Source organism: Lepus europaeus, chromosome 8, assembly GCF_033115175.1.
Source record: "Lepus europaeus isolate LE1 chromosome 8, mLepTim1.pri, whole genome shotgun sequence".
Taxonomy (NCBI): Eukaryota; Metazoa; Chordata; class Mammalia; order Lagomorpha; family Leporidae; genus Lepus; species Lepus europaeus.
This window is the reverse complement of record NC_084834.1, coordinates 70,111,606-70,183,694: the sequence shown is the minus strand read 5'-3', so window position 1 is coordinate 70,183,694 and position 72,089 is coordinate 70,111,606.

Here is a 72,089-nt window from a genome sequence, read left to right as displayed (position 1 = left end):
CTTTAAAGTTAATGAAGTTTCTCAAAAATAAAAAAAGTGAAATTAACTACAAGATGTAATGACTTTGAACAGCCCTGTTGAAAAAGTTTCATTTTTCAGGATTGCTCTGTAGCATGGCAGGTAAAGCCACCACCTGCATTCCATGTGGATGCTGATTTGAGACCCAGCTGCTTCACTTCCAATCCAGCTCCCTGCTATGGTCTGGGAAGGCAATGGAAGATGGCCCAAGTCCTTGGGCTCCTGTACCCACAAGGGAGACCCAGAAGAAGTTTCTGGTTCCTGGCTTCAGACCAATGCAGCTCCTGCCATTGTGGCCATTTGGGGAAGTGAAGAAATGGATAGAAGATTTCTTGCTCTCTCTGCCTCTGCCTCTTTGTAACATTGCCTTTCAAATAAATTTTAAAAATCTTAAAAAAAAAAAGGAGGGGCCAGCACTGTGCGCAGTGGGTAAATGCCCTGGCCTGAAGTGCCAGCATTCCATACGGGTGCTGGTTTGAGACCCAGCTGCTCCACTTCCAATCCAGCTCACTGCTATGGCCTGGGAAAAGAGTAGAAGATGGCCCAAGTCCTTGGGCCCCTGCACACACATGGGAGACCCAGAAAAAGCTCCTGGCTCCTGACTTTGGATCAGCACAGTTCCGGCCATTGTGGCCGATTGGGGAATGAACCAGTGGATGGAAGACCTCTCTCTCTCTGTCCCTCTGTCCTTCTCTCCCTCTGTCCCTCCCTCCCTCTTTCCCTCTCTCCCTCTTTCCCTCTCTCCCTCTCTCTCTCTCTGCCTCTATTCTCTCTGTGAAACTCTGACTTTCAAATAAATAAATAAATCTTTAAAAAAAGAAAATGCTTCAGTCTTTTTTTTAATTTTCCTTTTACTTTTTTTTCTTTTATCATACAAATTGATCAACTCTTTACTTACTATAGACTTCATTTCTGTGCATAAAGTTAATTGAAAATAGATATTAGTATACAAAAAGACTGAGAATAGGACAGGGAGAAAGAAGAGGGGTGGGAGTGGTGGTGAGAGGGCAGGCATGGGGGAAAGAATCACTATATTCCTAAAATTGTACTTAAGAAATACTTGAAGTTTGTATTCATTAAATAAAAGGTGAAAAATAAATATATTCATAACAGAAAAAAAAAGGGAGACATAGACTCCAGTGCAATAGTAACGAGGGACTTCAACATCACACTTTCATCAATGGACTTATCAACTAGATAGAATATCAACAAAGAAACAACAGATCTAATTAACACTATGAGCCAAGTAAACTTAACTGATACCTACAGAACTTTTCATCCCATAGTTTCTTTTTTAAAGATTTTATTTTTATTTATTTGAGAGGTAGAGTTACAGACAGTGAGAGGGAGAGACAGAGAGAAAGGTCTCCTTCCGTTGGTTCACTCACCAAATGGCTGCAACAGCCGGAGCTGTGCCAATCTGGAGCTAGGAGCCAGGAGCTTCTGCCTAGTCTCTCATGCAGGAACAGGGGCCCAAGGACTTAGGCCATCTTCTGCTGCTTTCCCAGGCCACAGCAGAGAGCTGGATTGGAAGAGGAGCAGCCAGGACTAGAACCGGTGTCCATATGGGATGCTGGCACCACAGGCAGAGGATTAACCCACTGCGACACAGTGCCAGCCCCTCCCATACTTTCAAAATACACATTTTTTCATAAGTGCATGGAACTTTGTCTAGGATATGCCATATTCTAGTTCATAAAGCAAGTCAGCAAATTCAAAATCCTCGAAATCATACCATGCTTCTTCTCTGACCATAATGGAATGAAGCTGGAAATCAATAATTCAATAATCTCTAGAACATAGGCAAACATCTGGAGATTGAACAACAGGCTCCTGAATGAACAGTGGTTCTTAAAAGAAATCAAAGGAGAAATCAAAAAATTTCTGGAAACAAATGAAGGTGACAACCCGTGGGATACAGCAAAATCAGTGTTAAGAGGAAATTTCATAGCAATTGATGCCTACATGAAAAATTGAAAAGGTACCAAATAAATGAGCTATTGATGCATCTGAAGGACCAAGAACATCAACGACAAACCCCAAACTAGTAAGAAGAAAGAAACAATTAAAATTAGAGAAGAAATAAACAAAAATGAAACCAAAATATAATACAAAAGATCAGTGAAATGAGCTGGGTTTATTTTGTTCATGAAAACATAAACAAAACTGACACTCCTTTGCCCAACTAATCAACAAATAGAGGGAGAAGACCCAAAATTTGAAATAGCAAGTGTAACAACAGATATAAAAAGAATCACCAGGAATTACTACAAAGAGCTAGATGCCAAAAAACTGGAAAATCTAGAAGAAATGTACAGATTTCTGGACATACAATCTACTAAAATGGAGTCATGAAGATATAGAAGATCTAAATAGGCCAATAAGCACAATGGAGATTGAATCATTAATTAAGACCCTCCCAACAAAGAAAAGCCCAGAGCTGAATAGATTCACTGTTGAATTCTATCAGACATTTAAATAACTTCTCAAGCTATTCAAATTCAATATGTTCAAGTTATTTCAATTCCATTGAAAGTGAGGAAATCCTCCCAAACTTTTTCTTTGAGTTCAGCATAACCTTAATCCCAAGATGAGAAAACTGTGATAGAAAGGTGCCTGTACCAACATCCTTCACGTATAAACATGCAAAAATCCTCAAATAATACCAGCCAATCAAATCAAACAACACATAAAAAACATTTCTCATGCAGTCCAGGTGTGATTTATCCCTGGTATGCAGCCAAGGTATGAAACATATGAATAAATTTTCATATTTAATGTATGAAAATCAATAAATGTGATACATACCATAAAAATTGAATAAAAAACACATTAAATGTAAAGAAAGCATTTGATAAAATAGAATATCATTTCATGACAAAAACCTTTAACAAATTAAGTATAGAAGTAACATCCCTAAACAAAATCAATATATGACAAACCCACTGCCAGCATCATGTTGAATTGAGAAAAGTTGGAAACATTTCCACTAAGATCCAGAACCAGAAAAGGATGCCCAATTCCAACAATGCTATCAATAGACTTCTGAAAGTTTTAGCCAGAGCTATTAGGCAAGAAAAAGAAATCAAAGGGATATCAATTGAAAAGGAGGAAGTTAAATTATCCTTATTTGCAAAAGACATGATCCTATATGCTGGGAAACCAAAAGACTCCTAGGAAACTATAGGAACTCATTAGAGAGTATGGTAAAGTTGCAGAATATAAAATTAACACATAAAAATCAATTTGCTTTTGTATACACAGACAATGCCTTGGTTGAGAAAGAATTTCTAAGATCAATCCCATTCACAATAGCTGCAAAAACCTTAAATATTTCAGAATAAATTTAATAAAGAAGGTGAAAGATGTATACAATGAAAATTTAAAAACATTAAAGAAAGAAATAGAGGAAGACACCAAAAAATGGAAAATCTTCTATGTTCACGAATTGGGATAATTAATATTACCAAAATGTCCATACTATTGAAAGCAATTTACAGATTTAATGCAATCTCACTTAAACTACCCATGACCTTCTTCTCAGATCTAGAAAAAAATGCTAAAATTCATATGGAAACACAAGAGACCCTGAATAGCTAAAGTAATCTTAAACAACAAAAACAAAGGCAGAGTCATCACAATACTAGGACATATCACAAGGCAGTTTTAATCAAAATAGCCTGGCCCCGGCAGAAAAATAAACATGTAGACCAATAGAACAGAAAAGAAACCCCAGAAACGCATCAACACATCTACAACTAACTAATCTAAGACAAACAAGTTGAAATCAAGCCCTGGAGATAGGGCTGTCTCTTCAACAAATGGTGCTATGAAAACTGGATCTATACTTGCAGTAGTATAAAAAGACCCATACCTTATACCTTATACAAGAATCAACTCACAATTGAACAAGGATCTAAATCTACAACCTCGGGGGCCTGTGCTATGGTGTAGCAGGTAAAGCCACTGCCTGCATTCCCGGCATTCCATATGGGCGCTAGTTAGAGTCCTGGCTGCTCTACTTCTGATCCAGCTCTCTGCCTTGGCCTGGGAAAGCAGTAGAAGATGGCTCAAGTCCTTGAGCCCCTGCAACCACATGGGAGACCAAGAAGAAGCTCTTGGCTCCTGGCTTTGAATCAGCATAGCTCCGGCTGTTGTAGCCAACTGGGGAATGAACCAGTGGATGGAAGACTCTCTCTCTCTCTCTCTGCCTCTGCCTCTCCTTCTTTTTCTGTGTAACTCTGACTCACAAATAAATAAATAATAATTAAAAAATCTACAGAGGAAACATTGGGGAAACCCTGTAAGACGTTAAGGTAGGCAAAGACTTCTTGGAAAAGATCCCAGAAGCATAGGCAAAGAAGCAAAAATAGACAAATGAGATTACATCAAGCTAAGAAGCTTCTGTACTTCAAAGGAAACACTCAGCAAGATAGCTGACAGAATAGAAGATAATATTTGCAAACTATGCAACTGATAATGGAATATCCAGAATCTATAAAGAGCTCAAGAAACTCAACAATGTCAAAACAAACAATCCAATTAAGAAATGGGCAAAGGACTTGAGCAGGCAATTTTCAAAAGATGAAATACACTTGGACTAGTGAGATGGCATTGGTACATGCCACCTTGATGGGATTGTATTGGAATTTCTAACTCCACCATTTGGGGTAAGTCCAATTGAGCATGCCCCAAATTGTACATCTCCTCCCTCTCTTTTTCCCACTCTTATATTTAACAGGGATCACTTTTCAGTTAAAATTTAAACACCTAAGAATAATTGTGTGTTAATTACAGAGTTCAACCGCTAGTACTAGAACAAAAAAAAAATACTAAAATGGATAAAGATTTACATTGTATATCAACAGTCAGGACAAGAGCTGATCAAGTCACTGTTTCTCATAGTTCTCATCTTCAGTTCACAATTGATCACACTGATAGGTCTAAGAGTCAAAGGGATCACACAAACAAGACTAATGTCTGCTAATACTAATTGATAGAACCAAAAAGGGAGAGAACGATCCAACATGGGAAGCAGGATACACAGCAGACTCATAGAATGGCAGATGTCCTAAATAACACTCTGGTCTCAGAATCAGCCCTTAAGGCAATTGGATCTGGCTGAAGAGCCTATGAGAGTATTTTAGGCATGGAAAGCCAAGACATGCTTGGGAAAAAAAAAAGATGAAGAAGAAGAAGACCTAAATGAAGGATCTCAGCGAGTGTGATCCCAGTGGAAAGAATGGGGCCATCAAAGTAGGAGGTACCTTTCTCTGAAGGGAGGAGAGAATTTCCACTTTGACTATGGCCTTGTCGGGATAGGATTGAAGTTGGCGAACCCTAAAGGCTTCCAGAGCCTCAGCAACTCATGACTAGAGCCTAGGGAGAATACTGACGCCATAAACAAGAGTGTCAAATTGTTAAATCAACATCAGGAGTCACTGTATACTTACATCTCATGTGGGATCTGTCCTTAATGTGTTGTCCAATGTGAAGTAATGCTATAACTAGTACTGAAACAGTATTTTTACACCTTGTGTTTCTGTGTGGGTGCAAACTGATGAAATCTTTACTTAGTATATACTGAATCGATCTTCTGTATATAAAGATAATTGAAAATGAAAAAAAAAACTTGGTGTTAAATTGGAAATTGCATAGAAAATTAATCAATTCTTAAAAAAAATCATGTAGATCTTTGTCCTTAATGTGCTGTACATTGTGATTTAATACTATAACTAGTACTCCAACAGTATTTTTCACTTGGTGTTGTTATGTGAGGGCGAACTGTTGAAATCTTTACTTAATATATACTAAACTGATCTTCTGTATATAAAGAGAATTGAAAATGAATCTTGATGTGAATGGAAAGGGAGAAGGAGTGGGAAAGGGGAGGGTTACGGGTGGGAGGGAAGTTATGGGGGGGGGGCATTGTAATCCATAAGCTGTACTTTGGAAATTTATATTCATTAAATAAATTTTTTTTAAAAAAGATGAAATACAAATGCTCAATAGACAAATGAAAAAATGCTCAGAATCACTAGCCATTAGTGAAATGCAAATAAAAACCACCATGAGGTATCACCTCACTCCAGTAAGACTAGCTATCGCCTAAAAACTAAAAAACAATAAATGCTGTTGAGAAGGTCTACAAAAAGGTACCCTATTCCATAATACACTATTGGTGGGAAAACTAGTACAACCATTATTGAAGATAATATAATGATTCCTCAGAGATTTGAAAATAGATCTACCATATTACACAATCATCCAATTCATGGGAATTTAAACAAATGAAATAAAAAAGGCATATAAAAAGTTATTGTACCCACATGTTTATTGCAGTTCCATTAACAATAGTTAAGATATGGAATCAACCCAGATTCAACTGGGTTGCATCAACTGATGACTGGATAAAGAAAATGTAGTAAATATACAGCATAGAATACTAATTAACTACAAAAAAATTAAAATCTGTCTTTTACAACAAAATGGATGCAACTGGAACCATTATGCTTAATGAAACAAGCCAGTCTCAAAAAGACAAATATCACGTTTTCTCTGATATGTGGTAGTTAATACAGAATGCAAAAAAAAAGTATAGGAATGAAATCATCATTTCACAATATGATTGTCATTTTTAGCTATTATTTATACTCCTGTTGATTGTGGTCTTCCTATTTTGTACTTGTTGAATATAATTAGTGATTAATTAAGCCTGCGAATATAGAATTGATTTAAATTATGTCTTTGCAACAACTGAAGAAGAGGGGAGTGAGGGATGAGATTGGTGGGGAGCCAGGAAGTGAGAAAAGTGTGGTTGTCTATAGCAACCATTGAATACACACAAACTGTTCTGTTTATATTAATAAGATTTTTTTTTAAAAAAAGAAGAAAATTAACATACCTTATCTGTAAATTGTATACTTAGTATTCTATGGACACATTTGCAGGAAAATATCAATGGTGTATAATAAATAACATATTCATCAAATTCCTCTGGTCATCTGATCGTGTGATTTTATAAATAACAATGATATTAATAATATATATACATACTTTAGAGTGCTTAATATTTATTTTATTATTTGAACCTTATTATAATCCAGGGTAATAAACAAGTAACCATTGTTATCTTTCCTTGCAGTGCAAGGAATGAATATGCTACAAGGACAAGTGACTGAATCTACAGCGAAATCAAGAATTTTAGGGTAAAGTGGGGTGGCAGTCAAGGTCTTCTTTTAAAAAAGAGATTTGTTTGTTTATTTGAAAAGCAGGGAGGGGTTGGGATCTCTCATCTCCTGGTTCACTCCTTAGATGACTACAATGGCCTAGGTTGCTCCAGGATTCAGGAACTTCCTCCAGGTCTTCCACATGGATGGCAGGTACCCAAGTAGTTGAGCTCTCTTCTATTGCCTTCCCAGGTATGTTGGAGGGAGCTGGTTCTGAGGCAGAGCAGCTGGGGCTCAAACTGGCACTCTGGTAAAGGATGCCATTGTCCTTGGCGGTGGTTTAATCTGTTGCAACATAACTCTGGCCTTTTGATTTCTTTCAAAATCATAACTCCTGGTTTTTAATATATTTTAGTAAAACATGGAATTATATTCCCTTTTCTCCTCATTCTATTTCAAAAAATATTACTAGAATATTTTTATGCTTACAATTATTTTCACTCCCACATAAAAATTCCTTTCCTTCACAACATATGAAAACTTTCAATTATTTCAAAAATATTTGAACCGGTTTTGTAAAAGTTTTAATTAAGCTTCAAAATGATTGAAACTGTATAATGAAAAATTGTTACTATCTAACATGTGATTCATTAAATACAGCTGGAAAATGGAATTCTCTGTACCCATTAAATTTAATTTACATGAGAATACTTCTAAAAGTCCATGGAAAATACAAAATCTATTCATAAGTTTCATAACTTTCTTGCGCCATAAATCATTCATTGCTTTTTTCCACTTTTCCATCAACAGAAGTACCCTCAAATTAAAAAATGCAGAATTATTAAAAGTACAGAAAATATTAAAACTATTGAGGAAAATAAAGTGTCCCACATTCCATAGATTTAAAAAAAAATGCTACCTTAAGCATAAGCCATATTTGGTTTTCTTAACAACATCAATAGTAGTTTATGCTAAAGTCTACTTTATTAAATCGTAATATTAAGTGTTTTCACATAATTAATATGGAGAGAATGGAAAAATATCAGAGGCAGAAAATATGGAACCTCAAACACATTGGAGATAAAAGTGTCATCTGTTCAGTGTAATTGCCAAAGACTTCATGTATATGCCGAGAATGAAAACAATCAGAAAACAAGGGGAGCCACTCTAATTTATTTCTAAGCCTTCAAACTCTTCAGCAATATGAGTGCAAAGATTATCCAAAATGTGGATAATAGCATCTTTCTGTTACTACTTTTATAGAGAATGTGTCAATAGCTGCCACTCAAGTATTTAATTGCTTTGTGAGGAATGCTCAACCAAAGACAGAACATTAGTATGAAAAGTACTAAAAGAAGTAGAAGAGCTTATCTAACTAATGCTTATGTATGTGTGTGTGTGCTTATCTCATTTGAGTGTGACATTCAAAACATGTGGTAACTGGTAGGGTACAAACACTAACAGTAAACCAGAACCCTCTGCTGTAAATAACAGGTGCTCTACAGAGCCATGTTTACTAAGTGTCAGGAAATTAATGGCTACATGGAGGTGCTGTAAGGTGGGAGCTCTATGACAGGGCTGTGTGAGCTGGTCCAGCTGGGCAGAGACTTGGAGCAGCATCTTTTTTTTTTTTTTTTTTTTTTTTTTTTTTAGACAGGCAGAGTGGACAGTTGGAGAGAGAGACAGAGAGAAAGGTCTTCCTTTTGCCCTTGGTTCACCCTCCAATGGCCACCGCGGCTGGTGCGCTGCAGCCGGCGCACCGCGCTGATCCGATGGTAGGAGTCAGGTGCTTCTCCTGGTCTCCCATGGGGAGCAGCATCTTTTTAACATCTGAATATTTTATTGCCTAGTGAGGACTCCTGGGGTACTAGTAAAGTTTTGTTATTAATGTGGGTGTTGGTTATTAATGTAATCAGAGGGCCAAAAACTCATCTGTACAAGTATATGCATTTCTTAGTATGTACACTGTTTTTTTAATAAAATGTTTAAAATCAGGAAAAATAAATACACATTTGAACATAGTTTATATGGAGAAATTTGATATAGCAGATGCTAAAACATTCCAAACTTCTATTATAATGGTGTAATTTCTAAGTCCTCCATAACTGTCAGTTTTCTACCTGCTTTCAGTCTACCTTCTCCCTCTCCTAAGTAGAAAATGCCATTCTTACAGCAGGAAATAATAAACAAACTGACAAGTACCCTCAGATATTTATCAGTAAGTAGCTACTGAACAAATGAGTACAAAGAACAAATGCTATGAGAAACAGTGACTTGATCAGCCCTTGACCTGACTGTTGAAGTACAATTTTTTTTATTTTTTAAATTTTATTTAATGAATATAAATTTCCAAAGTACAGCTTATGGATTACAATGGTTTCCCCCTCCCATAACTTCCCTCCCACCTGCAACCCTCCCCTCTCCCGTTCCCTCTCCCCTTCCATTCACATCAAGATTCATTTTCAACTCTCTTTATATTAAGATCAACTTAGTATATATTAAGTAAAGATTTCAACAGTTTGCACCCTCATAAAAACACAAAGTGAAACATACTGTTTGAGTACTAGTTATAGCATTAAATCAAAATGTACAGCACATTAAGGACAGAGATCCCACATGAGGAGCAAGTGCACAGTGACTCCTGTTGTTGACCCAACAAATTGACACTCTAGTTTATGGTGCCAGGAACCACCCTAGGCTGTTTTTCGTCATGAGTTGCCAAGGCTATGGAAGCCTTCCAAGTTTGCCGACTCTGATCATATTTAGACAAGGTCATAAAAGACAGGGTGAGGATAGTAACCAATGATCCTAAGAGTGGCATTAACCAGGTCTGAACAATTATACAGCATTAAGTGGGGAAGAGGATCATCAGTACACACAGGTTGGGAGTAGAGCCATTGGAGGTAGAGTAGAGGTTTTGATTACGAAGGAATGAGGCCCAAGTGCTCTAGACAGGGTCTAGAACAAAGGACAGAGTCATTATTAGAGGAGCTAAGAAAAGTGCTGTCTAAGCTACAATTACGTTTTCTGATTGAGAGGCAAATAGAACCTGACAGAAGGGGCTTGATAATAATCTGGTGGGCTTTAGGCCTTGTAAGTTAAGAGGCCCAGACCTATTTATCTCTTCACCTGGGGTACATCCTAAGGGAGGTGTGAACCTTCTAGGGGAAGGCACTCTGTTGACTTTCATTACTTAGCTGGCCTGGGAGGAGAGCTGGCCAGGTAAAGGCAGGTAGCATCTCTAGCAAGAAATTTACAATTTCTTGTAATGCCTGCAATGTTGCTGACCCTATTTGGCCGTCCCCTCAGCTGCAGTGGTCACTTTGGAAGTTGGGCTGAGTGAAGGGCTTATCAGCTTAGAGCCAATAAGATCTGTGGCTCTGACCTGGGCATCCTTCGACTCCAGGGCAGGTCCATTTCTAGTGATCCAACTCTTGGCAGAGCTGCCAGGGCTCTTTACAAGTTGACTTTTGCTTACCACATTGAAAGCCACTGCAGTGGACTGGCCTGTTGGGTCTCCTTGAGGGCAGATCACTGTACAGATCAGCCATTAACAGGCCTGCCACCCATTGCTTCTGATGCCTAGCTTTCTTTTCCTCCTGGTTTGTGTTAAAGCAGACCAGAGGATGCAAGTCAAGGGAGTGCCCAAGTCCCATCTCTAATCTTCGGTGGCCTGAACTGCAAGTCTATACTCACAGGCATGTTCTGTAGTACTTTTTCTAAGGTACACAATGCCCATGAGGAAAATTATATTCTCACTTAAAAACTTTCTTTCCCTTTGGTCTGAAAGGGAGGTTTTTTTTCTACTTACTGTTTACTTCGCTGATGGCTAAGTAAATCTAGCTATGAGATTATTATTTAAGCTCTTATTTTGGCTATGCTATTACAGAAAAATGTCAGCCATCTCTTTTATAAGGTCTAAAGGTTAAATTGTGCGTCCTACAGATTCCTTCATAATAGAATTAGTTTCCTACCTTGAGGAGAATAGAGAAATGAAAGAACAAGTTGGGCTTAGAAGAGAGAAATGAGGGAGCAAGTCCTAGATTGCTTGCTGACAATAGCAATATTATATGAATACTTAGCAAACAGTTTCAACCATTAGATAACAACTTAAGAAAACATTTACCAGAAGGTCCAATGCCTTCTATAAATTTTAAGAATCATGTATTTGAAAACACCTCTTAAATATCTAACATGGTGTAGTTTGTTTAACCAGTAAACTTAAGCATAACCATATAAAATGTTTTTAGTTTCTTTCTACCAACAAGTATAAAACATATGATACAGAGATTCAGGTCACACGAATTAAGATGTATCTTTGATTAATTTTAGCAGCTTAAATTTATGGACAATCTTATCTATAAGCCAATTAAAATAAAATTCTTAATAAAATTTCCCCATGTGGACATACAATATGTACACACACATAAGTACAATTTAATACTTTATCCCTTTTAGTATTTTTTTTGTTCTACTTAATACTATTGGTCGAACTCTGTAATTAACACACAATTATTCTTAGGTATTTAAATTTAACTGAAAAGTGATCCCTGTTAAATATCAGAGTGGGAACAAGAGAGGGAGGAGATGTACATTTTAGGATATACTCAAGCTGACTTGCCCCAAGTGGTGGAGTTAGAAATGTGCCAGGGGATTCCAATTCAATCCCAGCAAGGTAGCATGTACCAATCCATCTCACTAGTCCAAGAGATCAATTTCAGTTCACAATTGATCATACTGATAGGTCTAAGTGTCAAAGGGATCACATAAACAAGACTAGTGTCTGCTAATACTAACTGATAGAATTAAAAAGGGAGAGAACGATCCAACATGGGAAGTGGGATACACAGTAGACTCATAGAACGGCAGATGTCCTAAATAACACTCTGGTCTCAGAATCAGCCCTTAAGGCATTCAGATCTGGCTGAAGAGCCCATGAGAGTATTTTAGGCATGGAAAGCCAACACACTCTGGCAAAAAAAAAAAAAAAAAAAAACAACCTTTCTCTGAAGGGAGAACTTCCACTTTGACTATGGCCTTGTCTAAATAAGATCGAAGTCGGCAAATTCGAAAGGCTTCCATAGCCTTGGCAACTCATGACTAGAGCCTAGGGAGATTACTGACACCATAAACAAGAGTGTCAAATTGTTAAATCAACAACAGGAATCACTGTGTACTTATTCCTCATGTAGGATCTCTGTCCTTAATGTGTTGTTCAATGTGAATTAATGCTATAACTAGTACTGAAACAGTATTTTACACTTTATGTTCAGTGTGGGTGCAAACTGTAGAATTCTTTACTTAATATATACTAAATAGATTGTCTGTATATAAAGATAATTAAAAATGAATCTTGATGTGAATGGAATGGGAGAGGGAGTGGGAGATGAGAGGGTTGCAGGTGGGAGGGAAGTTATGGGGGGGGAAGCCATTGTAATCCATAAACTATACTTTGAAAATTTATATTTACTAAATAAAAGTTTTAAAAAAGAACCAATGCTAATGAGGCCAATACATGAATTCACAAAGGACACCCCAAAGCTGAGAATGGAAATTGAGACTCAAGGCCTCCCAGCTATGGCTTCAGCAGAATATTTAAAAACTTGTGGATATGTTTTCTGCAACTTACAGTTCTCAACTAGTGCTCCAAGATTCTGCCCACTTTGTCTCTACACTACTGCTCCTCAAGGAACACTGAGTCCATTTCTCATCTTTCTCTCTCACCTGCTAACCAGTCAGATCTCAAAGATTTTCTTACACTTTGCAGCAAGTACTGTGCTCTTGGGAAAAAAATGGAATATATTCATGGAAAGCATTGGGCTGTCTCCTCATGTCTCCACTCACTCATCACTGGCCACATAAGTCCCTGAATACAGGCAAAGCCTAAGAAGAATGAAGGATATGCATTTCACAAATGGGCATTTAAGAAAAGGTAATCTCTGAACATATTCATTCATATCCAGGTAATGGTTCCCAGAAGGAGATTGGCTCCTTCTGCTTACTATTTCATTCCCCACCAGAGGGAATAAGTAACACATTTGCTTTCCTCTCTTTTCATCCACATCTTTCTGTCAGGAGGAATTCAGTTAGAGTTAGAGTTAACCATTAGAGTTAGCTGTTGATAGTTTTAATGATTTCTTATTCTATAATTGGCAATACCAAAACAATCAATGGGGAACTTCATGTGTTGCAATCTCCCCAACTCCTACCAATGACAGTGATGTCAGTTGTTAGGATCAGTGATAGTTCTCACGTTTGTTTGCTTTTCCAGCGATACAGAAACACTGATGACTAATCCCTGTGTTGATCACCATTGATGGTGTACATTAGCATTCCCACAGGGCTTTCATAAAATGACTTAACAGCTCTATTACAAAATTATAAAAAACAGAGCATACACTCACAGAAGAGTTTGCACATGTACACACACACAAACCATTTAGGTGCAGAGGAGAAGAACTGCAAATTCGGCTGAAATGGGTGTTGACTATGGGTCAAAGAAGGTTTGAGAAAGAAACCCCAAACAAAATATGCTCCAATGGACTGCATCCTTCTCCAAAATATGAAAACGACTTGGATTCTCTTTATCGTTCCTACACGTTGGTTCCCTGATACTTATCCTGATCTAGTTTCAACAACAGAGGGGGGAAGCAGTCAAGAAAAACAAGATGGTGACGAAAATTACAAAAAAAAAAGACCATAGAATTCAAAATGTATGGAATTGTTGCAGTAAAGAACAGGAGCAACAGGACCTTCATCTTCTTGGATTTAAGAAGCCTGCCTACTGTAAAAGTGATCCTCTTATGTGCTTATAAAATGAGGACAATACCTCCAGCATTCTAACTGCCAAAGTTTACAGTCAGCATAATATGCAAACACAGCTTTTGGAGTCACTGAAACGTAAGGAGACTGGAAGGAGATGTGCTGTGACAGCTCCGGATCTGCTTTCAGTTTTGTTTTCCAAATTCCCCTGCCATCTATGGACATAACAACTTACTGACATATTGTAAAAGCTGTGAAAACAAAAGAAAAGCAGTAACAGTCATCATTTCAAAGAGCTTTGAGGCCAGAATGGTTGAAGTGTGATGGGAAGACAGATGAGTGGACACAAGCTGCAGCCCTGGACAATTAATCTAGCCTACACCCTTAACGAGGGAGCACACAGCTGCCCCTGTGCTGAGTGGACAGCACCGAGGATCTTTGTGATCCCTCGCCCTTCACTGCCTAACTCATGCCAGTGATTTGCAACTCTGACCTTACCACCCTGATTAGTCTGTGCTGGGATGATCTGCTGTGTCTGCCTCATGAGCAGTTACTACGTACCCTTGCATGCACATTACTGTTTCTTCTGCTGCTTGCTGGCCAGCTAAATTCCCATGCACATGGAACAGATAACTGTACTCTTTGCTGCCTCTGCTGACAATTCTCTAGAAGAAAAATTCTATTTAAAAGAGTTCACTGGGGGATTTTGCCTGGCTAATATCAATGCTGTTTGCATCAAGAGATGTTTGCTTTCCCTATCACAATTTCCCCAGGCATTCTGAGCTTGTCACTAAGCCTTCGACACTGCTGGTCAGGGGCTGCACAGTCCAAAATCTCAAAGAGTTCCTCAGGATGAAAGAGGATGAAAGGGAAATTGCATTCCATGAGTCATCTTTCCTTCCAAGTACCTGTATCCTGATATCTTCTCAACAGATCCAATAAACATGACTGAAGGACGTAAAACTAAAAGAGGAGCTAAGTTCAAACTGAGGTGGGAAATGAGGCATTTATGTGTTCGTATGTATTGGAACGGTGTGTCTGATCAGTCCCAGAACACGGGCTGTGAGAGATGGGTATGGAAGTAGCTGCACAATTTACTGTGTTAAACAGACTGCTTTCCAAACTCTGCAATGGACAATTTAACCTAAACCACCATGTGAAGTGTGGATAATAAAAACAGGAAACCTGGGACTTCCAGTGGAACTAATCTCTGTAAAATAGTCATAGCCTTAGGAAACCATAAAAAGCAAAGCCACTTCACCATGTTATTTATTCCATACTAGCATCTTCTGGATAAAAGGAAAGAAGGATGGGTAACAGGGAGATATAAGCACGTACAGCCAGAGAAGCCAATATCATAAAAAAAAAAAAACCTTTAAGCTGAAGAGTGTGTGTGTTCCCTGAAAAGCTTCACTCAGCATCCTATCTGGGGGGCACTCCTTGACACTTAACTAAAAATTCACGAGCATTGTTTTGCTATTATGCCATTTTCCCCAAAGTATATCAAAATTATCTGGATCCACTATTAAAAGAGCTTTAGGGCATTTCTCACACTGAATAATATGCTAACATACTTTCAATGAGAGTAGGAAATCACTTTGGCCTGAATAAAGGTTCTATCTAGGAAGGGATACAGTGGATAACTATGCTACTTTTCACAGTGCTTTCACTGTTGCAGGATTTTCCCAGAACTCTCTCCTGAGAGACTTTTTATTCAAGGCTAAATGATACAAAGATCATAAATAATGGAAACACCACAGCGATGAGGATGCCCTTTTCCCAGCACAGTACATGGCACAAAGCTAGCATCCAAAAATGTGAAGAAAAACAGAAAAGTAACCCAAAATAAAATAACATCTAACGCAGCATATTGTTTCACTTCTTTGCAGGCTTCTAAATAACCCTTTCACTGCTAAATTAAACCAGCACTGTTTTATCCCCAGTCACTAATTAAAACCAAGTGGCAGAATCAATACAGTGGTTTTATTCATTCATTATGAATCCACTTAAAATTCAATTAAATGGAAACAGGAAAATACTGGGCTAAAGACCACAGGTTCTCAGCATAACCTTTTCAACTCAGCTGTCTTTAATTGTGCTATCATTAGGCCCAACTCGGGGAAAGACACATTAATTGAATATGACTTATCCCAAGACTCAGTCAACTGAAGAATTGAAAACTCAACTTGTCTAGTATTGTATCGTTTTGTTTCCAGAATCTGTGACATGAGAGGTAAACTAACAAATCTCTACATGCAAACACTGATGATTTACTCAACTGAGGAATTAGGAAAATTTTGGCCTTTGATTAGAATGTAGAGATGGTGGGGGTAGGCCTTTGACACAGTGGTGAGGCACTGCTTGGGATTCCCACGTCTCACATCAGAATGCCTGGGTTTCAGTCCTGACTCCACTCTCCATTCCAGCTTCCTGCTAATGTATATCTCAGGAAGCAGCAGATGATAGACCAAGTATTTGAGTCCCCCCTCCACTCACATGGGAGACTTGGTTTGTGTTCCTAGCTCCTGGCTTTAGCCTGGCCCAATTCTGGTTGCCTTGGACATTTGTGGGAGTGAACCAACAAGCAGAAGAAAGACCTCTTTCTGTCTTCTGTCTGCCTTTCACTTTGTATCTCTCTGCCTTCAAATAAAATAATAAATATTTTTCTTAAAAAATGTAGATGATGGAGCAAGGAACTTGAGAATTCAGCCAAGGCCCAACTCACTTCCAGTATTTGCTTTTCCCATTTGTTACATTTTGTTACTTAAATCTGTCCAGAAAAAGGTTTTGCAACACCAAGCTGGCCCAGAACATAAAATGCAATTTCCAGAGCTTTGATTGCAATACATTTGCAGTGAGCTCCCAAACAACTATCTCAGGGAGACTGTTGGACTTTACCTTTACTTTACTTTTCACACTTCCTAAAAGCACACTGCCAGGAATTTAAACAATGATGTCTGGGGATTCTGGCCTCTGTAACCCTCCACAGGTAACTATGCCAAGCAGCACTAGAGAATCACTTTGAGGAATGACCAAAAGTTTGGCTCCAGGCAGCCCTAAGTCTGAAGGGCAGCAAGGTGGCAGAAATAAGTAATGTTGCAATTGAATGGGCAGATCGTTTTTTCAACCATCTGCTCTGCATATGTCTAGCAAATCATCGTCATATTGGACCTTGGCAGTCTGTACAGATGGTTTTTTTCAGAAATGAGGTCTAAGATGAATCAGTAGAAATATCAGTCTTAGAAGAGAGACAATAGATAATTTCCTGTCTCACCATGCTTAAAAAAATTAGTTCTTTTGTAACCAACCACTTTGAACACGCAGCTTAAAGGTTTCCACTTGTTAATTTGGATTTGCTGCTTTGTGACTCTTGTCTCATGCCACATCAAGTTCAAGGGGAATAAATAATGAGGCTGCTGTTGAAGGCTTCAATTTTATTAACAATGCTTACTAAGATTCTTCATTCTCTTTGTGGTAAGAATGGAATTTTTGTTTCTTTCACCCCTACAATATGTGGGACTTTCGGTGGACACACAAGCATGTGTCCTACCTTCTTGGCCCTGCTAAGCAAAAATATATGTACTCATCACATAAGAATGCACTGCAAATGAGGCCCAGAACTTGCTACTTCTTCAAGGTTCCAGGATGTCCGACTTTCCAACTTTCATCAGGGACTTGGCTCCCTTAGATAAAAGGAAGATAAAATACATTAATCAAAGAGCAAAAATATAGGAAATGTTCCACTGAAGTGGTGGTGAAGAGTGATGAGTGAATGCAAACCATAAAGACACCTCAGACTTCAAAAGATCTCTGTGAGATGATACAAATGAGTATATTTTTGGGGATAAAGTCTTAATTCCAGAAGGATTTTCAGAAAAGGACACAGGGAACTAGAAGCATACATGATGGTCCAAAACCCTGTTCCTATATCTTCTTGAGGGAGGTGTATGTAATTCAAAAGAATAAATAAAAAAAAAAATTAGACTATCAAGGCACATTCGCAGAGTGACTGGATTATTAGTATTTGTTTAAGACCTGGGTACAAACTGTAAATTCCATGAGGGAAGGCACAGTGACTATATTATTTAATTTGATAGCCCTAGCAAACACCTCACTTAATGTTTGGTGACTCTATGCAGTACAAATATTTCCTGGTATATAAGAGTCCTCAGCACATGAACTACATAAAGTTATTTCATAATTGATTATCTTCCCACTTTGTCATATTTAATTATAGCCTCCTCTTTCACCATCACCAGACCAAGATATAGCTCTGAGACTCTAACTCTGAATTATTTGGCCCCTAGACCTGAGGTTGAAACCACCTACCCAGTGATTGCCCACCACCTCTATCTACTAAACCACTCAGGTTAGCGCCTTATCCCTTCCTTACCTAAACCATCCACCTATCTCATCTTCCAAAATTCAAATTACATTTCTATTTTATTCCTGTTCATTGAACAAACATTTAATACTAGCAATGATAGTGATGAAATCCAGGCACTTTTATGGGCAAGAATTTTCAAGACCTGGCCCTCCCAGAATGTGGATTGAATTTTCCAGAGCTTCAATTACAGTCCTTTCCCTAGGAGTTTCCAAACAACTACCTTAAGAAGACTGAACATGTAACTTGGACAATACCTGAATGAGATCATCTTACTTTTTTCTTACTCCCTAAAAGCATTCTGCTAAGAATTTAGAAACGTGTGCTACTTGCCAAGGAGATTACTAAGCTTGAATAAATACAAACTTTGCTCACACTGAGGACAAACAGATCCTTTGTGTGATTCAGGAGCCCATCTGGGTGGGGTGTGTAGCCACTGTGGGCTAACTCCAGGCTTTGATCACCTTGGAAGAAAGTAGGTAAGGCTGTGATTATACCAGTAGACGTGATTATACCTTTCCCCCTGCTGACAATTGAGGAGATCTACCACACCCAACTTGGATGTCACCATGGGCTCTAACCCTACACTGGAGCAATCACCAGAGCACACAACTCTAGATATCCACTGAAGTGGTAGACACTCCACTAAGCCACAGATGCATAATTCAAAGATAAAAGTAATAGAAAGAGAAAATCGAAGTTTTCCACAAGTGCCTCAATCTAAATGCAGAAATACAAGGAACAAGATCAAGGAAGACAATATGATTCCACAAAAGGAACACAGCAACACTTCAGTATTAGAATCTGAGGATGAAGAGATTGATGAAATGCCTGAAAAGGAATTCAAAAGAATAACCATACAATTACTCAAAAATACAGAGAAACAAATATATGAGACAAAGAAATTTACATATTACATGAATGAAAAATTTTCTGGGAGATAGAGATATTAACAAAAAATCAAACCAAAATATTAGAAATGAATAATTCAATACATCAAGTAGAAAATAAGAGTGGAAAGCCTCAACAAAAGACTTGGTGAGGCAGAAGAAAGAATATCCTAGCTAGAAGACAAATCCTTAGAAGTATCTAAAAAAAAAAAGAGAACAAAATATCAGAAAAACTAAAAACAGTATTTGAGATTTATAGGATACTATCAAGTGACCAAACACACATGTGTTAGGAGTTCCTAAAGGTGTGTAAAGAGAGAATGGGCCGGCGCTATGGCTTACTTGGCTAATCCTCCACCTGCAGCACCAGTACCCCAGGTTGTAGTCCCAGTTGGGGTGCCAGATTCAGTCCCGGTGCTCCTCTTCCAGTCCAGATCTGTGGCCCAGGAAGGTAGTGGAGGACGGCCCAAGTGCTTGGGCCCTGAACTCGCATGGGAGACCAGGAGGAAGCACCTGGCTCCTGGCTTCAGATTGGTGCAGTGCTGGCAATGGTGACCATTTTGGGGGTGAACCAACAGAAGGAAGACCTCTCTCTCTCTCTCACTGTCTAACTCTGCCTGTCCAAAAAAAAAAAAAGAGAGAGAGAGAGAGACAGCGAATGGATGAGAAGGCCTATTCATTGAAACAACTGCAGAAAACTTCCCAATTTGGAGAAGATACAGACATTCAAGCACAGGAAGCATACAGAAATCACCACAACAAATTATAGTAAAATTTTTAACAGTAAATCCTAATTAAAAGATTCTAAACTGTGCATGAGAGAAATACCAGATTACTTCAGAGGACCCCAATTAGACAAACAGCTGATTTGCCATCGAAAACCCTACAGGCTAGGAAGGAATGAAGAGAAACATTCCTGGTCCTAAAAGAAATAAACTGTCAACCCAGAATACTTTACTCAGGAATGCTCTCATTTATAAGTGAAGGTGCACTAAAGATATCCAAAACACATAGAAACTGGAAAAATTTGTCACCACTCTTACAGCATAACAAATGATGCTTAAGGGTATGCTACAGACAGAAACAGAGAATGATATTCATCATTATGAAAGAATGTGAAGACGGAAAATATCCTAGTTAAAGTACAAAATAAATCCAAAGCAAACAATAGGAATATTTATGGAAAAATGGAAAGACCAGGTCATTACTATCAACAATAACCTAGAGTGTAAATAGCTTAAATTCTCCAGTTTAAAGATACAGACTGGCTGAATGAATTAAAAAACAAGACCCATTTATTTGCTGCATACAAGAAACACATTTCCCAACAAAGATACAAGTAGACTGAAAGTGAAAGGATGGGAAAAAATATTCAATGCCAATGGAAAGCAAAAAATAGCATGTGTAGCTATCCTAATATTGGACAAAATACTTTAACACAAAAACTGTTAAAGGAGACAAAGAAGGGTATTATATAATTATTAAGGGATCAATTTGACAGGGGGATGTCACTATAATAAATTTATATCAACCCAATGCCGGGGTGCCTAACTATTTTTAACTGATGTTAATGGATCTAAAAGGAAACATAGACTCCAATACAATAACAATGTAGGACTTCAACACCCTTCTTTCATCAATGGATAGGTCAACTAAACATAATATCTAAAAAGAAATAACAGAGCTAATCTACACTATGGCCCAAATGGACCTAATTGATATCTACAGAACATTTAATCCCACAGATGCAATATACACATTCTTTTCATCAATGTACAGAACTTTTTGAAGGATAAGCCATAGGCTAGGCCTAAAGAAAGTCTCAAAAAATTCTAAAAATATGAAAATCAGAAAATGTATCCTTTCTGAAAACAATGGGATAAAGCTGGAAATTAACATCTTAAGAAATATTAGGAAATATGCAAACACGTAGACTGAACAACATGCTCCTGAAGGAACAGTGGGTCATAGAAGAAATCAAAAGGGATATCAAAAAATTCCCACAATTGAATGAAGACAACACAACATAAACTTATGGGATACAGCAAAAGCGATGTTAAGTGTTAAGAGGGAAGTTTATAGCAATTAGTGCCTACATCAAGAAATTGGAAAGGCATCAAATAAACAACCTATAAATACATCTTAAGGACCTACAAAAGCAATAACAAACCAAACCAAATATTAATATGAGGAAACAAATTATTAAAATTAAAGAAAAAATAAACAAAATTGAAACAAAAAATATAAAAAAATCAGTGAAATGAAGAGCTGATTTTTTGTAAAAAAAAATAAACAAAACTGATACACTATTGGCGAAACTAACAAACAAAAAGAGGATGAAGACCCAAATCAATAAATCAGAGATAAAAAAGGACATGTAATAACAAATAAATAGAAATAAAAAGAATCATTAGAAATTACTACAAAGAGATATATGCCAACAAATTTGAAATTCTAGAAGAAATGGATAGATTCCTTCATACATACAATCTACTGAAATTTGGTGATGAATACATAGAAAACCTAAACAGACCAATAACCAAGACAGATTCTGAATCAGTAATAAAGACCCTACCAACAAAGAAAATCTCAGGACCAGATGCTTCACTGATGAATTCTGCCAAACTTTTACAGAATAACTAATTACAATTCCCAAACTGTTCAAAACAATTAAAAGGAAAAGGAAGAGAATCCTTATAAATTCCTTCTATGAGGCCAGCATCACCTTAATTTCAAAACCAGAAAAAGATACAAGAAAGAAAGGGAATTGCATACCAGTATCACTAATGAACCTATTTGCAAAATCCTCAAACAAGGAACAATGTTTTGTTCTGCTTTGTTTTATTTTCTTTACATACTATTTGTTGAACTCTTTTACATAGGGTAGCATTAACTTTACGAGCATTAAGTATACAAAAAATATAATTGTGGAAATGTGTGAATAAGAAGGGAAGGGGGAGGAGGAAGGGAGCATGGGTGGGAATGAGGGTGAAGGGTAAGTGCTACTATGTTCCTGTAATGGTATGAAGGATATATGTGAAACTTGTATATGTAATATATACATATAAAAACTTGTATATATATTATATATACATGTATATATATATATATATATATATATATATATATAAAACCTCAACAAAATACTAGCTAATTGAATCCAACAACACAAAAGAAGGATCATTCATTATACCAAGTAGTATTTAAGTAGTATTTATCCCTGATATGCAGAGATGGTTCATCATACACAAATTAATAAGCATGATGTATCAGATTAACAAATTGAAGAATAAAAATCACATGAACATCTCATTAGAGGCAGCGAAAGCATTTGATAAAATACAACATCTTTTCCTGCTAAAAACCTTAAGCTATTGGGTATAGAAGGAACATTTCTGAAACAGTCAAGGCAATATATGACAATCCCATTGTCAATATCATATTGAATGGGGAAAAGTTGGAAGCATTTCTACTAACATATGGAACCAGAATAAGATGCCTGCTCTCACCATTGATGCTCAATACAGTTCTGCAAATTTTAGCCAAAATCATTAGGCAAGAAAAAGAAATCAAAGGATATAATTTGCAAATGACATGAAGTTACACACAAGGGAATCAAAAAACTCCACGAAGAGACTATTAAACTCAGAAGACAGTTTGGTTAAGTTGCAGGATATAAAATACACACAAAAATCAATTTTCTTTTGTATACACAGACAGTGCCATGGCTGAGAAAGAATTTGTAAGATCCATTCCATTCATAATAGCTACAAAAAAAACTTAAATAGTTTGAAAAAATTTAACCCATGAGGTAAAAGATATCTACAATGAAAATTACAAATATCAAAGTAAGAAATATAAGAAGGCACCAAAAACTGGAAAATTCTTCCATGTTTATGGATTGGGAAAATTAATGTCATCAAAAAATCCATGCTACCCAAAGACATTCAAAGATTCAGTACAATCCCATTCAAAATACCAACAACATTCTTCTTAGATCTAGAAAAAATAAATGCTGAAATTCTTATGGAAAGATAAGGTATCTTAGATAGCTAAAACACTCTTAAGCAACAAAATCAAAGCTGGAGGGATCATAATATCAGATTTCAAGACATATTATAAGGCAGTTATAATCAAAACAGCCTGGTACAGGCACAAAATTAGCATGTAGATCAAAGGAACAGAATAGAAACCCCAGAAATTAATCCATGATCTACAACCAATCTTTGACAAATGAGCAAAAATCAATCCATGGAGAAAGGACAGTCTCTTCAACAAATTGGATCTAAGTGTGCAGAAGTACAAAACAAGACTCTACCTTGCAATCTACTAAAATCAACTCACAATTGATCAAATATATAAATCTATGACCTGATATCTTAAACAGAAACACACCAGAGAAACTCTTCTAGACATTGGCATAGGCAAAGACTTCTTGCAAAAGACCCCAGAATTACAAGCAAAAAAGAAAAATAGGCAAAAAGGGATTATATCAAACCAAGAAGCTTCTGCACTGCAAAGGAAAAAACAAATTGAAGAGGCAACTGACAGAATGGGAGTGAGGTACTATTTGCAAATTATGCAGCTGGTAAAGAATTAATATCAAGAATCTATAAAGAACTCAAGAAACTCAACAAGGACAAAACATACAATTCAGTTAAGCAATGGGCAAATGACATGGATAGGCATATTCAAAGGATGGAATTCAAATCGGCAACAAACATGAAAAAAATGCCTGGGATCACTAACTCTCATGGACATGCAAATATATATCACAATGAGGTATTACCTCACCCCAATTAGAATGGCTATCATCCAAAAATCAATAAAAAATAAAAGGTGGTGAGGATGTGGGGAAAAAGGTACCCTAATCCAGTGTTGGTGAGAATATGAACTAGTACAACCATTATGGAAGACAGTATGGAGATTCTCCAGAAATCTGAAAATAAATCTACCATATGGTCCAGCCATCCTACTCCTGGGAATTTACTCAAATGAAGTGAAATCAGTATATGAAGAGTTATTTTACCCCCATGTTTATTGCAGCTCAATTCACAATAGCTGAGTTATGGAAAAACCCAGATGTCTAACAACTGATGACTGGATAAAGAAAATGTTGTATATATGCACTATGGAATACTACTCAGCCCAAAAAATGAAGTCCTGTTTTTGCAACAAAATGGAAGAAACTGGAAATCATTATGCTTAGTGAGATAAGCCAGTCTCAAAAAGACAGATATCATGTTTTCCCTGATATGTGGAAGTTAACATAGAATACAAAAATAATGTGTAGGAACAAAACTGACATTTTCTGACATGATTATCATTTTTAGCCTTTGTTGATACTTCTGTCAAATGTGGTCTTCCTACTTTTACTTGTTGAATATTATGATTAGTGGTAAATTAAGCCAGTGATTATAGAGTGGATTCAAAATATGTGCTAACAAAAACTGATGGAAGCAAGTGTGGGGAGGGCAGAAGGAATAGTGTGGGGAAGAAGGGAGGGAGTGTATTGTGGTTGTTCTCTTGGTACTGTACCTAAGGAATGCATGAAATCTGTTCTCTTTATATTAATAAAATTCCAAAAAAGAAACTTGCCATTAAGATGTTTAGTGTAAGGGAAAACCTTGCCTATAAAGAAAATTCCCTGCAAAAAGTGATGGGTAAGTTTTAACATAATAAGACAGTTCATACCCAATAGTACTTCTTAGAACCTTTGCAGAGCAATTTTCACTCACACAGCACAGAGTGTCTGAAATTTGGTGGAGGATTGTGATCTATATACTAGAAAACCTGTCAGAATGCTAAACTTGCTGTAGGACCACTTCCAGATTTTCTTACTCTGAATTTCCTGCGTATTATTAGAATGACCCACTCAATCACAAGTCTAATCAAATTTTGTTTTAGAATTATATTTATATATTAACGCTTGCAAATTACACAATCTTAAAAAAAATTCATAAACCTGGCTGGCGCCGTGGCTCACTTGGCTAATCCTCTGCCTGCGGCACTGGCACCCCAGGTTCTAGTCCCGGTTGGGGTGCCGGGTACTAGTCCCAGTTGCTCCTCTTCCAGTCCAGCTCTCTGCTGTGGCCCAGGAGGGAAGTAGAGGATGGTCCAAGTGCTTGGGCCCTGCACCTGCATGGGAGACCGGGAGGAAGTACCTGGCTCCTGGCTTTGGATAGGTTCAGCCAGCCATAGCGGCCATTAGGGGAGTGAACCAACAGACAGAAGACCTTTCTCTCTGTCTCTCTTTCACTGACTAACTCTGCCTGGCCAAAAAAAAAAAAAAAAGTTTAAAAAATCATAAACCATACAATAGCAATGACCATAAAACCATGTCTTAAAGTTCTTAACATTATTTTCAGAGCTGAGCAGGCATAAATATTCACTCAATCAATGATGAAGAATGGAGCTAATCATTTGGCATAGTAGTCAAGATGCTGCTTGGGACACTTGGAGTTCTGGGTTCAAGTCTCTGCTCCCAATTACAGTATCCTACTGATGCCTACTCTAGAAGGCAAAAGGTGATGGCTTAAGTACTGGTGTCCCTGCCACACATGCAGGACACCTGTATTGACTTCTGGGATCCTGACCTAGGACTGTTCCAGCCCAAGCTGTCACAGGCATTTGAGGAGCAAATCAATGGATATAAGATCTTCCTTCTCTCCCTCTCTCTTCTCCTTTCCCTCCCCTCCCAATCCCTTATCTCTCTCTATCTCTCGCTTTCTCTCTCTCTCTCCCCCCTTCTTTTTCTCTCTTTCCCTCTCTCACTTTTCTTCCACCCCTCCCTCCTCTCCTCCCCTCCCTCCCCCCTTCCCTCTTTTCATTCTTTTTTACATTTTAAATTCTTTATAATCAATAGTGAATGAATGAATAAACAGGAAATGGATAAATGAATGGATAAATGAGCTTTTCTGTTTGGATTTCTAAGTAAATGACACGGAATGTAAAGAGCAAATTAGAGAGAACCCTGCGAGAGGGAAAGTTGGCCTCTGGCATTATTAAAATGTTTCATCAAATAGAAAACTAGGTGCTCCCCAAATGAAGACCAGGGCCATAGGCACTCAGCACTGTCTTGGCACTAGTTAAAATAAATACATAAAAATAAAAAACCTTCATCCCTCTCTCTCCACAACACTCCTATATACTCACATAGTTGAAGGTAATAGTCAATCTGCTGGCACAAAATGTGATTCCTTTCTGGAAATGATTACAGTCGCAGATCCACTTTTAGTCAAAGGTGTTAAAAATGAGAGGGACAACATCCAATTCTTTCTTTTCTTTTGTGATGAACTGTTAGAAAGTGATACCAGTGGATAGAAGATGAGGCGGGAAGGGAAAGAGAGAGTAGACTGCAGGAGACCAAATAAAAGTTCAAAGTGAAAGCACTGAGAAGTAACACTTCATCAGTCCCAATTTCATGCATGGGCGTTGGCTAACTGGAGCATCTTCATTCCCTAGGAGAGGCCAGCTCCAAAGGGCTCAGAATTATGTATTAACTTTAAAGTCTTTGGACTGAGACTCAAGTTCAAGGATGCACAGGTGATGCTTCCCACCATGATGATATGCTCACAAAGCTCCACCAACACATATTGATGAAAATATTAGTTCACTTTGAATGCTTACAGGTCTCAGTGACCAGGTCTGGGGAGTTAAGAGGAAAGCAAGACAACATAATCTAAAAAGAACGAGAAATACACGAAGAGAAGAAATTAGAAGCTTATGCACTGCACATTCTTTGAGTTACTTACTAAAAAGGAATGGGCTGATAAGATTTCTAAGATAGCCCAGAAATCAATATCCACTTAATTATACTCTAAATATTTTGTGAAGAATGACGTCTCCATCTATTAATACATTTATGAAATGTAATAATCAAAGGAAGGCCCTCAATGAAGCAGACAAATTAAGCTCATTAGCTTTCTGCCTCATTATCATTTAGATATCTCAAGGAAAGACCCCATGAACTTCCCACTCTTCACTCAGTCTATTTGCCTCATTTTGTCTTTCAGACGTCCCTCCAGCATCTGCATTGTATTAATTTCCAGCCAGGTTATAGCTTACCTTTCCCCTGCCCTGACACCTAAACTCTAGACTTCTGTATTTCACTACCTATTGGACATTCACTTCATTTTAATTTAGAATCTCAAACCCAATATAACCAGAGCATAAATCTTGATTTCAACTTACCCGTGACAACCCATTTCTTTCCCATACATCTATAGCTCAGAAAATGGAAGAAACATTAACCAAATTATTAAAAGTTAGGACTTATAAGCTGCCTCTTAATTATTTTGTTTTTTAAAATGTATTTATTTGAAAGACAGAGGTACAAAGAGAGAGAGAGAGAGACAGAGAAAGAGAGGGAGAGAGAGGAAAAAAAATCTTCCACCACTGGTTCATTTCCCAAATGCTTGCAATAGCCGGAGTTGGGCCAGGCCAAAGCCAGGATCCATGAGCTTCATCCTGGTCTCCTACATGCATACAGGGGCGAAAACACTGGGGCCATCTTCTGCTATTTTCCCAGGCACATTAGCAGGGAGCTGGATCAAAAGTAGAGCAGCTGGGACTGCCATATGGGGTGGCAGCGCTGCAAGCATCTACATAACCATGCCAGCTAATTCCTCTTTTTCTAACCTCTCAGATCTCAACTGCCAGTTAAGTTAGCTTTACCTCTAAATATATCCTAAATATTCCTCTTTAATTCTTCTGTATCATTAAGTCCCTAGTCCAAACCACTAACGTCTATCACTTACTGAAAGTAACAATTCACCACAAAAACTACCCAACCTATTTTCATGCTAACCACATGTTGTAAAGCCTAACAGAGCAATTAGGTTGGTGGCCAAAATAAAGTAAAAGAAATTTTTTACACTTACTTGTTAAATCATTGTATTGTAATAATGTGATCAACTTCCAAGTAGAGAAAACTATGATTATGCAAAAGCAATCATAATAGCAAATGCTTTACATTTTATTAAATCGTACAATAATTTTGCTATATGAGGGAGAACTGTAATTGCTGGTTAATGTTTAATATATACCTGTCAACACCCAAATAATGACCACCAGCTGCTACTTGAACTACTGCAAATAGCTTCCAACAGGTTTCCACGGTGCCACTTTTGCCTCCCTAAACTCTGTTATCCACAAAGCTATGACAGTGGACTTTGTAATAAACAGATCAGAATGTAGGACTCCTACATTATCTCCCTATTCCCTCTGTATTCCTTTAAATAATAACTTGTGCCACACATACATCAATTCTCAGTGAATACTTGGCTGCTCAGTAGCAGAATTTATTTCTCTGCCTTTCTTGTTCTAAGCAGGTAAGACCACATGACTAAATTTGGGTTAATACAGATAAGCTGAGCTGATATATGGAAACCTCCAAATGATCTCTAAAACAGAAATTAAGTTACCCTACATTCCCTATTTTCTCCTTCTTTTGGTTTGGAATATAGATAAGATAGTAATGAGCCATTAGGAATCTTGCCTGCCTTATTCTTAAGGAAATAGCTTATGACATTTCAACACTGTGGTCACTCAACTACTTTTTAAGTAATTGAAAGAAAGAGAAACACAGTGGATCATAGCCTACACATCATAGAGGTACTGATTAGATGTCTGAAGGAAACCATCTAGTATTTGTACTAAAAAGAATTCTGCAAAAATTAGGAGAAACACAACATATTCAAATTTAACAATAAAAAGTCATACTTGAGATTCAAACCACTATGGAAGACATGAAAAAAGCAATAGTCAAGCACTTAAAGTCAATGACTTGGACCTAGAAGTGACATGAAGCTATGATATGTGTCCAAGGCCAAGAATAAAGTACAATATAAGCAAGGAGGTTCAGTCAAATGAGAACTCATTCACAACTCCACAAAGTCAGAAAGAGGAAAGATCAAACAATTTGACACATTGTCATTAATGCACTCAAGTAAATTGTCTAGAGTAGCAAAAGAGAGACAGAATTTCATGTTTCCTCTTTTTGAAGTAAAGGGCCCAAATATCAGAGTGATACCATCAAGAAGCTATTGTTCTCCAAATTTTTAACTCTGTATTTTGACTAAATTTAGAACTATAGATGACATTAACATAGACTTAAAAAGAGTTCCTACATACCTCTTACTGAGCTTCTAAAAATGCAGCTTCTCCTTTTGTTACCATCTTACATAACTATAGTAAAATGACCAAACTTAAAAAATTAACATTGATGGAATTCACTCATTGTATTTGAGTTTGATTTTCACCAGTTCCCAGGGTCCTTTTTTCCATTCTAGGATCCGGTAAGGATCCTACCTTGCAGTTAGCTGTTATTCCTCCCATAACTCCCCCAATCTGTAACAGTTCTTCAGTCTTTCCATGTCTTTCTTGGTGTTGACATTTTTGAAGGCTATAATTGGTTATTATTAATTAGAACATTGTTGAGCAACATTTCTACTACAGAATGTCTCTCAGACTTCTCTGTTTTTTGTCTTACAGTAGAGATGTTCTGCATTTTTTCATATCACAGAAATGGTAGTTTCTTCTCAACAAAATTTATCAAGGGACTAATAGTGTACTTGTGTCTCATTACTGAAGATGTTAATCTTGATCACTTCACTGAGCTAATATGTGCTGATTTTCTCCACTGTGAAGTTACTAGCTTTCTCTTTGTAGATAACTTTGGAGCCAATCATTTGTGTTTCTGGAAGTCTTGTTCCTACCTTAAGTTCTGCCCACTATTTAATGATACAAAATTTTAAGCACACAGAAATTCTTTTAGTAGTGCTATATGAGAAGTCATAACCTGGAGTTTACTGGAAAAAATATGTATTAAGAAATTCATAGTTATACCAAAATATTTTTTAAAAATTAAAGTCATACTTACTGATTTGGGATCAAATGCTTTTCACTGGTGGTCCTTACAGTTTCTAGGCTGAAGAAAAATGCAAACAGGCACATGCTGACAATTTTGGGAATCATATGCCACTCAAACTCACCCTTGGGTTCATGAACCCTCAGGAAAAGCACCCGTTCTAGATACCAAAGAGAACTTGTAAGTCAATTTTTCATGGGTCTATCTACTTGCCCTTCCTTGACGATGTCCTTTCTTCAGTTTCCTATGGAAGGAAGGCACGAAGGGAAGAAGGGAGGAGGAAAAGCCGGGCAAAAGAAAAACTCATATTATCCCATGTCCCTGTTACTTCTCTCCTCAGAACAGAAACGAATTAGTGTACCACAAAGGCCAATTCTGTTCAATTATTTTTTCCTATACTGGTTAATAAGTTGAATCTGGACATGTGCTAAAAGTTATCTATTTGGTCCCATTGAGTTTTTCTCTCACCCCATCCATTCTTTCTTATGTGAGCACATTGCTCCCTCAAAGGTTTCATATTTTTTTCAATTCCAGGTACACAGAACTTGTGCACTAGGACTAGAATTGGAAGTTAGGCAATTCTGACATCTGCTTTTAAAAACAAATTCTTTACCAGGATCCTAAGATCACTAGGACTGCTTTCCTACATATTTTATTAAGGGCCTAAAAGTAAAAGAATTGCTGAGGGTCTTCTTTGAATTCATTTCTCTTCTGAAGCATTTGACCCCATCCCATGAAATTTTTGCAGCAAATGAACACTATGTTCATCAGTGTCGTGAGGCTTCTGTTTTTGTAGTGTTAGGATTCATTTCTCCAACACTCTTCTGAGAAGTTAGAAAGGAAGAGCAATTTTCATAAGGTATTTGCTCTGCAGCTGATGTATGTAGGTCAGCCAGAAAGACAATTTTTTTTTTAGGTAAGAACCATGGTTTTCTTCAAGGGTTATGATCTTCTGACCTGACAGATTTCTGGATGTTCCTAGATGTTTGTTTTCACAACTATCTTCTTCCTGACAGTCTTTAGCCCTAATCTTTTTCCAGAAGATCTGGATCAAATCTACCACTATAGGCCTTTATGTGATAAAATCTGGGAAGATTCTTTTCAACAAGCTTAATTCAATGGGTCCATCTGCCAAGCCCCTAATATGAGCTTTTCATAAAATATAGATGCAATAACAGACTTAATGCATAGAAGACATTTATACAACGCATTAAGCAACAAACTCTTCCTTTTGTGAAGAGAAAATCTAAATGTATCACCATCCAGCCAACACAATAAATCCTACTAGTTTAAGCTTTGATATTACCATATCAAGCATTCTTCCTCTGTCATGGCGAAATCGTGCAGACCATTCTGATAGTAAGACTTGCCTTATGGCCTCCTTTCCTGCATTAATACAAGTATTAAGTAAATAAAGATAGGAACTATTGAAGCCTAACCTTCCCATTAATCCATAGGACTTTTTAATTCATTCAATTTCTTTATATGAAACACAAAACAAATCTTCACCAAACAATTTAGCTCAACCATGTGCTCAAAAGGAAAAATCTAACATCTGATTTAGTGTTAACAGGAGTTTGGACCAACACAGCTAGATAATGTAGAGCCTGTTTCTCTACTCTGTAAGTGTGCTATTAATTTAAATTATATGACATTTATGGGTACATGAATTACCTATACCTCCAGCTATTTGCTTTCTGAGGTAGTTTTTCAGTCTCCTGAGGAAGTGATTGCTCTTGAGAATAAACAACAACAAAAAAAACTTAGATTCCAATATTCTCTCCATTTTGAAATCACATAAATTTGTCTTGGCTCATAACTTGCATTTTACCTTTTAAATTAAACTTTTTTTTATTATGGGGGTGGATATTTTTTAAATGAAAAGAGTTTCAGATAATGCATGAGAGCACACGTGGTTCTCAGTACTGGGAGCGAGGGCAGAGCATCTGTTCTAATGCAGGACTGAAAGCTGCAGTTCTGAGAGGGCCCAGCAGTTTCTTTTTGATTTTTGTCTTAAAAGGGAAATCAGAAAGCATACCATGTGCTGGTGTTCGGAGCTGGAATTTAGGAGACTCTGCTCTCAAAGCAGAACAAAAGGAAAAACTCTTAAACTACAACAAATTGTTGACTCTGTAGCCTCATTTATTGGGATTGGAGGGAGAACAAAAATGGTGAGATTTTTAAGAGGCCTATTACAGCTCACTAGGAATTTTCTAAATGTGAATTCTTTACCTATATATTGTATAAAAACATAGGCATTAGAGGTTCTGGAAGGGTTCAAATGGTCATTCTCATTTTAATTAATAAAGTCAGAGTGTGATTTTTAAAAGTGCATAAAGAGGAATTAAGAGATTATTCTACCAATGATTAACTGGCCATGAAAACAGACTTTAGGTTATTTGGATCTCTTTGTCCTAACGTATAAAAAAAAAAAAAAAAAGGAAAAAAGGAGCTGTAGTAGACGATTTTACAGGGTCTTTTCCAATTGACAGTTGTTTGAGTTCTATCATTGTTTCCACAATTTATTGTATGAAGAGATTTAAAGAAAATGTCTCTTTTTGTGAGTTCACAGTTAAGCCTTAAAATGTACCAAACAGCTACTATCAATCCAATTATACTTTCTTTCAAACTCAGCTGCCATTTGCCCTCCATATCCCACATGTAGATTGTTATAACCTATCCCACTTTCACATTAAGCAAAGGAAAAAATCTCACCAGGCTCTAAACTTGATACCTTAGCCCACAAGAATAGCAGATCCCCCTCCCAAAGATCTTGGAAGTGTGATCAGCCTGACAAAAGGTCAGCGAGCCTTGGGATATCTGTAGACCCTTCTGTTTACCAGTATGAGCCTTAAAGGAAAAACTTTTGGTAGGTTTTCTATAAGTAGGTGCTGAAATCAATTCCCTTGCTGGCCTCTGACCAGGCAGACAACACAACCTATTAGTAGAGCTTGCATAATACAGATGGATTTTACTGGACACCATGAAGTGATTCCAAAGCAACATATGATCCAGCTGCTTCCTTGAAAGACCTCATTGTGCATTTAGAGCAACTGTAACTTCAGGAAGAGGTAGAGAAAATCTTTTGGTTTTCCCATTACAAATGCTTTCTCCAATATACAGCAATTTACTTAATTTCTTTATCTAGTAGTATATTTGTACCACACACATATATATATGTATATATATACATATATATATACACACACATTATAATAACTTAAACTCTTACATTGATCCAAAACTACAGTGCTGAAACAAAATAATTGAGTGTTTTATAACAAATTTAAAGTAAATTTAAATAAGTTTTAAAACTGATTTAGTGTTTTATAACTAATTAAAAGACAACAGAAACCCTAAGGTTAAGATGATTTGCTGAATCAATAAATAGAATTACATAGCTACTAAGAGGAAATTAATGTAAGATCAATGTAAGTTTATGTGAACTAACAAGTTAATTCTAAAAGTTATACACATCAAAAACAAAATATTGTTTAATGTGTTTCTGCATAGGGAAGCATCACAATACTTAGAAGCAATGGAAAATTTGCTATAATATAGATCAATTTAACTTGAACAAAATATCAAGAAAATATTCATAAAATATGACATATAATTCCTATGCAAAGATCCACAGAAAATTGTCACAGCAAATACCAAAACCCTCATGCATGAACTGAGAAAAGTCATGAAAAAAATGCACAGCAAACCTTAATATTGTCATAATTGTCAGATTAACAGTTACTTTTTCAGAGAAACCATTACTCAATATTAGGAAAAATGAGAGTGTGAGCACATTCACTATCTGAGGTTTGTAATTTAAAAGGATATAAATTTTCTAAGAAGAAATGTGCCAAGATAAATTAAGGACCTTAAAAATTCTCATGCAGTTGACTTCTTGAAATTCAGCCTAAGGAATTGACTATTATGTAAACAAAGTTCTAAGCACACAGATGTGAAATGCAGTGGTATACATAATGGCAAATGAAGTAATTAGTTAAATAAAAAAGAAATACTTTGGAATGCAGTAACAAATTAATGATTAAATAAATTATGGTTCTCCTTATTGTTTTTGATAATATAGGGAAGCTCTGTTATAAGGTTAACTGAAAAACTACAATGAAGATCTCATAGGTAATGTGCCCACTCATATGTCATTGTTATATATAGGATATAATAACTCCAAAATAAAAAATACATTAAACATTGGGAGAATTATTAACATATTTTCTGTTTTTTCTTTTTATTTTATTAATAAACATGTATACTTTGAAATAAATAACTTTCAAACTACTATTGAAGGACAAACAACATCCAGTTTTTTTCTATTTTATTAACATAAAGAGAATAGATTTCAGGTAGTTCATAGATAGAATTTTAAGAATATGATGAACCTCTTTCCATAAAGTCCTTTAGAAAAAGTCTACTTTTTTGACATTGTTAAGTAAAATTCATCATTCCTGATAATGTCAATTAACATCAAAGATAGAATTTGAAGAAATCTCATTCCATAGTAAATTGATACAGTGGCTATTGTAATTCAAACTAACTCAAGGAGAAAAGTTGAAAGCCAAGTAGCCTGGTGGGCTAAGCACAAATCTGGAGTTCAGCTCCTGGTTCCAGTGCTCACTATGTACCCTAACCTAGCTTCCTCATCTTTAAAATGAAGAAAAAATTAGTACTACTATATCAAGTTGTTATGAGGACTTGAACTAACTAATATATTTAAAGTGCTTAAAACAAAGCTTAGAACACAGTATTCAGCAAATATTAGCTACTATTAGTCTTGCTACCACTGAAGCTTCCTCTTAGCATTAGTGTAAGTCCAGTAGGTATCTCAAAATACATTTAGGATATAATATAATAAGCACTCATATTTAAAATGCCTACATTTGTCTTTCAGTGATAGGTTTTTTTTGTTGTTTTGTTTGTTTGTTTGTTTGTTTTTTTGACAGGCAGAGTGGACAGTGAGAGAGAGAGACAGAGAGAAAGGTCTTCCTTTTGCCATCAGTGATAGCTTTTAAGGTAGGTGATAAACACTGCCCTTAATACACTGAAAGTACAAATGGAGACTCATATACCACATGGCTGCATTCTTAAAATGCTGGTGAACTGCTGAATAAAACGTCTATCCCCCTTGATTGACAAATACGCTTCATGATGACTGGGAGCTGCAAGTTCAGATTCGGACTACTTGGGGCACTGTTTTGCATAGTGGTTAAGATGCCACTGGGACTCCCACATCCCACATCAGAGTGCCTAGGCTCCAGTCCTGGCTCGGCTTCTGATTGCAGTTTCCTGCCTATGCCCACCCTGGCAGGCAACAGGTAATGGTTCAAGTACTTGGGTTCCTGCCACCCATGTGGGAGACCCAGACTGTGTTTCAGGCTCCTGACTTTGGCTTGGTCTAGCTCTAGCTGTTGTGGGCACTTGGGGAGTGAATCAATGGATGGGCGATCTCTTTCTGTCTGTCTTTATCTATCTCTGCATCTGCCTGTTTGATTCTATCTCTGTCTCTCTGCCTTTCAAATAAATAACTTAGGAGAACTGTATTGTAGTAATTATCATGTACTTGCTGTGACCCTAAAAATCTAATGTATTAATAAATTCCTTTAAAACATTTTTAAAACACTAACAACAAAACAATTTAAATGTGGGGCCAGCATTGTGGCACAACAGTCACTGGGGAGTGAATCAGCAGTTGGAAGTTCTCTCTCTCTCTCTCTCTCTCTCTCTCCCATTAGGAAAAGAGTACACATTGGTGCCTCCTCACATGGAGCCCCAATATGTAAGGAAAAGAGGCACAGAACAGAGAGAAGGCAGAATATGGATGGATCTACAGCCAGACTGAATTTATTCAGAGCAAATAAATCTACAGAGGTGGCTGACCAACTGCCAGCGAGCATATAGATGGAACACACGGCAGGAGGCCCCGACCCCAGGGGCTGGGCCTTTTTACATCTTAGGTGGGCTAGGCGGCAGGGGATCAGAAGGTTGTAGCAAGACAGAATTACAGAGAGAGGTAGAAACAGAGAGAGAACTCTTCCATCAGCTGGTTCACTACCCAGATGGCCACAATGGCCAGAGCTGAGCCAATCCTAAGCCAGGAGCCAGGAGCTTCTTCCAGGCCATAGCAGAGAGCTAGATGAGAAGAGGTGCAGCTGGAACTAGAACTGGCACCCAAATGGGATTCAGGCGCTTCAGGCCAGGGCTTTAACGCACTGAGCCACAGTGCCAGCCCCTATAGATAGTATCTTAACCTGCTGTGCCACGGTGCTGGCCCAAAGAAAGCACATCTTAAGAAGGTTTTCTAATTTTTTCACAACCAAGAATGTATAATGTATGCCTTTTATAATTGAAAGAATTTTAGTATGGTTTGTTTTTGGTAAGGGAAACATTTTTTAATTTATATAAAGGAAATATATTCCATATATATAGCTTTAAGAGCATAATGATACCTCCCACCTTACCTTTCCTCATTCCAACCCTCTTTCTCCATTCTTTTAATTTTTATAATGATTCACTTTGTAATCACAAGCTTAACCCTTCACTAGATAAAGAATTCAATGAGTAATAAATAGAAAAACCATTGTTCCTCAAGAGTATCAGCAAGGGCTATAAACAATAATCGAATCTCAAAGTGTAAATTTCACTCATGTGCATTACTTTTTTTGTACTCTGTACATTAGTTGCCACAAATCAGGGAAACATATGACATTCATCTTTTTGGGACTGGCTTATTTCAGTAAGCATATTGGTATCCAGTTGCATCCATTTTGTTGTGAAAGACAGGGCTTCATTCTTTTTTTATGGCTGAGTAGTATTCTATCAAGTACATATACCACAATTTCTTTATCCAGTCATTAGCTGATAGACATCTGAGTTGATTTCATACCTTAGCTATTGCAAGTTGAGCTGCAATAAACATTAGAGTATAGATAACTCTTTCATATGCTGATTTCATTTCCTTTGGGTAAGTTCACAAGAATGGAATGGCTGGGTCATATTATAAATCTATTTTGAAATTCCTGAGAAATCTCCAGACTTTTCCATAATGGTTGTATTAGTTCACACTTCCACCAACAGTGGATTAGGGTGCTCTTTTCCCCCACATCCTCACCATCATTTGCTATTTTTGACTATTAGATGCTAGCCATTCTAACTAGGGTGAAGTGGAAACCTCATTATGGCTTTTATTTGCATTTCCCTGATGGCTAGTGAGCATCTTTTCATGTGCTTTTGGCCATTTGTATTTCATCATTTGAAAAATGCCTGTTCATATCCATAGCCCATTTCTTAACTGGATTGCTTGCTTTGCTGTTGGGTTTCTTGAACTTTTAATTTTTCCTGGATACTAATTCTTTATCAGATGTATAATTTGCAAATTTTTTTTAAAAAAGAAAGCATGAATTCTTACTTACTGAAAGATTGAATTTAATATATTGAAGGTTTTAAAATATTTTTATAGGGGTTGATGTTGTGGATCAGTGGGTTAAGCCACTGCCTGTGTTCCAGTTGCTCCAATTCCAAACCAACTTCTTGCTGATATGCATGGGAAGGCAGAATAAGTGGCCATTTGAGGAGGGAACTAGCAAATGGAAAATCTCTTTCTGTTTCTCCCACTCTCTCTGTCACTTTGGCTTTCAAATAAGTGTATCTTTAAAAAAAAACTTACAGAAAAATTTAATGTATAAAAAAGTGAAATGAAGGGCATAGGAACCCCTCAGCTAGCTTCAGTAATTATGATCAAAATCATTATCACTACACAGCTACAAAGTGATAAGAATATGAGCTTCATGATGCTCTCAGACAGTTTGACTCTTGTAAATTAATGTTACTACTGCTTTCTGCACCTGTACATAAAATCTCAACATTAGCCCTGCTCAGAAAAGAAGTGTGAAAAAAAAAAGCAGTCTACTGGTAAGATTTAGGATGTGTTCTTTTGCTCATCTGAGACTACAGACCTAATTTGAAATTATGATAATGAAATATCAGTGCAGATTTTTAAAAAGGGAAATCTGAGTTCCAACCATGTCTCCCCTACCCTCTGCGCTCCTTCTTCATCAAGCAGCACCAATTCTGCTCCCAGAAGTGACCCACTAGACACTCACATTCCTTTCCTTCCTAGTTTCATGACTTATTTTCCATTTTAAAATAGTCACAAAAGCATTAATACTATAATAGTATATAATTTCTATCAATTTGTTGGACAAATATTTAAAACAAATTTAACAAAACACTATATTTGCAACACAACTGATAGACATTGGCATTTCATTTTACTTGTGGAATGATTCCCATGCAAGAATTTTAATACAATAAAAGGAAAACTTATTTTCTTCATTGTTCTGCATTTCAAATCAGAGAGGGAAATTTTCCCATTCCAGAATACAGAGAAATTCATCTAGGTTTCCTTTCAGAACTTGCATGGTTTTGTGTTTTTTACATTTGATCACTGGTCCTTTTGTATTTTAGCTTTATATAAATTGTAAATAAAAAATGTAACTAACACTACTTTTTCCACTTGGCTATCTCCCAAACTACTTGTGAAAAATTGTGCCCTTTTCCCATTGGTTGAGATTCAGCTGGCCTTTGTGGTACACTAAACATTCACATACAACTGAATCAACTGACGAATTTCATATTTCATTTCTGTTTTATATTCATTTCTGTTTTATATTTTGTATTTCATTCCACTGGTCATTTGTTGATTCATCTACTGTTAACAAACTGGCTTTATAACAAAGTTTTTTTTTTATTTTATGGTGTTTTAATCTCAAATATGATTAGCTGTACCTTTAATGTACACACACACTCCTCCCTCTTCTCTTTCAGGATTTTCCCAACTATTCTTTCCATTTTTCTTCCAAATGTTCTTCTTCCAGTCAACCCAGCTAATTGCAGGGGGAAAATTGATTTTTTTATTATAACAAGCATAATAAGCAATTTAAGGATATATAACACCTTCATGATGTTGAGTCTTCCTATCCAAAAATAGAGTATATGTTTCTATTCCTTCTACTCTATTTTTGTGTCCTTGAGAGCTTTTTATGGCTTTTCATCCTCTACTTTTTGAAATTTTTTGTTGCTTATCCAAATGAACTGTTCCTGTTTTAATGTGATGAGATCTATATTACAGCCTGATTTTTGTTGGTGTATATGATACCTATTAATTTTAAACACTAACATAATAACTTCCTATTATATCATATTCTCTACTATTTGTGGTAGCTTTCCATTGTTTTTACTTTGGATTTTCATATAGTAATCATGTCATTTTCATATATAGCTTTACTTTTTCCCTTCCAATTCTTATGCCTTTAGTTATTTTCTCTTGAGTTATATTTCATTAGCTAAAGCCACTCACACTACCTTAAATAGTAGTAGAGAAAATGGTTAATCTTTCCTATCTTTTGTTTTTTGTGGGTTATTTCGTTTATTTGTTTATTTGAGAGACACAGAGAGAAATAGAGAAAAATAACTTCCATCTGCTGGTTCACTCCCCAAATGTGCAGGAGCTGGGAAATTTATCCAAGTTTCTGACATGGTTGACAGGGACACCAGTATGCAAGGTATCATCTCCTGGCTCCGAGGGTACACATTAGCAAGAAACTGGAATGTGAACACAGTAGGGACTGAAATCCAGTCACTGCAGTGTGGAACGTGGGTGTCTCGAGGCATTTTAACAGCCATGCTAAATGTCCACTTTCTCCATCACTTTGACTTTCAAATAAAGAAATCTTAAAAGAAAATACAAGAGTGTTAATTTGTTAAGTCAACAACAGGAGTCACTGGGCACTTACTCCTCATGTAGGATCTCTGTCCTTAATGTGCTGTACATTCTGATTTAATGCTATAACTAGTACTCAAACAGTACTTTACACTTTGTGTTTCTGTGTGGGTGCAAACTGTTAAAATCTTTACTTAATATATACTAAATTGATCTTCTGTATATAAAGATAATTGAAAATGAATCTTGATGTGAATGGAATGGGAGAGGGAGCAGGAGATGGGAGGGTTGTGAGTGGGTGGGAAGATATAGGGGGGGAAAAGCCACTGTAATCCATAAGCTGTACTTTGGAAATTCATATTTATTAAATAAAAGTTTAAAAAAAGAAATGTAGATTCCATCCTAATATTATATCTTGGATGTATTCATTAAATTTGTGCAAAAACAACAAAAAAAATTTATTTCTGTCCCATGAAAGCCTTCCCAATCCCAAAGATATGTCTAGTTTACCAAGATATTTTGAATTTATATTTTAATATAGAACCCTGTTTATTTTTGTTTAATTTTTTTCAAGATTGTTAGAGTATTATTGACAAAATTTGTTTATATCCAAGGTATGTAGCCTGATGTTTTGATATGTGAGGGGACTTTCAAAATTTATGGGAAATTCACATTATCTTTTAATTGTATTTTTTCATGTACTTTTTGGAATCTTTGTACATATGCTCTATGAAACAATTAGGACAATGTAACATATCTATTACCTTATATCCCTATATTATTAAAGAATACATAAGATATTAGCAAAAAAAAAAAAAAGAAAATACACATGCTTGATACAACTACTAAGTGTAGACACTTCTGACTCAAAAAGTGGTCCTACCTTCAGGCTGGAAGCTACTTCAGACATCAACCAAATTGACCTCTCCTAAGCATAATTGTGGGAACACTCTGTAATAATGTAAGGAATAGGGTGGTGTCCCAAAGCACCATGCTCTGCTGGCATCAGATAGTGATTACTAAAAACGAAAATACTAGACAAACATTTGGTTCATAGTGAAGATCCCACTCGGAATGCCCACATCCCATATCTCACTACCTGGTTCAAGTCCCAGCTCTGCTTCCCACCCAAGGTTCCTGTGCAGCCTGGGAGGCAGCAGGTGATGGCTCAAGTACTTGGGTTTCTGTCACTGACAACAGAGACCCAGAGTGAGTTTCAGCCTGGCCCACTTCAGCCTGGCCCAGCCCTGGCTGTTGTGGACATTTTGGGTGTGAGCCAGTGGAGGGAAGATTGGTCTCCGCCTTTCTGTCTCTCTGCTTTTCAAATAAATAAATACAAAATAAACACTTTTAAAAGAAAATACTAGCATTTATTTATGAATGCTTACTCATATTTAGGGAGAAAAAGAAAAACAAAATACCACAATCAGCCCTAGTGAGAGAAGTCACAAAACAAATGAAAGGTAAACTTCTTCCTGTCTTTTAAGAACTTCGTTTCCAAGTTCATTCATTGGCACATCTTCGTCCTTAGTTCCCTCAGGTGCCCTGCTGCTTTGTACAGTGAGGCCAGAAGGGGGGCCTTTGATTGGCCAGATACTTTGATTCTGGCAAAAGACCATATGGCATGCGCCATCCTGCCCCATGCTGGAGAGTACCAGCTCTGGCCGACCAACCTGCACTACAGTAAGATCTCTTAGTGAGGTGAAACCCAAGAGGCATTATTGGCTGGAGGGGACTGGGGAAAGGATTTTCATGCCTGGCTCCTCATTCATTTTGTGTTCTGTTGTGATAGGCTTTAGCTTGTGTACTGGGCGCTTTCTGTAACCTTTCACATCAATTCCTTCAAACTTAAACATAAAAGCTCACACTGACTAAACTCACGGATTAAATTCCCATCCCTTCACACTGCAATGTAGCATCCAAACAGAGCGTGTGTCCCTCTGTTCCTACCAACAGGGCCAGAGACCAGTCATCAGCACTAGCTGTGGCTTGCTCTCGCAGTTGAATGGGCACCACGGGCGGGCGGGGGCAGTGATGGCTACACTGCAGCTCAGCCTCTTTGGGGGAACTTGGAGCTCTCACCGGGAGTCAGGGCAGGAAAGATACAAAAGAGTCTGTGGGAGCAGAGATAAACAGGCATGCCAGGGGCCGGGCCAGCACCGGTGTGAGCAGCTGAGCTGAGCGGAGCTCCAACACCTCAGCTGTCAGGATCGGGGGAGGGGGACAGAGTAGGCAGCCCAGGGCCCGCAGCCAACCTGACTCTGCAGACTGGAAAGCCTGAGCTCACCTCCTCTCCTGCTGAATGCGATCAGATCAAAGAGCCCGATGGAATTATTTTATTCGTCAGAAAGTACGCTTCAGAACCAGAGCCAGGGCTGCACAGATAGTGCCAAGGGCACAGCACAGAGAGCTCCCCTGCACGGTCCTTGGGGAGCTCGGAGTCAGGCCTGAGACAGACTGCAGTTTCTGAGGCGGCCCTAGAGAGCACGTGGGAGTGACCTGCGCTGCAGCCCACAGTGGCTTCCCAGCACTGGCCTGAAAGGTAACAACAGTCCCAGCAGCACCCGCCAACGGTGGGACTGCAGCCCATGGGTACAGAACAGGACGAGACGGGTGAGAAGTGAAAACGGAATGAATGGGCAAGTGAAGCTTGTACATCACGTTAGAAAAGAAATGTGCCCAGGTTAGGTCCAATTCAGGGAGATTTTCTTTCTAGAAAGAGAGCTCCCTCGAACTGAAATAATCTCTAGCAAGGACAGCTATCAATCATTACCTTCGTTTGCCCTGTGTCCCGACCATCCTGGGAATACAGTATAAAATAGAGAGGACTACATTTTGTTATTCCGTGGGTGATGAGAGCATGCCTCGCTACTTTCCGGAGCAATCATTATGTAAATGTAATATGACTGGACTAGAAAAACAGGGAAATGCATCCCCAAAATAAATAGTTTGTAACACAAAAGCTCATTCTGATGCTGCCTTATAATCTAGATATTATTTCTACTGAAAATAACAGGCTTAGGGAATGATGTTGCATTTTTGCAAACATTTATTTTTATTTATTTATTTAACTCAAAAGGCAGAGTTTGGCGGGGAGGAGATATCGGGAACTTGATCTTCTATCTACTGGTTCACTCCCCAAATGGCTGCAACAGTCATGGCTGAGACAGGCTGAAGTTAGGAGCCTGGAACTCCATCTGGGTCTGCCACATGTGTGGAAGGGTACCAAGCACTTGGGCCATCTTTCACTACTTTACCAGGCACATGGCAAGGAATTGGAGGAGAAGTGGAGCAGCTGGGACTCCAACCATTGCTTCAACGTGAGATGCCATTGTCATAAGCAGCAGCTTAACCTGCTGCACCACAAGGCCAGCTCCTCAAGCTTATTTTTTTTCAGTTCTATTCTAATTTTCTAAGTGATAAAATGTATACAGAAGAAGAATTCTCTGGAAATGTTAGAATAAAGGTAAAATATCTAATTGTGGTATTGAAACAGCAAAAAATGAATTTGACATTTTTTCTAGTGCTCATTAATTGTTATCATATCGCTCTTCAAGAACAATGGTTTTACAGTCTGTGGTAACTGATATTAACCAAACATCTACTTGCCTGCTTCTTTATTATTAGGAAATATTTCACATATAATTTGTATGTGTCAAAATATAATAATACTTTAATAGGGCCAGACAGTGCTGTAAATCATTTATAAGCATCAAACTCATCAGCAATTATGTGAGCTAGGTACTCTGAGCATCAATAATATGTCTCACCTATGTCACTATTTCTGCTACATACACTTGCCATAGTGACTGATAAAATATAAAGGAAACATTCTGAATCCATAGAAATTTGTGTCACATTTTTTAAATTAATTGATATGAAAAGTAGAATTTCTTAATGCAGGGGATTTATGGAGCTTTAATATGGGGCAGGCATTTGGCACATCAGCTCAAGTCACAGCTTGGGATGCCCCTCAACCTATTTCTGAGTGTCTGGTTCAAGCCTCAACTACTCTACTTTTAATCCAGCTTCCTGCTTCTGTGCAAGCTGGGAGGCAGCAGATGAGGGCCTAAATCCTTTAGTCCCTGCCCACTATGTGCAGACATAAAGGGAGCTCCGGGCTCCTGGCTTCTGCTTGCTACAGTTCTGACTATTGCAGGCAGTTGGGGACTGAACCAACAGGTAGGTATGTAGGTAGGTAGGTAAGTAGGTAGATAAGTAGAGATGATAGATCGATCAATCGATCGATCGATAGATAATGTCTCTCTTTTCATATAATGACAATTAAAAAAAAAAAGAAGTGGTAAAAGATGAACCTATTTTTCTTCCACCTTCTCCACTCCTTTCAAACATGTTCACATTCACAGTGTAAGGTTCACAAAGGTAGGGGTTTATGCCTACATTTGTTTACTGTCCTATTCCCCAAATATTGGCTGCCTGTTCAAAAATGGCTGTTGAATAAATGAATGCTTAAATTCTTAAATCACTCAACATTGGATATTAAGGAACTTTAAATAACCAGCATCAATTTTTTTTTTTAAAAAGTAACAAGGAGGCTGTTCAAAAGACAGCCCAGTTCTCTTCCTTTTTGACAATTTGACCTTTGCCTGAGCATAATCAATTTGTGCTTGTGTTTAGAGGATAGCTGTTCAGACTCATCACAATTTATTGCTTTTTTTCATGCTGAGATAAAGACCTATTATGAAGCACACTTGCTTTTTGGTGCTTTGGAGCCTGCCTGCTCCTGGGTGCCAATTACATTCTGGCAGGAGCCTGAAGGTCTCCGTGGAGCAGCTGGTGTCAGCATCACATAAAATATGCTCCTGAAATGGATCATTCTGCTGCTCAGGGAACATGCAATAGAGGCTTAGCTGAAATAAAGAAAGAACAAAGCTATGACATCCAAAAATAAAATCAAAGGGGATCAAGTGAAGGTTATTTATATATACAGATACTGGACTCAGTATTCTAAACACGTCACAGCTGTTCAAAATTGGAGAGGATGAAATCAAATACATCACTAACATCTCCTTGGATAGCAGGTATTTGAGACAGGTATATCTTTCTTCCATCTACCATTGGCAGCCCCTACTACACCAACCACCTCATGTCTCCTCATCTGTCTATAGCTGTGCTTCAGAGAGCTAGCTCTGATACCATAGCAGTGGGTTAAAATCCCAGCCATGCAACTCCCCAGCTCTATGACCTGGGGCAAGCTGTTCACCTCTTTAATCCCTGGTTTTCCATTCTCACACTCAGAAAAATGATTTCTCTTACTTTGTGGATTTGTGGTAAGAAGTCAATGAAATAATCCATAGGGAAGCATTCAAGTACAGCTTCAGGCTTATAAATTACCAATAAGCATTAATAATTACTATCATCACTGTAAAGCTATAAGTCTGGACTCACAGCTATTATATCTGAAATCTCTTCCCAATTCCAGTTACCCTTGAAATGACAGCATGCAGGACCTCTTGTACTTCTTGGGCACAAACACCTCTGTTTTGTTGAGTCATCTTCCAAGAATTGATATTTTCTGCATATTTTTCAGTACTGCCACATTGATACTCATACTCGGGATCCAGTGAAATGACCCCCAAATAAAAACTGATCTTGCACAACATTCCTAAGGAATTGTCCTCTCTGGATTTATATTGGCCAGACAGAGTGAGCCAGCTAGGAGGGTGCATTCCCTTGCTTTGTGTCATGGTACTCTTACAAGCTCTGCTCAAATCCCTGTTCAAATCCTGAACCATTTTGATTCTAAAGTATTTTCCATGTTTCACCACCACTTTGGACACTCTCTATCCCTTTCATCTCATATCACCTATTTCTTTTCCTTCTCCTACTTTCACCTTGCCATTCCTTTTTGTCTGCCTTTCTTCCTCTCTGTACTGTTCCTATCTCTTTCTTATCATCATTGATTAATATTCCCACAAAAATCACAATGAAACAGTTATCTAAACAAATCCACTTGGAAGTAACTTTTAACCTGGTACCCAAAGATAGACCCCAGAGTGTCCAGGAGTGCCCTAAAAGTGTATGCAAAAACAATAAGTGGAGGGAGGGTGGCGGTACCTTGGTTGCCTATGAAGAAAGTACAGTTTTTATCCAATCCACAAAAACTGATACTAAAAATGTTAAGAAGCTCTACCAAATTAATATGTGAAGAATTTAGGGTCAATTTAACATATTTTAATATGTCAAAAGAGAAAACACGAAGATAACCTCCATCAAATATTTATTGTGTAAATGTTAAGGGAATAAATAGATATAAGCTTTTGCCTTCAAGAATCTACCTGTGAAGAAGAAATTAAGTTTATCATTTCATTGTTTTTTATGCTAGCAAATAGTCTGTGCATAATAAGAAAAAAAGTTTGGAGACAGTGGGATGTTGAAGTATGACAATATTATAAAAGCCAGGCACAATATAACAAAGAAATAGGAAATAAGAAATAGGAAGTAAGTCTTTAAGCTAGATACAAAAAGGCAAACTCATATGTTTTCTCTTATTTGTGATAGCTAATATGTTGAGAATTATTTAAAAAAGAAAATAAGTCTTAAGAACAAACTGATTTAGGACAGAGTACATATGAGTTTGAGATTACAAAGATTGCATTTGAAATTATCACAGATCAGATGAAGAAGTAAGCAATTAACAGATGTGGAAGCAAAGTAAATTCAGTGAAATTAACAGATACATGGCAGTCCTGATATGAGCAGTTCAGGCAGTGCAATGGGGACAAGAGTGATATTTTAAGGAATTAGAAAATAACCAAGGGGGGAAAGGGGTGCAGCGCATGGAATAGGAGTTTGGCTCAGTGGTTAAGGTGGTTATGACACTGCTTGGAACACACACATCCCACACCAGACTGCCTGGGTTGAGTCCCAGTTATTCCACTTCTGATCTAGGTTTCATGCTAATGTATACCCTGGGAGGCAGAAGATGAAGGCTCAAGTGTTTGGGTCCCTGCCACCCACATAGGGGATCCAGATTGACCTCCAGTATCTGGCTTCAGGTTGGCCAAGCCCTGGCTATGGAAGATATTTGGGGAGTGAACCAGCAGATTAAAGATTCTCTCCGCACCACCCCCCCACCCCACATTTCAAATAAAAATTAAATAAATAAACTTCCCAAAAAACCTACAAAGAAAAGGGTCGTCAGGATGTCAAGGTTGGGTAGCATGACAGCAAACAGAACAGAAGGGAAAACAAAGTTTTGTTTAACTGCAGAAGTATGGAACACATTTGAACAGAGAGGATGAGACACAAGTCTTCATAATTTTTGTTGTTGTTATTGGAACATTAGCCTTGAAAGTAACTTAGAGTAAATGTCCTTTTGACTATGAAAGGATTAGGAAGTTAGAGAGACTGAAAAAGCTTCACCTACCACTTGCTGCAAGGCTCAGTGACTAAGTACAATGAACAAATGGAAGTAACTAGTACCAAACTCCAAGTCATTCATTCACTGCATTGAATCATTGCTGAGCCCACAGAAGCAGTCTATAATAAGAAGTCAGTTGTCATTATGGTCTCCTAAATTGAGTATATGAAATTGTAGAAATGATTCAATGGCAGAAAGAATAAATGGGTGTTATTCATTCAGTCTATCGTGAACACTGATTTTTTGGAAATCAAAAGTTAAGAAATAGTTAAAAAAAATGTTTACTGAGATAAAACTTTGATGACAGTAAAAATATTCCTTAATTTCTGGACCAGCTTTATGAAAATTAGGCCACATTATGGGTATTTCAGCATTTCTGTTTGTGGCTCAGGCCCTGAGTAGAGCTGTTGAAATCCAGACTATTTTCTGTGTCATCTCCTCTTTCTGTGTCTTGACATATTTCCCAATTCCTGAATTTATTAGGAGAGACACAGCCTCCAAGGAAGATCTACTCTGCCCCTGACGAATGCAGGCTTTGTTTGTTTAAAGCAACAACAAATAGCACTCAGATATTTTCATACCCGCAAATATCCTCTATCCATTCACTAATAAATCTGAAAAAAATCTTTTCCTGGATCTCTGTGGAAAATATTTCACATGAAGCAGAAATGACCTAAATATTTATGTTTTGATGTACTGATATATGATGTTACATGAGGTAAAAATTAGGGATGAGTGGCAGTAAAGAAGTTATTCTGAACATAATCCTGATAGAAAATTGCTAAATGATGTAGTAAAACTGGTGAGAACATTTCATAAGAACTAAGAAAATAAATTTATGTGGAAAATACAAGTAAATGACAAATTAGAGAGAGAAGGAAGGGGGAATATAGAGATGATGGGAAATATAGAGATTTTGGTATAGCCACTTAGCTTTAATCATTGGAAAATATTTTGTTAAGAAATTCAATTTGAGGCTAAATCTTGGGTAGTCTCAAATGGTCTAAGTAAGTGAAATTTCCATTTGACTTTAAATCAAGGCTTATTGCTTGAGTGTCATACCGTCTTTATATTATTGAGAACTTGTTATGTTCTTTAAACAATTGAGGAAGCATTTTGAGTAATACCATTGTACAAATAACACCTAAAGATCACCCAAAGCCTATAAACTTATTAAATAATAAAGAAACTAACTAACAATGATTGTGTCTCTAACTCTATTGTCTTTCACCTAAGGCTAAGGCTCATGGAGGGCATTGTGAAAATAGAGCATGCTTAGAATAGCTTCAGAACACTCTATGACAACCAGTCAGAGAAACATAATGACCAAGCCAAATAATGCCAAGAACAGCGCCTCTGGGCTGGATGTGGATACTCATTATCTGTTCTTGACAAGTTGGCATGGCCATGTCTTTATGGTGCCCACTGGGGAGGAATGTAAAATGTCCAGAAATGTCCCCATAGAAATCTATGCCCAGAACGCAGCTATTTTTAAAAAGACGAAACTATCCAACTGAGCTCTATATTCGATGAGACACAGATTCCCAGGTTGGAAGGATGAAAGGGAGAATACAGCACCTAAGGCCAGATGGAATTGTGCCTTTCCTGAGCTCAGAACAAAGCAATCAATAAATGAAAGAATACAGCAAGCTAAATGATATTAGACTTGCCACCAAAAACACATATCAGCGTTATCTTCAATAGAAAATTGCAAGGTGCCTGTCTTTAAAGACATTTTATCTTTTTTTTTTAAATAAGATTTATTTATTTGAAAGAAAGTTAGAGAGGCAGAGGCAGAGACAGAGAAAGAAAGAGAAGTCTCCCATCTGCTGGTTCACTCCCCAAATGACCACAATGGCTAGAGTTGCACCAATCTGAAGCCAGGATCCTGGAGCTTCTTCCAGGTCTCCCATGCAGGTGAAGGAGTCCAAGGACTTGGGCCATCTTCCACTGCTTTCCTAGGCCATAGAAGAGAGCTGAATCGGAAGTGGAGCAGCTGGGATTCAAGCCAGAGCCTATATATGATGCTGGCACTGCAGGCAGTGGCTTTACCCTCTACGCCACAGCACTCGCCCCCAGATATTTTATCTTAACTTGGCAAATACAGAGCATTCTAGGAAAGAATGCTTGTGGTGGACAATCAAGGATTACATGCAAAGTAATGGACTGTCTCAGAGACTGTAATCAGAGAGATTTAAGTCAGTCTAAATCCATTTATAGCTGAAAACTAGACCTTTTTTTAGTATAACTTTTTTTTTCTAAATAATAAAGGATTTTCCAGGAAGGGTTCTATTCAACAACTCTTTTGGGCCATTGTTAATTGGGTTATGTTTTTAAGATTTATTTTACTTACTAGAAAGGCTGTGTGACAGGGTGAAGGAGGATACAGAAAGAGAGATTGATCTTCCCATATGCTGGATCACCACCCAAATGCTCACAATAGCTTGGATTAGAACAGTCTGAAGCCAGGAAGCTGAAATTCCAACCTGGGTCTCCCATATCATTGGTAGAAACCCAAGTACTTAAGCCATCATCCGCTGCCTCCTAGGCACAGTAGCAGGAAACCGGATAGAGTAGCCAGGACTTCAAACAGCACTCTGATGTATAATGCAGGTGTCACAAACAAGGCTTAACCCTCAGCCTCAAAATGCCCAAATAGTCTTTGTTATCTATAAGGAACTTTTGATATATCAGTATCTAATCATTTTGTTTTTCAACTCTATAATATCATTCCCCTGTCCTAATAGCACCATGACTTTACTTTGGGAAGCTATCTTTCACAGTCCGCAAGCAGATCAACCTTGATCCTGTCATGTTGTGTCTTGAACCTTGCTTTTCCAGTATTCTCCTCTTAAAACCTGGTACAGTTGAGAAGAAGGCAGCTGGGGAGGCTGTTGGGTGCAGCAATTAAGAAGCACACATCCTATATTGGAGTGCTTGTATCTGAGTCCTGGTTCCTCAACTTCAGATCCAGCTTCATTTTAATGCTCACCCTGGAAGGCAATAAGTGATGGCTCAAGTACTTGAGTCCCTACCAACAACATGGGAAACCTGGATTTAGTTCCTGGCTCCTGGATTCAACTTGGCCTGGCCCTGGCTGTTGCAGATAAATATACTTTTATTTTAACTGAAGCTAGGAACAAGAAGGTAAAGGAAGAAAATCGGTAAAATGTAAAACAAGATTTTCATTATCAGCACGACACTCAGGATACCTAGTCTAGACAAGTCACTTGTTGTTCTTCTGGGTTTCAGAGGTTCATTGAGAGTTACTTTACTATATAGGGTCATCAACTCCTTTCTCTCATAACACAGCATTAGGTATTGTCCCACTTGAGCTTAACAATGGGGAAGGATCCCCTAACAAAGGGGGGAATCTACACTAATATATTCCAGCCAGAAGGTTAGAAGTCAGCACGCTGGAATCTACAACCGACAGAGAAAATTGCCCTATCTCTCATCCTGTCAACTTCTCCCAACTGCAGATCCACACAAGTTTCAGTCTTCATGTACCAGGTCAAACCGTGGAGTAACCAAAGGCAACCAGGGAAGAAAGAAGATGACAACATTCTCCCCAACCCCAAATTCCCACCCTGCCCAAATGCACACTCTCTGCAAGTATCATATCACCCAAGCAGACAGAGGCCACCCTTGCATTGCCCTCTTTTTTTTTATTTTTATTTTTTATTTTTTTGACAGGCAGAGTGGACAGTGAGAGAGAGAGACAGAGAGAAAGGTCTTCCTTTTGCCGTTGGTTCACCCTCCAATGGCCGCCGCGGCTGGTGCTCTGCAGCCGGTGCACCACGCTGATCCGAAGCCAGGAGCCAGGGGCTTCTCCTGGTCTCCCATGGGGTGCAGGGCCCAAGCACTTGGGCCATCCTCCACTGCACTCCCGGGCCACAGCAGAGAGCTGGCCTGGAAGAGGGGCAATCGGGACAGAATCCGGTGCCCCGACCGGGACTAGAACCCAGTGTGCCAGCGCAGCAAGGCAGAGGATTAGCCTAGTGAGCCACGGCACCAGCGTGCATTACCCTCTTGCAACAATTTATGTGAAAAGGAGAATCAAACCTTCAATCTCTGTATTACTAAGGAATATAAAGAACAACTGGTTAAATAACAACTTCTCACATCAGAACCTACTAGTCAGTAATGGGTTCCAATTCCATTATGGGTAGCATTTCCAAAATTCAAAGCTAATGAAGGGCAATTAGTTTACACAGAGCACTAAACCAGTTTCACAGATTAGAGTGGTTTAAACAGCCAAACTGCTTTTTCGAAAATCTGTCCATAAAAGCCTTAATAACATACGTTCTCTCTGACCTGTGATAACTAATAGAGCACCTAAAGGCAATCTATAGAAGTGAAATTGACACTTTAAGAAGCAACGACTTGGAACAGTCCTTCTCTTGAATGTTAAGGAACAGCTTTTTTTTTTTTTCATACTATTTGTTGAACTCTTTACCTAATATAGAGTTAATCATATGTGTATAAAGTTAACTGAAAAATAGATCTTAGTAAAAAATAAGAATGGGAATAGGAGAGGGAAGAGAAAGAGGGGTGGAAGAGTGATGGGATGGTGGGTATGGTGGTAAGAATCACCATATTCCTAAAGTTGTAACTATGAAATATATGAAACTCATATTCCTTAAATAAAAAGTTTCTGGAGGAAAAAAAACTAAGATGGGGACCAGTGCTGTAGAAGGTAAAGCTGCAGCCAAGAAAACCAGCATCACATACGGGTACCAATTTGAGTCCTGGCTGTGCCACTTCTGATCCTGCTCCCAGAGAAAGTACCTGGGAAAGCAGTGGAAGATAGCTCAAGTCCTTGGGCCCCTGCACCCACGTGGGAGACCCAGATTAAGCTCTTTGCTTTGGCCTGGCCCAGCACCAGCCATTTGGGCAATGAAACAGCTAATGAGAGACCTCTCTCTCTCTCTTTCTCTCTCTCTCCTCCCACTCCTTCCTGCCTTCCCCCCAACTCTGCCCTTCAAATTTAAAAAAAGCAGTATGAAATGTAGTTAGCACATTTTGGAATGACTTTCAAAATCATACCTCATTTAAAAAAAAAATGAAAGAGTGTGCTCACAGGAGGTTGTTGCCCTAGTGTAACTGAAGTGGCAGAATAGACAGTATTACCTAAGAGGATTTTTGTTTAAATAACTTCTGGATTTCATATTATTATTACATATGCTAGGAGTTTGTGCAAAAGCAGAATTGAAAAATTAGTTTATTTGGGTCTCCAAAATTTTTGGAATATGTACATCAGTTTTTCACAATATACATTTTCTATGAACTTTATGAAAACTTTTTACATTCATAGATTTCAAAATTTTACACCAAAATATTTATATCTCAATTTATTTTAGACAATCTATTTCAAGTATGCTTGCATTTAAAAAATTTTGAAAATCATTTTTCCAACTCCTTGATTATCAAGTCTTTTCTTTCTAGAGTTGTTTAAAACATTGTCTTATAATATTTAAAATATATACAGCAAAATGCATGTGTCACTAGTGTAGAGTTGGGAGAATTGCCATAAACTGAACCTGCCCGTGTAACAAAGCACACAGGCTGAGAATCCCAGCAATGTCACCATCCCACAGACTTCCTCGCCACCGCTGCTTCCCCAGGTTCACCACAATCCTAGGTTTAACAGCAGGGATTAATTCTGTTGGCTTTGTACCACAGAAACTTTTTTTTTTGTATGGAAGTAGAATGAAATAGCATCATTTGCTGTGTGTAATCCAGTGTTACCCGAAAGCAACAAAATTGGACATCAAAATTCAAATTTCTCTTAATGTTTGATACAAGTAGGAAGTAAAGAAGCCAGTGTATTTACTTATTCCAGGAAATCCTGAAATAATTTTAATATTTTATTTTTAAAGCTACTTGTGTTATTTTCTTCAGTCATTAAAACCGAGGTCGCTGATTCGCTGATTTATATGTGTTTCCACTTCTAGCACCAAGTCCCCACATAGACTCAACCTCCTTTTTGAGAATCAATTGCTCCCATGCTTCTCTTTTGAATAATTAACCTGTGAACTTCTTATAACCTGATGGTAATGATAATGAATGTTTCTAGAACTAATGCTAACATGAAATAGGTCTGCAATTTCCTGTTGGGGAGGGAGGTCTGTTTCTCCCTTTGCAACTGCCTCACTTTCTGCCCCTCCTCCCAGCATCAGCACCAGCATCAGTTTTCTCCAGTTTTGTTTCCCTGTTGGGATCCAGCCAGGCATCATCATTTCCTGCCAAGAGAGTGATCCATCCCAGTCCTTGTAATCAGCAGCTCTGCTGTGACCCCTCTCCTCTATTCTTTACCTCAGGCTCAGGAGACCTTGGAGATGGAAAACCATGGTTCATTTCCAGCCTCTTTCTCTCTTTCCCCTCACCCTTTTACATAGTCCCTCATGAATATTAATGACACTTTCTTACTCTGAGCTGTTCAGATACAGGAAGAGAAACCTTTGCACTGGATTGATCAAATACGAGAACATGAAGTGTGTGGATACTGAAAGGTGCCTACTTTAATAAAGTTTTCCTAACAGCAAGATTTGAAGAGCTGATATGTTATTTCCTCAAGAGATGCATGATTTTGTATAAATATTACATTCAGTAAAAGAACTACAGCTTATCCTTACCTAGTAAGTCTGTCCCAAAAGGGATCAAAAGTTCAGTTTGCTGATTGCATGTTCGTTATAAAGTCTTTCCCAGCTTTATGGGTTAAACCATTTTCCCTTTACACAATTTTTGGGCACCTTTTCCATTGCGTTCTGTGTTACGCTGGGGAGGAGAAGGAGGTGCTATTTACAAAGACTACCATTGGTATCGTGCTGAGCTAAACCAACGATATTGGTTGCAAATTAGAGCTCGTAAGACACTATAATGAAATCATTTATAAACCAGCCCATAGCAATAGAAAAGCAATTCAACACTCCCTACTAACGTAGGCAGTCTAAAGTGCCTTAAAAATAAGAAGAATTTATAAACTGGAACGACTATTGTTGAATATTAATGAACTATTATTAATGATATACACAGGCTGGTATTTGACCTAATGGTTGAGAGAGTGGTTGGTATGCCCACACACATGTGGAATAGCCTTGGTTTGAGTCCTAGCTCTGGTTCCTCATTCCCACTTGCTGTTGATGCAGATTCTGGGGTAGGGGAAGGGCATCAAGTGCTGGCACAAGTATTTGGGTCCCAGCAACTCATGTGGGAGACCTGGATTCAGTTCCTGGCTCCTGACTTCAGCCTAGCCTAGTCCCAACAGTTGTGAAGAATTGGGAAGTGAATCAGCAGATGTGAGCTATCTCTGCCCCCAACTCTCCCTTCCCACTGTGTATGTGTGTGCGTGCGCGTGTGTGCTGGGGGACATCCCTCTTTTTGTCTCTCTACCTTTCACATAAAATAAATAATAAATAGCACTATGACTATCTACTCATAAAGTGTTATTTAATTAGTAGGAAATCAGTGCGGCTACATACAACCAATTTACTTAAAATTAACACATGATCTCTGAAATAACTGCAAGTGTTTTAGGATTCACATTAAAGTCCACTGGGGATGAAAACATGCATCTTCTTCCTTTAAGTCACTAACTCACAAGAAGTTTGTATTCTGGGCAATTTCAGAATTGGACAAACCTAACACTAACATTTCTGGATGCTGTCATCAACAATTCAGAAGAAAAATAAAACCAGGAACTTCACTGATTGAACAATAGCTATGTGTATTTCTACAAAACCTATCTAAATAATCTCACATGATTGGAAGATGTCCTATATAAATAAAAGCTTTCTTGAGAAAAAAATTAAATAAATTTCCATTGCAATAGCTGGCAGTACAATCTGTCAAGTGGTACTTTTAAATTAAATTCAAAATGTTTCCTAGCTGTCCTTGGGACTTCATTGTTTAAAATTAGTATTCATTTCAAGAGGAATCAAATGTATGCTAGGATATTTAGCCTAATTATCATTCTTTAACTCTTAGTCAAATAGGAGTATTTTCTAATTTTAATGTTTAGCTGCCAAAGGTGGCTCTAATTGGTTTGGAGTGTAAAGATTTTTCTCTGTTTTCCTGGTTTAGCATCCAGGATATCAACTCTAAGCTAAAAAAAAGTTTCATACTTCATGCATAATACTAAGAAACAGGTGGAAATTCTCCCTAACTAGCCTATGACAAAGCTGTTTCCTATAAAAACAGCATGCATGCAACTCTTCTTTGGGAAAGATAAATACAATAGAGTCAGTCTCCTTTATTATTTAGTTAGCAGAAAGATTGGGCAATCCTCAATATTGCCCTAGACCAGGATAAACTAATAAATTTATCCAGTTTCCAGGGTGTCTACAGTGTGTTAATTGTGCATCTCTATGTTATTTACAAATATGAAATACAAAGATGAATTAGACTTGGTCATTGTCAGCCTCAGGAGCTCAAAATCTGCTTTTGGTAGAGGGTGGGACTTTTGTCCACTAGGTGTACACATTACCAAAACAATTTTCCTTCAAAAGACTTTTTTGCTAGCTTACTTTACAAACAACCTCAATAGCTGGACAGATAAAGACTTTAACACTTTAAGACAAAACATGTACACCAAGAACACTTTACATTTCCCAGTCTATGCAATACCGATTTATTGAAAAAAGAAATGGAAAGGAGTGATCAGAAATTTAGTAAACATTTATTAGCTGACAAGCGTACCTAATATAAATGAGTCTCAGAAAACATGCCTTAAGTAGGATATTCAGTCATAAAGGAAAAGGAGAAGTAATGGAAAATAAATTAGAAAGGAAATGCAGGGAACACATAACAGTGGATTTGAGATTACAAATCCTAGAGCAGATCTCACATTTGAAGTCCATGGAATTAAAAACAGAAGGTAAGAGGATAAGAAAATAAATACACTACTTCAGAGAAAACTACGTGGGCAGAATACATTAGAAATGTATCTGTGTTGAAAGGAGTGAGATCACAGAGGAAAAAGGAAGAGAAACAGTTGCACACTGGGCAACAGAACTGAATGTAAGAGGTGTAAAACAGCTATGTTCTCATTGGACAACACCTTATCATAATTGAAGAACATGCCAACTCATAAAGAACAAACACTGCAATAGTAAAAGAAAGTATCTCTAAATCATTCACAGTGTATTAGTTGCACGTTGTGTTAACTATGTTTTCCTTGTCAATGAGCACATTTTTAAAATATATAAAGCCATTTTAGGAGTGATGAAGAAGTAATGATTTCAGACATTTATATGTGAAACTTTCTCACCAAAACACTGCTTAGTCACAAGAATTTTTTAAAAAGCAGATTACCAAAATGTAGTGAAGCCACTGCTGACTTCTTTTTTCACAGTTTTTCCAAATTGATATTTGAGGCAAGAATAAATTCATAGTTTAGGCAAGAAAATCTACATTTCAAGATGCAACAATTCCTTTCCACAGTATCCCAATACAAGATGCAGAACATTCCTGAGGGATTACACTACTGGTTCTCAGCCAATTATCACAGAACTTCCACTACCCGAGGCAGTAATCTTGAAATGCACATCCTGGAATAACTAATTACAATTATGCATTTTGTGGTTATTAAAAAAAAAAAAGAATCAAGGCCAAAAGTTCACATGCATGTGCTTACTTGTATTAATGGAACAATTCTGACCCCATTGGCTGCCAATCAGGATGAATCAAGAATGTCTAGAATCTTCCAACTACCACATAACTTACATAACAATGGCATAAATATCATAAACTGCTGTTGAATGAGAAAATGTGTTGACGTGTGTCATAAAATCCTTAAACCACAAGAATATCTCCAAAAATGATTTATATTACTGTGCATAACCAAGTTCTTGAGTTGCATTCATTTGATTTTTAGAAACACAAAATTTAAATGCAATATAGGATCTAAACAGAAAAGTTGTTACAAACTATCTAACCTTTTCTACTTTTCTTTAAAACTAATCTATTCTCCTTAAATTCGTTAAGTATTTAAAGTTTTTAAATAGAAAGCTTTTATCCAAATGACTTTAGTTAAGCTGGTAGTAAGTAGTGATATAGGTCAAATATAGAATTCCATTTCTTATTTATATCAGCATTGGATATCATAAATGATAACCTTACTTAGTGTATATGTATGTATATACATATGTATATATATACACAAATACCTACACATGATTTTTAAATACATGTATATTCATGTATAGATTAGAGGACTTCAAAAAGTTCATGGAGAATTTAATTTAAAAATAATTTTATTTTGGTACCATAATTTTTTGAAATCTGTGTAGTTTTTTCCATGATATTCTTTTTCTGTGACCTTTTTGAAGACTCACTTGTACAAATATTCTTGCATGAATAAATTGATTAAAGAATGGGAAGACCTACAGAGGTCTGTCTAAATATTGCACTTATGGTCAAGAAAAATAAACTGTATTTTAAAATTCTGTTAAGAAGATAGATCTCATGTGTTAATACATTAAAAAAGAATATGAAGGCTTAGTTTCAGTGCTAATTATAAATGTTAGATATAGGAAAGCCTTCAGAAGAATAGTAAAACATGTTGAATTAAGTAATATTATATTTAATTATTAAAAATTTCTGACTGAAATTAAAATATTTCATTTCTCAAAGAGATTTAAAGCCAATGCTTCTTGAAGCACATTAAAGTAAAAATAATATTATTCTGGAAGCTCCAGTCTATTAAAATTGCAAAATAATAATGCTTTAATTAATACTCCACATCAGGTATTGTTCTAATTGCTTCACAAATAAAAACCCACTTAATCCTTTCAAAAACATGTGAGATATGTCATATTATTATCACCTCCATTTCACAGCAAGAAAACTGTGGAATATAAGAGTTAAAAAACTCTATGACACACCATTGGCCCAACTAACTAGAAAAAGAAGAAAAAAGACACAAATCAATAAAATCAGAGATGAAAAAGGGAATGTAACAACAGACACCACAGAAATAAAGAGTCATCAGAAATTACTACAATGAGTTCTATGCCAGCAAACAGGGAAATCTATCAGAAATGGATAGATTCCTGGACACGTGCAACCTACCTAAATTGAACCATGAAGACATAGAAAACCTAAACAGACCCATAACCGAGTCAGAAATTGAATCAGTAAAAAAAGGCCCTCCCAACAAAGAAAAGCCCAGGACCAGACGGATTCACTGCTGAATTCTACCAGACATTTAAAGAACTAACTCTAATTCTTCTCAAACTACTCAGAACAATTGAAAAAGAGGGAATCCTTCCAAATTCTTTCTATGAAGCCAGCATCACCTTAATTCCTAAACCTGAAAAAGATGCAGCAGAGAAAGAGAATTACAGACCAATTTCCCTGATGAACATAGACACAAAAATCCTCAATAAAATTCTGGCCAATAGAATGCAACAACACATCAGAAAGATCATCCACCCAGACCAAGTGGGATTTATCCCTGGTATTCTGGAATCTGGAAAACATCATGCTGAATGAAATAAGCCAGTCCCAAAGGGACAAATATCATATGTTCTCCCTGATTGGTGACAACTAACTCAGCACCTAAAAGGAATCCTATTGAAGTGAAATGGACAGTATGAGAAACAATGACTTGATCATCCCTTGCCCTGACTGTCAAAAACAACTTAATACTTTATCCCTTTTAGTATTTTTTTGTTCTACTTAATACCATTGGTTGAACTCTTTAATTAACACACAATTATTCTTAGGTGTTTAAATTTAACTAAAAAGTGATCCCTGTTAAATATAAGAGTGGGAATAAAAGAGGGAGGAGATGTACAGTTCAGCACATGCTCACTCAGACTTACCCCTAACGGTAGAGTTAGAAACATACCAGGGGATTCCAATTCAATCCCATCAAGGTGGCATGTACCAATGCCATCTCACTAGTCCAAGTGATCAATTTCAGTTCACAATTGATCATACTGATAGGTCTAAGTGTCAAAGGGACCACATAAACAAGACTAGTGTCTGCTAATACTGATAGAATTAAAAAGGGAGAGAACGATCCAACATGGGAAGTGGGATACACAACAGACTCATAGAATGGCAGATGTCCTAAACAGCACTCTGGCCTCAGAATCAGCCCTTAAGTCATTTGGGTCTCGCTAAAAATCCCGTGAGAGTATTTCAGGCATGGAAAGCCAAGATACTGTGGCAAAAAAAAAAAAAAAAAATCCCTGCAAGTGAGATCCCAGCAGAAAGAATTGGCCATCAAAGAAGGAGGTACCTTTCTCTGAAGGGAGGAGAGAACTTCCACCTTGTCTAAACAAGACTGGAGTTGGCAAACTTAAGAGGCTTCTATAGCCTTGGCAGCTCATGAAAAGAGCCTTGGGTGATTACTGATGCCATAAACAAGAGTGTCAATTGTTAAATCAACAACGGGAGTCACTGTGCACTTACTCCCCATGAAGGATCTCTGTCCTTAATGTGTTGTGCTATGGGAATTAACGGTATAACTAGTACTCAAACAGTACTTTATACTTTGTGTTTCTGTATGGGTACAAACTGTTGAAATCTTTACTTAGTATATACTAAATTGATCTGTATATAAAGATAATTGAAAATGAATCAATATGAATGGGATGGGAGTGGGAGATGGGATGGTTGAGGGTGGGAGGGAGGTTATGGAGGGAAAAAGCTGCTATAATCCAAAAGTTGTACTTTGGAAATTTATGTATATTAAATAAAAGTTAAAAAAATAAAAAACTCACAAAATCAATGCATTCATATATGTTGGTCTGATTTTTGAACTAAGGCAATCTGGAAGTACAATCTGTGTTATAAGCTACTAAATGACAATACCTTCCACAAAAGCCATTATATGATTTTCCGTACAATGTAGGGAAGGAAAACTACCCAAAAAGCTTAGGAGTACATTTGTTAGTATGCTTTATCTAACATAAATGAAGGACATGTGCCCATTTGTCCATTTTTAAAAATCTACTGTCAGTCCCCTCTTAGGTGTCAAAACAACCCTATTTAAAAGCATATGGGTCCTGGAAAATGTGGGTGTCAATGGGAAAGACCTGGGAAGTTGAGATTAGAGTGCTCTAAACTTTACACTTTCTGGGTTTGCACACTCATTAGTTTATTCATTAGTCAACAAATATTTATTGAACACCTACTATGATGATAGAGCCCATCAAGAACATCTTCTATTGAGGAACTTCCCTTGTAATGAGAGTCATTATTGCTAGATCTGAAATCATGATAAATTTCTACTGGTCATAAAAAAAGAGATGGTTAGAAATTAAACAAATTTATGAATCTAGTGTTATAGATTTGAGATCACTAATACAGAAATAATCAAATTTTTGAGAATAAATGAATGCTCCTAAATTGTGCTAAGATGCTCCAGGTCCAGAATTTAATTTTAAATAGTCAAAAATAGCCAAAGTCATCAAGAATAGTGTGAACAAAGAATTAAGAGAACCACAAATAGAGAATCTTTTTCAGGAAATAAAAAGTTTTAGTCAACATATCAGATACAGCAAAATGTCAAAGAATAAAAGAACTCGACAAAACTTAAGATAGTTGGTCAAATATTTCCAGGAAAAGATTTCAGTAGAATAGTAAAGTAGGAGCTAAATGCAGGGTATAAGGAAGTAGATATAATTAAGGAAAGAAATCCACACTAAAACAAAGACAGAAATAGTGTACTGGACGGAGAGAGGATAAAAGATATGGGTACAGAGAAAGAAACTAAAGAGGAAGGAAAGGCCAAGTGTGTTGTGTTGTCATTGTTTTAAAATACATGAATAAACTATGAACGTCATAATTTGATTTTCATTTACACGAATCCCCTTTTCTGAAGGTTTCCATTAATGATGGGACAAAATAAAAGTTCTCACCAAAGATTTGGGACACCAAAGTGGAATAACAGCCATTTGTAACTCAAACATTTTATCACTTATCTGCTAATTCACATTGTGGTGTGAAGCACCTGCCAGGCCTACAACTGGAGCACTCTCTCTAGACTCCTTCAGCTTCTATGACTACTGCATCAAATGTATGCACTCAGTCCATGATGAAGGACATTAGCTTTTCATCTACCTAACTCTTGCTGACTGCCTGCTCTGTTGATTTCAAACTGAAGCATCCAGCTCAGAGAAAAGAACCTTACAGAGACTGTCCACAGTATATCAAGGTCAAATGCCTACAGAGAGAGGGAGAGGGAGAGAGAATGGAAGAGGAAGAGAGGGAGTGAGGGAAAGAGAGAGAGGGAGGGAGGGAGGGAGAGAGAACTTAGTGCTTCTCCTCTAGCAAAACAGAATTTGGTAGGAAGAATTGTTCCTGAGGAACAAAATCAACAAGATCTCTGAATGTGTACAGTGTTCTGTAATTGGGTCTTTAATCTGATTATATTTAAAGGCTATAATGACTCTGTTTCTAATTGTAAAAGGGAAACTGGTAGTACATGACATGCAGTAGTAAAACACTTACTTAAGACATGTTTTCTTACATAGACACTTGGAATCAAATACATAAAGACAAAAAGACTACATAATCTCTGCTTTTGGCAATGTTAATTAAAATGAAAGTGTTTGGTTTGTTATACCTGGGAAAAATATTAAAGGAAAAAGTGATGAACAAAGGGTTTTAAATTCCCAGCTTATGGACTACTAAAGAGATGTGAATGCTTCTATGACTCTTATTTTCTTATAGCTGCAACCCCAAATTCTATTTCTATGAATTGCTGAATTACAATGCACATTGAATTCCCAAACTGGCAGATTATTTTTAGGAAATTGATTGGAAAGTAATGGAAAGCTTAAAATTGGTATAGGAACACATGGACAAATTCCAATGAAATTCAAGGCCTTGAACCCCCAAGTTCTACCACATCCAATTACAAAGGGATACTGGAATCACAGAATGATACCTCCCTTGAATGATCTGCTCATCTACCTCATAAAGTTTCAGAGAATACAACTTTGAAAATAAATAAGCCTCTCTATACTTAACACCTTTATATCTCTTCTGACATGTAAGGCCAAATTTACATGGACCCACTACCAACACACTGAGCTCTATAATAAATACAATGAGAATATTGAGTTTCCAGGTTGGCAGGTGCCAAGGGTCAGCACTAAACTTCCAAAGACAAAGTAACTGTGATTTCTCTAATGGACAGCAAAGCCAAAACAGTAATCAGAATAGTTTGACTTTGAAAGATCTTTGATATTAGCTAGCTGATTGAGGTGTACCTAGAACTGAAATAAAGACAATGTGTTAAAATCTTACTTTTCTGTGGAAGCAGGAAAGCTTTGGGTCCAGAGAACTGAAATCTAACTTGAATCACCAAGACAAAGAGGTAAAGACCTTCAATCAATTCTAAGACTTGACCAATTCACGGCCCAGAGCCACTAAATTGGGAGAAGTTAGATCCCTTTAAGGAAGGACCCTGATACACAGCCAACAATGTATTCTGCGAAGCTTCCTCCTAGCCTTCTCCCATACGGCACTGTAGCCATTTACCAGCATGCCTTTGTGCTAGGAGGAGAAATAATCAGATCTGGAAAAAGTTACTAGACACTGCCTCCAAATTAATACTCATTCCTAGATACCTAAAATATCCATGTGGTCCACCAGTGACAACAGGTGCTTATGGTGACTAGGTGATTAAGGAAGTTTCAGCACGTCTATCTCATGGTGAGCTTCTGAATCCCTACTTTTGTAGATATGGAAAGCATAATTGGAATGGACACATGCAACAATTATCAGAATTCATACAAGGACTGTAAAGGTAAGAAAATCTCAGAGAAAGCCACTAGATCTGTCTTTTACCTGCAGAAAGAATAGCACAACAACAATATCACATTCCTGGAGAAATTGCAGCCACCAGGGACACCAAGGACTTGGAAGATGCAGGTTGGTGATTCCTGCTACATCCACATTCAACTCACCAATTTGGCCTGCACCACTTGGAAAATGGTTGCCATTTCATTGATTGCACATGATATAGCTGTGTCATATTAGGCAGCAGCATGAATGCATTGTCTTTATGATGTGTTCAAAATATGGTTTAGGGAGGTATGCATGCCTGACAAGTGACAAAGTGGATTATGGTGACAGAGATGTATATTAAATTGCTGAGAAACTACAATTCCCAGAATTCAATTTCCTGTATATGTTTGATTAGGGTGAACCACAAGAGAGATGATTACAGGAAGTTTGGATTTTGGAAGTGAAGCAGCAGCTGTTTGGCAGCTCCCACATGTCACTTATCAGGTGACATGAGGCAGAGGCTGGGCCTGCAACTGTTCTATCCTCCTCTGCACACTCCCCCCAGCTTTTCTAATTTCTGGCCCAAAAAAGTATGTTTAAGTCTATGGTTCATGAAGGGCCCAGGCTTTAGCAGAACATGCTTAACATCAAGGCTAGAGGCCAAAGTGATTACTCTAGATGTTGTTCTGTCCTCATGGGTGTCACCTCAGAGGTATGTTTCCCAGCTTCCCTGTTCATCCCAGTTTGACTTCCATCTTCCCTTTCTGATTGTATGCTATGTAAACACAAGCTCCAGCCTCAGATAAGGCAGAAGGATCTTAGACTACTCAAACTGACTCTCACGGTTCCATAAGGTGAAAACCTATAAAAAATTATACCCTGCATTGTCTGCTTTTCTGAGCACTAACTCATCTAGTAGAGAAAATAGATATTAGAGTGACTAAAGAGAGTATAATTGTGAAAAATGGCGAGCCCAGGGGTGCTGAGACAGTCTTTGTGACACAGTTGAGAAGATTTAGAGAACACACACACACACACACACACTTTGTCTTTTAACTAAAGGAAAAGAGATATTTAGGAAAAGAAAAGTCAGCATGAAGACACAGTAAGATTTGAACTTTCACCCAGAAGAACACCAATTTCTAGAAAATAAGGCAAGGTCTCCTGCATGAGGAGAGAATGAATGCTACACCTGGGATTTGATGGTGGTAAAGGTTCAGGAAAAATGTTGTGACGTTCTCTAAGCAGCAAATAACAACATATAGGGGAACTCCAAAAATCTTGTGGGAAATAGAATTAAAAGATAAGGGTTTTGCTGAAAAAAAATTTGAAATGTATATATACATAGTTTTTTCATAATATACATTTTCCATGAATTTTTTGAAGATTTTTCATATTTTAAAGTATAGCAGGAATATTCAGATGACGACAAATTTTATGAATTCATCCCACTTAGGGTCTCTTCCTAGAACATTATTTTCCTTTTAACAAAAAGAGAAGAGAAATCAGATGGTAGGGGGAATTCAGAGTTAGAGCAGAAACTGAGTCCAAGAGTCCAGGGTAGTCCCAGGCAGTGATATTAAAACATTGTATCATGGCGATGATATTATGTGTGCTTGGATATGAGTATCATGTTGTGGTCTCGTAGCACATTCCCTGAATTTTATAAATTGGGAAGAAAAAAATTAATCAGTAAAGAAATTATCAAAGAGCAGAACATGCAACTGAAAGCTTGACAATGGAACAATGTTAGAGGGCTCTGTAATGGTGAGCTCCTGAGTGTGGAAACTGGAAATGGAAGTCAAGTGTTGAGGGAACTGAGCTGAGTCAACTGTCTTAAGAGTATGAGGGTACTCCAACAGCTTCGTGGCAAATTAACTTAAATATGTTGAAACTCATGTGTATGTGGGATCTTCCAAAAAGTCATGGAACATATATAATATAAAAGCTACATATGGGTTTCAAAAATTTGCACTAAAATATATATTTTATTTGCCATGATTGTTTTGAAATAATCTCATATGTACTATAATTTTCACATTTTTTTTTCAGATTGACTATAGCCTTTGCTGTAACCTATAAAAGCTGATGAGGAAAATATCTGATTCTACATCTAAGTCTATTCTAACGATGTAACTGGGAAACAATTTTAGGTATACATTTCCCTGTAAGCCTTCCTAAGCTAAAAACTGCTTTCCAATGCCCTGTTTTAGTAGAGAAAAACCATCAGCTTTTAACATCTCTAATCCAAATCGTCTGCAATTTGTCTGGAACTCATTACACATTCTGTCATTGCATGACAATCACTTAAACATGCACTGAAATTTAGTGAAATATAGAAAAAAATTTCTCTAAACTTATTTTACTTCACTGACTTACATTAACCATCATATCACACTTCTTTCCATAAATATTATAGCTTATTACTAGTCCATCTTTTTTTCTTTTTTTTTTTTTTTTGGACAGGCAGAGTGGACAGTGAGAGAGAGAGAGAGAGAGAGAAAGGTCTTCCTTTACCGTTGGTTCACCCTCCAATGGCCGCCGCGGCCGGCACACCACGCTGATCCAAAGGCAGGAGCCAGGCGCTTCCTCCTGGTCTCCCATGGGGTGCAGGGCCCAAGCACGTGGGCATCCTTCACTGCACTCCCGGGCCATAGCAGAGAGCTGGCCTGGAAGAGGGGCAACCGGGACAGAATCCAGCGCCCGACTGGGACTAGAACCCGGTGTGCCGGCGCCGCTAGGCGGAGGATTAGCCTGTTGAGCCACAGCGCCGGCTCACAAGTCCATCATTACTATGAAGATTTATATTAAGAAGTATATTAAAATGTTACCACTTAAAACTAGTCTATGGAAACAAGCTTCTTTACTTTGACTAAATTGAGTTTATTCACCAGTATTCTCTTCACATGGGTCAACATCTGAGTTCACCATAGAATGAGTCCTGTTATTTCATCTTTCTTTCATTTTTAAAACTTTTTCCTGAAAATTTTTAGTTTGATAAAATGTTTTCATCAAAATGTCTTGTGTAAGTCTTCTGCAATCTTGAAAAAAACAATAACTTCCAAGAGCTTAATTCTGCTAGGGTGCAATCATGTTTTCTACTCTTGTCATATAAGAATTGCATGCTGTGTCTGGCATGGATTTTGAAGCCTGAGGCAGGAACTATATAAATCCCTGTGTTTTATGGTGTGTGTGTGTGTGTGTGTATTTTAAATTGTTTTTGTTTTTATAGCACTGAATACATAGCTTGTGTTCAACAAACAATAAATAACCATCATGGATTTCATTTGCAGGTGGGATCATTTGAAAAATGGAATTTTTTCATGTGAGCTTGCCAACAGATTTTCCTTCTACTCAAGAAAAAAATGTCCTAATTTACTCCTACCCATGAATGCAGGTGAGATCAGAAAGACCATTTGCACTCAGGCACATATCCTAACATACACCAGGTATTAAAAAAAAAGAAAGTCCTCAACAATTTCCTGGGAACCATGATATATCATGTGATAACAAGAGTGCATTGAGGCTAGTGCTGTGACACAGTAGGCTAAGCCACCATTTGCGGTGCCAGCATCCTGAATGGGTGCTGGTTTGTGTCCTGGCTGCTCCACTTCTGATCCAGCTTTCTTCTTATGGCCTGGGAACATAGTAGAAGATGGCCCTACTGTTTGGGCCCCTGCACCCTCATGAGAGACCCAAAGAGCTCCTGGCTCCTTGCTAAAGATAGGTCCAGCTTTAGCTGCTGCAGCCATTTGGGGAGTGAACCAGCGGATGGAAGACCTTTCTCTCTGTCTCTCCCTCTCTCTGTCTGTAACACTACCTCTCAAATAAATAAATAAATATAATCTTTTTAAAAAAGAGTGCATTACCAAAAATATATTTGAGTGCATTCCCACAATGGCAGACTAACAGGTATTTAGATGCTCAAAGCCAACCATCCATCACCATGCACTGATAAAAGATGCAAAGCTATGTCATTCTTTGTTCTTTACTTCCTAGGTACATTCATAATGAATTTATTGAGTGCCTACTACATTCCCAGCACCAATTTAGGCAATAAAGACAAGCAGATTGGCCAGCGCTGCAATTCAATAGGCTAATTCTCGCCTGCAGCACCTGCATACCCAGTCGGGGTGCCAGATTCCGTCCCGGTTGCCCCTCTTCCAGTCCAGCTCTCTGCTATGGCCCGGGAGTGCGGTGGAGGATGGCCCAAGTGCTTGGGCCCTGCACCCGCATGGGAGACCAGGAGAAGCACTTGGCTCCTGGCTTCGGATCAGCGTGGTGCACTGGCCGCAGCGCGCCAGCCGCAGCGGCCATTGTAGGGTGAACCAACTGCAAAGGAAGACCTTTCTCTCTGTCTCTCTCTCTCTCACTGTCCATTCTGCCTGTCAAAAAAAAAAAAAAAAAAGACAAGTGGATTAATTGTAGTTACATCCTGCTTCCAAAAGGTTTACATTTAATGGGGTAGAAAACTATGTAAATGAACAATAACAATATGATATGATGTGATAGATGCCCAAAGAGTGATTTGTACAAAGCACCATGAAAACAAAGCAGAGGGAACCCAAAATTCTGCCAATCCCCAGACTTTTTCAAGATATTTCTCCCATATTAAAAGTGCCTGCCTCCCTTAAGGCATTCAGATCTGGCTCAAGAGCCCATGAGAGTATTTTAGGCATGGAGAGCCAAGACACTCTGAAAAAAAAAAAAGAAGAAGAAGAAGAAGTCCTAAATGAAAGATCTCTGCAAGTGAGATCCTAGTGGAAAGAACGGGGCCATCAAAGAAGGAGGTACCTTTCTCTGAAGGGAGGAGAGAACTTCCACTTTGACTATGACCCTGTCGGAATAAGATCGAAGTCGGCGAACCCTAAAGGCTTCCATAGCCTCAGCAACTCATGACTAGAGCCTAGGGAGATTACTGACGCCATAAACAAGAGTGTCAAATTGTTAAATCAACAACAGGAGTCATTGTGTACTTTCGTCTCATGTGGGATCTGTCCTTAATGTGTTGTCCAATGTGAAGTAATGCTATAACTAGTACTGAAACAGTATTTTTACACCTTGTGGTTATGTGTGGGTGCAAACTGATGAAATCTTTACTTAGTATATACTGAATCGATCTTCTGTATATAAAGATAATTGAAAATGAAAAAAAAAAACCTGGTGTTAAATTGGAAATTACATAGAAAATTAACCAATTCTTTAAAAAATATCATGTACATCTCTGTCCTTAATGTGCTGTACATTGTGATTTAATGCTATAACTAGTACTCCAACAGTATTTTTCACTTGGTGTTGCTATGTGAGGGCAAACTGTTGAAATCTTTACTTAATATATACTAAATTGATCTTCTTTCTGTATATAAAGAGAATTGAAAATGAATCTTGATGTGAATGGAAGGGGAGAGGGAGCGGGAAAGGGGAGGGTTACGGGTGGGAGGCAAGTTATGGGGGGGGAAGCCATTGTAATCCATAAGCTGTACTTTGGAAATTTATATTCATTAAATAAAAGTTTAAATAAATAAAGTGCCTGCCTGTTCTTTTTATATTAATAAAAACATTTAAAATAAACCAAAAAACATACTTTTCAAAAAGTAAATTCCCATGTTTAATAAAACATGAATTTATGTTATAAATGTGTATTTTTATATCCTTAACATTACTACAACTATTTTTTATTTTATTTTCTGCTTGTAAATGCATCATAGGAGGGGCTGGCCCTGTGGCTCAGTGGGTTAAAGCCCGGGCCTGAAGCGCCAGCATCCCATATGGGTTCAAGACGCGGCAGCTCCACTTCCAATCCAGCGCTCTGCTATGGCCTGGGAAAGCAGTAGAAGATGACCCAAGTCCTTGGGCCCCTGCACCCACGTGGGAGACTCGGAAGAAGCTCCTGGCTCCTGGCTTTGGATCAGCACATCTCCAACCATTGAGGCCAATTAGGGAGTGAACCAGCAATGGAAGACCTCTCTCTCTCTCTCTCTTTCTCTCTCTCTCTGTGCCTCTCCTCCTCTCTGTGTAACTCTGACTTTCAAATAAACAAACAAATCTTTAAAAAAAATGCTCATAGGAAAAAATGGCCTTACCTATAAGAAGTAACTATTTAGAAGCGGTTGTTCATGGGGGTATGATTTGAGGACTGTGATCTCACTGCTGTAAGGACCATCCTACTTTCTGAAATGTCTACCATTTGTGCTTTAGCTTTCTTTAAAGTAAGCTAAACGGAGCCCTGAAAATATTTTTTAAATTCAAAAATTCATAGAAGATAAAATCTGCTTAATCACTTGGATGAAAGTTTCAAGAAGGCTACATCCAAAACTAAATTCATGACCATCTCAACTAATCTGCCCCACATCAGTCTTCTTAAGTCATTATAGTTTCATTTACCCCAGAAATGCTCTTTTTAAGGTTTGCAAAAACTTCCTTGTTACTAAATTCAATGATCCATTCTCAATATTCATCTCACATGACTTACCTGAAGCACTTGACACAGTTTTTCACTGCCTATACCCTGGAATTTTCTTTACTGGGTTTCCAGTACACTATTCTTTCCTCTCCTGATTTTCTTTCCATTTTACTTGTTGCTCATTTTCAGTATCCTTAACTGGTTCTTCCTTTATGCCTGACTTAATGGTGCAATGCCCAGGGGGGCCAGTTCCTGAATCTTTTCTCTGTTTTTTTATGCTTACAAATTCCTTTGACTAAACCAATCATGAGTTTTTACAGCCCTTGTATCAACTGTTGAGGAACAGTATTTTTTTCTTCATACTACTTGTGGAACTCTATACTTAGTATAGAGTTAATCTTATGAGTATAAAGTAAAATTAAAACAGATCTTTATAAAAATCAAGAATGGAAATAGGAGAGGGGAGAAGAAGGGTGGGAGCATGGGAGGGAGTGAGGGAGGTAGGGTGGACAGCATCACTATGTTCCTGAATCTGTATATAGTAAATACAAAAGATTTGTATACCTTAAATAAAAATTTTAAAAAATCAGTCACATGGCTCTGAATATCATCTACTGGGATGAACTACGCCTTTCCAAAAGTCATATGTTCAAGTGTTAACCACCAGTATCTCACAATATGATTTCATCTTGAGATAGATAGTTTCGCTAAGAAGTAATGATGCTAAAGAGAGGTCATTAGGATGGGTCCTAACTCAACGTGATAGTGTCCATAAGAACAGATCAGGACACAGCTAACACATGAGGTAAGGATCATATAAAACCTCCAGGAAGAGATGACTGTCTACAAGCAAAAGGAGAGAGACCTGGGAAGAAGCCAATCCTGACATCTTGATCTTGGACTTCCAGTCTCTAGAATTGTGAAAAATAAACTTCAACTGTTTCAGCCATCTGGTCTCTGGTACTTTGTTGTATCAGCCCTTACAAACTACAATAAGCTAAATACTTGTGTAAAACCTTAGCCTTTTATATCCAAATGTCTACTCAACCTCTCATCTTAGATGATCTAATAATCATCTTAACCTTAATATAACCCAAACAAAATGCCTGTCTAAGGAAATAATAAAAGCATCTTTCTAGTTACCCATGCTAAGAAGTTTGCAGTCATTCTCAACTCGTCTTTCTCTCTTATCCCACACATCAACCCACTAGCAATCCTATAGGTTCTATAAAATGGATCCACAATCTAACAACCTCACACTACTTCCACTGATGCAGCTCTGGTCTGAGCCACAATGATCCTTCCCTAGGATTTTCTCATAAAACTAACGGGTCTCCCTGTTTCTGCTGTTAAGTCCAGATAGACTGATTCCATGCAAACAGAAAATAGACCACAGCACCTTTCTACTGAAAACCTGCCAGTGGTTTTACATTTCACTCCAAATGCGAATCAAAACAAACAAAAATCCTAGACCTACATTACCACTCCCTCTCCCTCTCCAATCTTAATTCCCACTTTTCTCCCACTCCCGTACTCTGTTATTCTATGAAAATGACAATCACTGCTCAGATCTTCAGTCTTTCCCCTGCCGTTCTCTCTCCCTGGGTGCTCTGTATGCATCTCTACATCACGCAGTCTCACCTTCCTTCACTTCCTCCAAGTTCAAGGATACTTCAGGCCAGCGCCATGGTTCAATAGGCTAATCCTCCGCCTGTGGTGCCAGCACCCCAGGTTCTAGTCCCGGTCGGGGCGCCAGATTCAGTCCCAGTTGCCCCTCTTCCAGGCCAGCTCTCTGCTATGGCCCAGGAGTGCAGTGGAGGATGGCCCAAGTGCTTGGGCCCTGCACCCGCGTGGGAGACCAGGAGAAGCACCTGGCTCCTGGCTTCGGATCAGCATGGTGCGCCAGCCACAGCACACCGGCTGCGGCGGCCATTGGAGGGTGAACCAACGGCAAAGGGAAGACCTTTCTCTCTGTCTCTCTCTCACTGTCCACTCTGCCTGTCAAAAAAATAAATAAATAGAAAGGACACTTCAAAAGCTCATGGAAAAGTACAATTAAAAGATAAGCTGAGACTTGAATTCTGTATTCCATCACAGAATGTGGGCATCTCAAGTGACAGCTTAACCATTGGGCCAAATTCCCGCATCTGACAGGCTTTTAAATCCTTCAAAATAATTCATTCTGAAGAATGATCTATCTATTCATTTATTTGTAGGTCAAATGAAACTTAAATGCCTTCCTAACCATGGGCAGGACTAGGTATTAAGAATTCACTTGTGAGCAAAAAAGATCGTCTTACTCTTCGTCTGGAATTTGCAACCTAATAACCATTCCAAATAAAATACAGTATTCAGAAGTAATATGAACTTATAAGCATAATGCTGAGTAGAATATAACAAAATTCAGACAAACACATATATTACAATATTCAGATTATGTATGTAAAGCATGCAAATAACTCTGTTGCTAAGAGAGATTGGCATATGTGAAAAAAATGAAGTAAAGTGAGGTGATAAAGACCAAATTCAGGAAAGTACATACCTCTGTAGGGCAGGGAGGGGATTATAACTGGGAAAAGGAATACCTGAGATTTCAACTGGGTCTGTAACATTTCCTTTGAGTAACAAGTTGTGGTGCATGGCTGCTAGTTAGAGTGTTCTCAATGTATTTTTGTCTAAAATAATCCCAAGTAAACAAAAACACATAAATATTGTCTTTCATAGAACAT